Below are 70,028 nucleotides of genomic sequence, written 5' to 3' on the forward strand. Positions count from 1 at the left end.
GTGGATTCATGTGGATATTTAGAATGAACAAGAAATAAACTATGTGTTTAAGCCATTACACTTTAAGCCTGTTGGTTACCACAGCACGACTTGGTCCCTCCTGACTGATACAACCACCAAATTGGACTTCAGAAGAATCCATGTGCCCTCACCCAGGGTAAGTACACTATGTGCTTGTTATGAGGGGAAACCAGCAAGAGAGTTTACGGCTCTCTAGGAGCCCTCTCTGCTACTAAAACATCAGACTCCAGCACCTGCTTCAGCTTGGCTCGGGAAAGGCCCTCAGGAAATTCAGCAGTGGTGCTCCCAGCGACCCATGGAGCCATCCCCGTTCTGCGCAACCCTGGTCACTCCCCCCAACACAGGGACAGGATCTGCTTCAAAGGGCGATGAGGACAAACTGGGCCCCACTGAGGTGAGGGCCTGGAATGGGAGCGGGGGACAAAGAGGACTTGACAGTGCCCAGTCCAGAAGGCAGGGGTTCTGAACCCTTGCCTTGTCACCTGCCAGAGGTTCCATTTCAGGGAAAAAGAAAAAAAGAACAAAAGAAAACGTATCATTTTAGGCTATGTCTTGAGGACGTGCCTGAGTCCCTGTAGCAGACTCTGCCTTTGTTTACCAACACCCACTTTTCCTTCTTCCTTGCTAAACTCAATTTGTTGGAGATAGAAATACACCTAGGGGCACCTGGGTGGCTCAGTTGGTTAAGCGTCTGCCTTCAGCTCAGGTCATGATCCCGGGGTCCTGGGATCGAACCCCATATAGGGCTCCCTGCTCGGTGGGGAGTCTGCTTCTCCCTCTCTCTCTGCCCCTCCCCCTGCTTGCTCTTTCACTCTCTGTGTCTCTGAAATAAATAAATTAAAATCTTAAAAAAAAGAAAAAAGGAAAAAGAAATGCACCTAGCCCCAAGCACAGAATCCATGGCTGGTCTAAAGCAGGCATGACAATCTTGTTCCTCTCTTCCCAGTCCCCTTGCAACCAGGATTGGACCAGAAGATATAGGTGGCAGTCTGCACGCGTGCATGCGTGTGTGTATACCAAGTCAAGTAAAGCTTCTGCTTTCCTGATAAAGAGACAGATTCAGCGGGTGTGTCCCCTCTCTGTCCATCTCTCTGTGTCTATTTTCTCTTGAATGTGGGCATGATATCTAGAGTGGTACCAACCACGAGGAAGAGGCCAAAAGAATCTCAGAGCTGTTGAGTTAAGACAGCAATGTACACCCACCACCTCTCGATTCCTTGTGAGGAGAGAACGACTCCCTTGTGCACTTAAACCTCTATGACCAGGCTTCCAGCTACTCGTGGCCCAATGCCTTCCTAACTGGTACAATTTCTAGCAGGGGAGTTGGAGGAAATGACTTTTCCTGATTATCCTGTACTTCTCCTCTTTCCTCGTCTGGGGTTGTATGGCCCCCAGATCAATCCTGTCCCCAGAAGCTGTCGCTAGATCAATTGTGACCTGCAGCAGGAGGGATGATTCGAGCAGCCCCACATCCTGAGCTCTGCAGCAGGAGCCTTCGGCATCTTCCACATCAACTCCAGCGTTATCTCCCCAAAACCCAAAGCTGAACATGACCCTCTGCTGCCCAAAAGCCTATTCGTTTCCCTCAGACCTTAAGAATGGCATTCAGATCCTTTCCCAAGCCCTCAAGGCCCTCCCCACCTTGGGTTCAGCTTACCTTTGTAGCTTTAAATCCCCGTCCTTCTCACTAGGCACCATCCCCATCTTCTAGCCCAGCTCTGTCACACCACGTTCACCATCGGCCATGGGCTGATAGGCCTGCTCCCTCTCCTGCACTCTCTGCACACCTTCGTTGCAGCAAGTGGCACTTTGCCTTGTAATTACTTGTTTACAAATCTTTCCTTCCCAAGATCGTGAGCTCTGAGGACAAGGGCCAGCTTCCAGCATAGCTAGGACTCCAAAAACAGCCTGTTCAATAAGTAAAACCCCAGTGCTTTGGGTATACTTTGGATAGTAACCTTGAGTTTCCTCTTTGGGCTCTATTTGGAACCACTCTTCAGGTAACTTGTGAAGTTCCTCATTATAAGGAAAGGTCTTACTCAGTTTCCTTTTAAGTGATATTTGTTGAGTACCTACTGTGTGCTTGTATCAGTTAGCTATGTGCTGTGTAACAAATATCTACAAAAATCCCAGTGGTATATACTCATGGGCCTTTATTTCTCGCCTGTCCTTGGGTTGGTGGGGAGTATTACAAGGTGTTATTACCCAAGCCCCATTTTTCAGATGGGGAAAACAGAAGTATAGAGAAGTTAAGTAATAGTCCAAGTTTGCATAGTTGACAAGGAGCAGAGCCAGGATAGAAAGCAAGGGGGCCTGGCTTCAGTCTGGATTCTTAACCATTATCTTGCACTACCTCTCTTCTCTAGGCTGCACGTTTTTGTCCCCTCAAACTTAATATTTTGAAACCTAATTGCCAACGTGATGGTATTCACAGGTGGGGCCTTTGTGAGGTGATTCAATCATGAAGGTGGAATCCTCATGAATAGAATCACTGACCTTCTGAAAGAGATTCCAGACAGATCTCGCACCCCTTATGCTATGTGAGAACACAGGGAAAAGAGTGCCATCTATGAACAGGTAAGCAGTCTCGCACCAGAGGGCGAATCTGCCAGCATCTTGCTCTTGAACTTCCCAGCCTCTAGAACAGTGAGAAATAGATCTCTGTTGTATATTTATAAGCTACCCAGCTTATGATATCTTGTTATAGCAACCCAAATGGACTAAGACACTCTCTTGGAGAGTATCCCACTTCTGTGCATAAAAAGTTGGCTTGTTTTAAAAATAACTGCCCAATATTCCACCGAATGGATGTTAATATACCATAATTATTTAGCCAGTCTCAACCAATGTGCATTTTTCCCCCAAACTTTTGCTATCATAAACAATGTTGCATGAGTAATTTGTGCCCAAGTTATTCAGTGTTTTGTGAAGTATATCTGCAGGGAAAATTTCTAGAAGTGGAATTGCCAGCTCAAAGTTATGTACCCTTATAATTTTGATAGATATTGCTAAATTACTTGCCAACAATCTATGGACTGTCAGTTTTCCCACACCCTTCCCCACATGGTGTGTTAGCAAGCTTTTTGATCTTTAACAGCACGATGGATTAAAAGCAGTATCTCAGTGTTGTTTTAATTTGCATGGTTTTTATTATGAGCAGTGTTGAAAAAATAATGTTACATCATGGGGTTGAGGTGAGGATTAAATGCTTTAAGACAATTAATACGTATCAAGTTCTTAGAACATTCCTCAGTGCTTGGTAAGCACTTAATATATTATTGCTATTACTATTATATATTAAATGGGGGGGGAGGCACAGAGCAGCATATCCGATTTGCTACTATTTGTGGGGGAAAAAAGGAAGCAAGCAAGAATATGTATACATGCCCACACATCCATGCAGACATCGATATGTGTGTATACATGTATATATGTACTCGCATGTATATATAACATTCTTCAGGAAAGATAGAAAAGTAGAAGACACTGATGCCCCTAAGGAAGGAAGTGGGTGTTGGTGACAGGAGAGATTTTTCACAGCATTCCCTTTGCTTCTCATCATATTTGAACCACTGCATGAATCATTTATCCTCACATCAGCTGCAGTTACTGGCATTTTCTGTAGGAAGCCCACACAAGTAAGGAGAAGGCTCCCAGCCCCATGGTTTCAGCCGAGTCCCCAGGAGGTGACACAGCCCCGTTTGCCACCTTCCCGCCCTTGCCTCTTGAGGGCGCCAGACTCAGCCCTAATGGGAGCGCAAAAAAAAGCTGGGTTTGCTACAAGCTGAGGATTGAAAGGAAGGGCCAGTGTTTCTTCTTCCTTCTTTCTCCATGCTTTCCTAACCCTGTCACTCCATCCAAACCCCGCAAGGCAGGAGGAGGAAGGACTATGCAAAAGAAAGGGCGACTGAAGCTTTTGCTGCCTTCGGGATGCCCCGTGAGGTAATAGAATTCCTGGATCTGAGTGCCTTTGTCCAGTCTCAAGGAAGCCACTGACCTCCTGGGGAGGCAAGAACCATCACCTCCCTGGGCCTTAGTCTCCTCGGAGTAAAAAGGGGTTGCTGACACCCAGCCTACATCATGGGGTTTGGATTAAATCAAATAAGAAACATGAAGCCACATTGAACACACCAAAGCATGATGCTACCCAGGCTTACAGAACATGGGTGTGGTATGTGATGGCGAGTGTTCCTGAGCTGTCACCCAAGAGAGAGGCTTCTCGTGTGTTCTGTTGGTGCCACACCACAGGACATCTGTTCCCAGCACAGACTTCCAACCTAGGAACACCTCTTCTCATCCAAGAGAACCAAATGAAACACCTTGCCCAGACACTACCAGATGTTAGACGCCATGTAGAGAATAAAGAGAACAAAGATGCTGGAAAGAGAGAAGCCAATTCCAGGTTTAATAAATGTCTGCGGGAATTTTGCAGAATGTATTGGAGACATCAAACCTTGGTGTTGATTAAAAACTTAATCCTCAGCCATAAGCAGGAATGGAACTTGAACACACGCTACAACATAGAGATCATTATGCTGAGTGACATCAGCCAGACACCAAAGGACAAATTTGGCATGATTCCACTTATCTGAGGTACCTAGAATAGGCAATTCACAGAGGCAGAAAGTAGAATAGAGTTACCAGGGGCTGGGGGAAGGGGAAATGGGGAGTTGGTGTTGAATGGGTTCAGAGTTTCAATTTGAAGTGATAAAAAAGTTCTGGAGATGGAGATTGGTGATGGCTATACAACACTGTGAGGGTACTTAATACCCCTGAATTGTACAATTAAAAATGATTGACATAGGGGCGCCTGGGTTTAAGCATCTGCCTTTGACTCAGGTCATGATCCCAGGGTCCTGGGATCGAGCCCTACATCGGGCTCCCTGGTCTGCGTGAAGCCTGTTTCTCCTTCTCCCCTGCTTGTGCTCTTCTCTTACTCTCTCTCTCTCTCTCTCTCTCAAATAAATAAAAATCTTTTTAAAAAAATGATCGACGTGGTAAATTTTTATGTGATGTGTATTTTACCACAATAACAATAAAAAAAACTCCCAAAAAAGAAGGGGAAAAAAACCAAACCTTTATGGCCCGAAGCCAATTGTATGCAATTGCCTTGGCAGGTCCTGAAACTAATTGGAAAATAAGGGCCCTGAAACAAGAAAAGACCCAGTCCCAAGAGTAGCAATAGAGAGAGAAGGTGGAAATGGCCTAAGGGAGCAGCAGGGCTTGGCCGGAGAGGAGCTCACCAGGGCCAAACCAGCACCCTTTCCTGGTCACACTGCTCGGAGTTCCCATCAGTCATGAGTGAGGACCTGCTGGGCAGTGACCCCAGAATGCCATATAGTCACGTAGATTTGAGTTTATGTTTGCATAAGCAATACCATAACATGTATATGGTTTTCACGTCACAACATGAGGTCATTCATCCTAAAACAAATCCTTTTGTTGACTTCCTATAGTCCTTAGTTTAAACACAGGGGAAGACCCTTTGGCTGGTTACCTGGGGCAGGTGAACCTTACCTAGCTACTAAAATTGAGATTCTGCTGTTCCAAGTAGGTGAAATCAGGAAAGCCCCAGTCCCCTCCCTCTTAACAGAATTCTGGGGCACCTGGGTGGCTCAGGAGGTTGTGTCCGACTCTTGATTTCCGCTCAGGTCATGATCTCAGGGTCCTGGGATGAGCCCCATGTCAGGCTCCACACTTAGTGCAGAGTCTGCTTAGGATTCTCTCTCCCCCTTTCCTTCTGCACCCCCCCACCCCCGCCTTGCACTCTCTATCTCTCTCTAAAAAAAATAAAATCTTAAAAAAAAAAAAAAAAAGGATCTGTCCAAATGAGGCTGATTCTGTCTGGATGTGTGACCCATGACCATCATCAGGGAGAAATGACATGAAATAGTATATGAGAAGGAGTAGGTCCACCTCAGATCTGCCGCCACCTCTGTTCCTGAGGTGGGCAGAGCCCAAGAAGAAAAGGGATCTTGGGGAACAGATGCGGTCAGGAGGAAGAGAGCCAGAATCAAAGGCAGCCGGAAAGTGATTCTCTGAGGCTGGCAAAGACAGGTCGTTCCTGTTGTTTGCAGAGTTGGCCCTCTGCCCAAACAGGGTGAGCGACCACCAATGCGGTGGGCCCCTTGGACCCGGGGAAAGCCTGACCACCTGCAACACTCACCAGCCTCACCTTCCAAGGTGTGACAGAACACTTCAGGGCATGACTACCCATGGGGCCTTATTACGGAGAATGCATGTTAAACATACTGAGTGACATCTCACTTTGCAGAGTGTCTTTGTTAGGATAAAATTTGGCTGTTGTCATAGAGATCCAAAGCTTCCCAAATTTTATTTCCATTATGGCACACAGAGAAAATGATAACAATTATATAGCTCAGTGGTGTAAAAGAACACGGTTGCTTGTGTGCAGAGGCCACTGGCCCAGGGATGGAGGCGTCAGTAGCTTCACACACCTGGAGCTCATTTACACACACCAGGAGGCCCAACGCTGGGAAGCTCTAGCTGTATTACTACAGCTATTGATTTCCCTCTCAGATAGACAAGTGAGTTGTTATGCTGACTCTGCTCTTCGAAACATCGAGGGCCCAGACCCCATCCATGTTGTTGCTCCTCCATCCCCAGCATGTTGCTCTCATTTGCAAGATCCAGGATGGCACTCCACACATCCACCTTCCATCCAGAGAGAGGGTAAAGAGGAAGGGAAGACCTGCCCGTCCTCTTAAGGGTATATACTGGGTGCTTACTGCTGCATAACAAATTCTCCCAAAACTTAGTTGCTTAAAATAATAAACATTTTTTATCATCTCAGTTTCCATGAGTCAGAAATTCAGAGACTGCCGTCAAGATATCAACCAGGACAGCAGTCATCTGAGGGCTAGACTGAAGCTTCAGGATGTGTTTCCAAAAAGGCTCACCCGTGTGGCTGTCGGCAGGAAGCCTCGGGTCCTCGCCACATGGGCCTCTCCACAGGGCTTCTTGATTGTCCTCCTGACCTGGCAGTTGGCCTCCCCAGGGTGGTTATTACAAGACAGAGCAAGGAGGAAGCCAACTGCCTCTTCTGTCCTAATCTTGCAGGTCACACACAATGACTTCTGCCACATGCTGTTCATTCGCAGCAAGTCACAAAGTACAGCATACACCTAAAGAGAGGGGAATTAGGCTTCACCTTCATGGAAGAAGGAGCGTCAAAGAATTTGTGGACATATATAAAACCCCACAGGACACATCTGGGAAGTTGTAGGTATACTTCTGCTCGTACCCCATTGGCTGGAACTCAGTCACATGACCACAACAGTCCGGGGGGAGACTGTATAAAGATGTACTGTTTTTACTGTAGTGGCTGTAGCCCCAGCTAGAAAGTGGGGGTCTATTACTCTGGGAGAGAAAAGGGACATAAATTAATTTCCTGCCTCAAAAGAAGCAAAAATGCAGATGTGCCAGGTGAAAAAAAGAACCTGGTGGAATATAATTTACATTCTAGGAGAGGGAAAACATGTTTTTCATCAATGGCATCCTTTATGATGTTCATGATATATGGATGAGTGAAAAACACAGGTTGAATAATAGCATGATTCCATTTAAGACGATTTATATACACATATCTCAGCGGGTGTGGAAGCGGAGAGGTGACTGGGAAAGGTGTTTGCCTGCTCAATAGCCATGCTTATCTCCAGGTGGTTAAATTACTGCCAACTTTTTTCACACATTTTTATGTAGTGTTTCTATATCATTTAGTGTTTTTCCCCAAACAGAAAAAGCTGTAAAAAATATTTCCTCCAATCCTTTCTAATCAACCTACCTGGTCTAGAGGAGGAGGGTCAGTGAGGAAGTTGGGCATCCCGCAGTGAGTCTTGGTGAATCTGTCAGCTCTGAGGCAAGTCAAGTGCAGAGCAGGAAGGAGAGGCTGGCAGGGTTAAGAGCCTGGTTAGATAGTCAGGATGTATCAGTGGACACAGGGCATGAAATCACAGCGGAGACCATGGGTAGAGTCGGGGGCAGGCCAGGAATCATGAGAACCGGAGAGTCAGGCCAATCGTGGGAGCAACCAAGGTGTGGTACCCGAGGGGATGTGCCAGGGTCTGGATGAAGTCACAGTCCTAGCATCCAGGCTGAGGACAGTGTTCCCAGTTCCAACAAGTCCCAGGGTCCAGAGGAAAAAGGATTCCAGAAAACAATGCTGGGTACCAGGGATGGGAGCCAGTATAGGTTGAAAAGCCCTAGGGGCCCCTTCTGGGCAGAAGCAGCCAACTGGTGAGCATGAGAGGCCTCTGCGGGGCTGGTTCTGAGTGCACGGCCTCCTGCCTGGGCAAGAATGGATGAATGGGTTAAATCTTGCCAGCCAACTCTGATCTGGGGCCGGTAGCTCCTGGCCTACCAGGTTGAGAAAGATTCTAAGACCGAATCTGGACCTCAGTGAAACAACTTAAGTGATTGATTAGTGATGTCTGCCAGGGCACAGCAGAGAGTGTTGTGGGCTGAGTGCCATCATTCCAACAGCTTATCCTTCTCCACTAAGGATTCACCATCACCTCTTCCCTGCCTCACTCTGCTGCCTCCCGTCATAGGGAAAAATTACCCATAATCCTCCCTCCTTTTCGTTTGGGCTGATTCACTGCTAGAGTTTCTACATAGAGAGAGCCTTTTTATCTTAGGGCTGCCTGGGTGGCTCAGTTGGTTAAGGGTCTGCCTTTGGCTCAGGTGGTGATCCCAGGTTCCTGGGATCAAGCCCTGTGTCAGGCTCTCTGCTGAGCCGGGAGCCTGCTTTCCCTCTCCCTCTGCCCCTCCCCCTGCCCACACTCTCTTTCTCATAAATAAATAAAATCTTTTTAAAAATGTGTATAGGGGCGCCTGGGTGGCTCAGTCGGTTAAGTGTCTGTCTTCGGCTCAGGTCATGATCCCAGGGTCCTGGGATTGAGCTCCTTGTTGGGGTCCCCGCTCAGCAGAGAACCTGCTTCTCCCTCTCCCTCTGCCACTCCCCTTGCTTGTGTGCACGTGCTCTCTCTCTCTCTCTGTCAAATAAATAAAATCTTAAAAGAAAAAGTACATCTTAATTGTAAATACTTTTTCTACTTGGCATGACAGCACAAGGACTTTCCTATGATTGTTTTTAGTCTTTTTTGAAATAACAACAGTACATTGCAGAAAATATGGAGAACAAACAAGAAAAAAAAAATCTTTAATTCTAAAACCCCCAGGGGACCCCTGTGGCAAACCAAGAGGATACTCGCTCTAGGGCAATAGCCCTAGAACCTTTGTAAGTGTCAGAATTATCTGGGATTTTTTTTTTTTAAGAAACGAAGATTCCCTCTAAAAACTCATTAGAAAAGGTAAACCTTTCCCCCACTCCCCCCAAGCAACACCAAAAAATGAGTAAAGGTTATGAACAAGACAACAGAAATAAGAAAAATTCAAGTAGTCAATAAATAAGAAACACAGCCTTCTCTAATTAGTCAGGAAAATGAAAATTAAAACAATGAGATGCCTTCCCCCTCCCTAGCACGTTGGCAAGAATTCAAGTGTCATACGACATCCAGCACAGGCAGGGAAATGGGCATGACTTGTTACAACCCCTTGGGAAAATAATCTAAAGTTGTTTATTACAATTAAAAGTACTCCTCCACACTCTGTGTATTTGACATAACAACCTCACTTCCAGGATTTAGTCTGCAAAAGTAAAAAGCCCAGAACATGAAGATATATGTGCAAGGACATCTGCTAATGCTCCCAAGTCATTTTTTGAACAAATATTTGTTGTTCTACTACTATGTGCCAGGCACTGTTCTAGACGCTAGGGATACATTGAATAAAACAAACAAAAATCCCTGATCCCATGGAGTTGACTTTTCAAAGGGAGGAAAAAAATCAATAAGCAAACAGATACATTTATAAGACATAGCATGTCAGTCAGTGAAGAGCACTGGGGAGAAATATAAAACAGGGAAGAAGAACGAGAATGCCAGGGACAGTGCAGTGTGGGTGGGCTGCAGTTTGAAATCGAGTAATCGGGGAAGGCTTCACTGAGTGGGTGGCATCTGATCAAAGAACTGAAGAAGGTGAGCATACAAGTCATGTGGATATTCTGGAGTAGAGCATTCCAGGGTGGGGGAACAGCTGGTGCAAAGGCCCGGAGGAAGGCTGGGCTGGTTTATCAAAGAGCTACAGAGAGGAGAGGAGTGGGCCGTGAGGTCAGGTTCGTAACTGGGGCAGGTGGGGCAGGCCTTGGAGGCAGCTGGGCTTCTCCAGACAACAATGGACCACACCGCTGTGTCCCTGAGCGCCTGACGAGGTGCCTCTGACCCAGGGCCGGAAGAAAGCTGATCTCTGTGTGAATGAAGTCTCATCTAGAACAGTCTGGTGCCTGCCACGCTGATCCACGCCCTGCCTCTGGGGAAGTGTCCAGGCAGCAGGGACAGGCACTGGCTCCTTGGGAAAGTGCTCAGGCCCAGGGGAGGAAATGAGCCCTGACTGAGGACTGAGGACCGGGCCAGAGGAAGGCCGCAGCCCTGGGAGGGGCCCAGAGGGCCAGGGGAGAGGACAGGCCAGCCAAAGCCAGTCCTGAGTGAGAAAAGTAGATGGAATGAAATGCCTCTTCCTTCCTATAGTGGGTGATGCCTGGTGGGGCAGGCACGCTTAAAACGGTGAATTTAGAATAGAACTTAAGTAGGTTGTTTTTTTTTTAAATTTAAGTAGATTTTTACCTCAGCCTGATGTTGGCTGATACCCTCTAGGGCGATAGAGTTATGTAGCTGGAAGCAGCTTTAGTCATCATGTCCTCCAACCCCATATTTTGTGGATGAAAACTGAGGCTCAGAGAGGAGTGATGTGCCCTGGGCCACACAGGCGTGAGCAGCAGGGCTGAGCGCCAGTGTCAGGGCCCCTGGTACCCATGATGACCTCATGCCAGGAGGTGCCTGGGGTGGGGACACAAGGCACCTCGGACACCACAGAGCCACTGGCTACTTGTACTCAAGAGAGGCGACTCATGGAGTTGAAGCTGACCCCCAAACCCATACCTAGAGGAAACCAGGCTGGGGAGGGGCAACCAGCACCCAGGAGAGGCACAGTGGGCTCCCACAGAGGACAGGCAAGAACCGAGAGAGGGAGGCCCCCCCTGGCAGGGCTGGGCTCTGTGAGCAGGGGAGAAGGCATTCTGAGAACAGACCGGCCCGGGTGGGAGAGGGAGGCGGAGCTCCGTGAGAACGCAGGTCCCAAGGTGGGCTCAGGGCCTGGGAGGTGGGTGCACACAGGCCCCGCTAAGGACGAACACACACCCCTCGCTCGTCCTGGGGCTGAGGCAAGTTCGCACCAATCCTCTGAGCAGCTTTGGGCTGGAGAAGCTCAGTAAGAAGCGGTTCCCCTCACTGCGTGCTCCCTGTGGCAGGTGCTTCTTCTTTTTTTTTTTTTTTTTTTTTTTATTTATTTGCGAGAGAGAGAATGAGAGACAGAGAGCATAAGAGGGAGGAGGGTCAGAGGGAGAAGCAGACTCCTCGCCGAGCAGGGAGCCCGATGTGGGACTCGATCCCAGGACTCCAGGATCATGACCTGAGCCGAAGGCAGTCGCCCAACCAACTGAGCCACCCAGACGCCCTGGCGGGTGCTTCTTATTCATTGCACACCGAGAACACTCATCTTCCTTGATGCTTTCCTCCCTCACCTGAATCTCTGCCGGGCTCTGCAGGACAACCTGCAGGCTGGAGTGGGATGCGCAGGACCCTCTGGGCCCCCCCTGCAGCCCCCCTCACCAGGGCAAAGAACCCCAAAGAGCCCTCCCATTCCAGAGCAGCCATGCTTTCTGTCAAGGCCTCAGGTCCTGAGGGCTGTCCTGCCCCAGGAAGACAGCCGGACCCGCTCCCTGCCCTCCCGGAGCCCACGACCGAGCCAGGAAGGTGGAGGGAGAGAAAAGTACCAGTGTCGTGAGGGGAAAGGAGGTGTCCTGGCAGGCCCAAGCCATGTGGAGTTTGGACCAAGGGTGAAGGGCCTTCAGTTGGGGGGGCGGGGCTGGGGAGGTGAGTACCCAGATTAGAAGGATGAAAGCTCATTTATTTGTAATTTTCTCTAAAGATGCCGTTGCTTTTTTGTTCTGTTTCACAGCTCTGGAAGGGCTTTGCTCCTTCAAATAATTCTCTGGTTTAAAAGATCATCTGTCGGGAGGAGAAATACAGCTGTTCTAGCAAGACCAAGGCAGGACTCCCAGCTCCTCGCGGTGTGGGGTGTTGTCATCTGAACTGTGACCTCCAGCAGGCAGGCAGAACCCATTCAGTTTGGGACCCTAGTCGGCCAGTGCTGTGAGGGACCTTGGAGGCCACAGAGCCACTGGCTGCTTGTACTCAAGAGAGGGGACTCCTGGAGTCAGAGCTCAGGCCAAGCTGGACTCCAGGCCTCTGGGTTCCTGGAGGGGCCCACGTTCTCCCTGCGGGCTCAACTCAGTGCTGCCTCACTTGCCTTTCCCAGACCCGTTCCCATTCCCAGGGGAGGAGAGAGCTGCCTCGAAGACCCTCTGAAAGGGAGAGTGAGGCCAGCATGTCTGCGGCTGGAGAGAGGTCTCTGTGGAAAGTGCTGACAGGGAGGGGCTGGGAGGGCCCGTGGTTCAGAACAGTCCGTCCAGCTCCTGAAGGAACAGGACAGGGTGCACCTGTGAGGCTGCCAAGAGGGGGCCAGGGCCTCTCAGGCAACTGCTCCCCTCCAGCTTGGCTCCTGTCCAGACCTATCATCAAAGCCAGGGAAGGCAGCCCTGACAGATGTCACCAACACTGAGCTGTCAGTCATCCCAGTGGGTCCCCACAGCATAGCAGGGCCATGTGTCCTTTGTAGGGCTGGAGAGCAAGGCTCTCCCTCATTTCCCCAAGCGCTAACCACCGACCACCCCTCCAAGGTACTTTCCAGACAGCCTCGCCTCTTGGGGCTTCAGCTCTGCCTTGAGTTTGGAGACTGAGCGGACCAGAGCCCCTCTGGCAGTGCCTGGGGCAACCATGTGGGTAAGAAAGTCCTGGCCCACCCCAAATCCACACATTCTAGTGGCTCCATATACCAGCAGTCTCCAAAGTGTGTTCTAGGGAACCCCCTTAGTGTCCCATGAGAGACAAGGGTATGAAATAAGGATTAAGTGAGCTCCATCAATAGAAGAATGAATAAACAAAATGTAGTATCTACAAACAATAGAATATCATTTGGCCATAAAAGGGAATAAAATTCTGATACATGCTGCAACACGGACAGATCTTGAAAACAGTATGCTTAGTGAAATAAGCCCAATAGGGAAGGACAAATACTGTATATTTCACTTACATGAGGTACCTAGAATAGGCACATTCATAGAGACAGAAAGTAGACTAGAGCCTATCAGGGGCTAGGGGGGAGATGATGACAAAGTTTGGGATATAGATAGTGGTGATGTTTATACAACGTTGTGCATATATTTATTTAATGCCACTAAATTGTGAACTTAAAGAAAGGGTCAAAATGACAAATATTATGTTACATATATTTTGCAACAGTAAAAAAAATCTTTTTTAAAAGAATAAGTGCCAAAATAAGTTGGAGAAGCACTCAGTTTTCAGAGTTAAACGTTTTCCTACTGCAGGACTTTTCGGAACCCTTATGAAGGGGCCCCCAATGGAGAAGATCATCGAACCCTTTGTTCTTAGAAGGCCCAGTCCTATTCATCATAGAGTTGTTCCCCAAATAATAAATCTGGCTTGTGAGGCTGCCTCTCACACCTGGAAGAGGCACCAAAAGCTTTGTCAAACCTGGATTTTTATTTAGAAAACTAAGGTCAACATAGCTACCCCAAGTGTACCAAAAAAACTTGCCTTTTTGTTTTATTTTCTTCTCCAAAAATGGAGATTTCTTTCTTGGGACTTGGAAGCATTTTGAGTTCTTTATTTAAGGAAAAAAAACAAGTGTGTGTTGCATGCATGTATGTGTGTGCAAGAAGGAAATTCTCTAGAAACTTCTGGTGTGGAGCTGGAAATGAAACCCCAGAGGATGAATGCATGTTGTCTGTGGGCCAGATGGTTTTGAAGGTGGTTTGGGGTGTGGGCTTGGCACAAGGCTAAGTTCAGGGCTCTGTCTGCCTCTTGGGGGAGGGGGCAGGCTTTGTCCTGTCCCCTGCTCCTGATGGTGTTGTCAATCAGCTGTCTTTGGACATGCCTTGGTTACAGGAAAGCCTGAAGGGAGAAATGTGGCTGCTCCAGGGCGTGCATCTCTCCTCCTGGAAGCAAGACCTCGGATACCTGCTCAGCTGAGGGGTGGGTGAGAGCCCCAGTCAGTTGCCCTGTTTGCTCATGACCTTTCCGTTAGATACCATATTTTATAGTCTCATGTTTTCTGGCCTGGGTTTTTTGGGGACCTGGGGTTGGTTAGGGGAATATTAGTTTGAAGAAAAAAGGCTGGATTCAAGCCCCAGCTGTGGGATAACTTAGGGTGAATCACGGCCCAGAAATGCAGTGTCAGGGACTGAAGCCAGAGGGGAAAATATTTATAACTGCCGGAAACATGATGAACCTGTCAAAAATACATGAAATCAGCTAAATAAGTTGGGAAGAAAAAAGCAAGGTCTTGTTTTGTTTTGTGAGTGTGGACATTTTTTTAAAAAATCAAGAAAGAGAAAAATAATTCCTCTACATACAACTGTCTTATGTGAATGATGTTTGGGGGAAATCGAGGAAAGTATCTGTTCCCTTGAGCTGAAGCAGGTTAGAGAGAAGGGATCAGCCATAGGAGGCAATTGGGAGAGAGATTATGAATTCAGTGGACCCAAGAGATCAAAGCCGACATAACCATGGGGCTACAACCCTCCCCCCGAGAATCTTGGGAGATTCGGAGTGATGCTGGTCTCCTGTGAATGTGGAGTGGGGGTGGAGATGTTTTTATTTATATCTGAGCAGGAGAAAGGAGCTCTTAGGATGGGTGGACAAGCACCTAGGCCACTGCTGTTGGGTAGGGCAGGGTCTCTCTGGCTGCCCACGTTCTGGGACTGAGAGAACTTGTGTTCTGGGAGGAACCAGGGGGGCCTGGGTGGATCTGAAGCAGAGGAAACTTAGATTGAAAAGGAACTGTTTCCACTGCAGCAAACACTAGGGTTCAGAAAGAATGTTGTTTCCTGGGCAGCCAGAGAAAGGGAACCTCGGATTCAGCCAGCTCCCCGGGACGCCAAGCTGGGGTCATAGAGACTGGGGAGGCGTTGGAGACGCTGGAGGAGAGGAGGGACCCTTCCTGACAGGTCCGATGGGCAGCTGAGGAGTCCGGACTGCGACCTAGCCGCGGTGGGCCCAGGGGAGGGACTTCAGAAAGAGACCTCTATGGGCCACAGCAGAGGAAGGGTCAGCAGGAACAGATCAGGGACAGAGAGGCCGGCCAGGGGGTGCCACACAGCCCTGTGAGCAATAAGGAAGCCGGTCTCCGAATCTAGCCTCTGAACATTCCTTGTGGTGCGCCTGGAGGTTGGCCTGAGGGGGTTCCCACTGAAACTTGCTCCAGGAGGGCAAAGGAAGCACATCTCTTCAGCTGATTAATAGTGACTGCCCGGAGCGTTGTCAGGAGCTCCAGCCCGGGAGAAGAGCCACACTGACAGGTGATGTCTGCCGTGCGGGCGGCATGGGGTGTGGCAGCGGTCATTCATTCATCCACACCCAGTCAAGAGCTGTCCACCGGCTCCGTGCCGGGCCCCTGCGCTCCGAGGCGGTCCTCTGCGGGCGCTCAGGTCCCTCAGCTGCAGAAAGAGCAAACAGCCCCAAGCCCAGGCTCCACTCTGCTCTAGACCTTCTCCCTCGGAGCCTCTTGAAGGTTTTGGAAAAGGCCTGTGTCCCATTCTCTCAGGGTCTTGAACAAATTAGCTGCTTGGTAGTTATTTGTGGAAGGAGGAAAAGAAATGCGTGAATCACCATATTTTCCACTTTTTATTCATTTAACAGAGAAACCAATATATACATTTTGCAAGGCCTTTTCGAGGATTTGGAGATGAATTAGACCCAATCTTTGCCCTCTAGGAATTCATAGGACCATCTGGAGGTTGTGCTATGGAGACATGTGCCCAATTATCTGTAAAACCAGGTCGTTGTGGGTAAATCCAAGTTCCTTGCAGGTGCCTGGCTTCAGGAAGGCAGACAGAGCTTGTCTGGGGCCCGGGGTCTCAGAGGGGAGACCAGTGCCAAGGTGAGAACCAAGATGGGGGTGGGTAGCGGAGGATGAAGCCAGCTGCCCTTCCCCCCATGCCCCCCAGGGAGGGCCCCCTCCATGCCTCCCTGTCCCCCTGGAGCCTGGAGACAGACCACAGCTGAGCAGGAGGGGCGACAGCAAGAGGTCAGAGTGAAAATGGCAGTACAAATCCCCTTCGAGGAAACACTTAGAGACGTCCAAGTCTTGTTCTGTCATTGGGCCACTGGCGAGGACTTTGTCACTCAGAAAACAGCATGGCAAGAGGGAGGCAAGTGCTGTACCCAGACCCCCAGCTGGCCTCCCATGGCTGACCACAGCACAGCGCTGGCCTCCGCCTAACGAGCAACGCCCACATCACCGCCCCGGACCGTGGGTACGAAGGGCCTCTGTTCCTCCAGCTCCTGTCTCAGTCCCCACACACAGTCACCCAGTTCCCCAGCCCTGGGTCCTGCCCCTCCTCCTCACTGGCTGGTGAGGAAGGGGAGAGGGGCGAGGGTGGGGTAAAGGGGAAAGGACAGCCCAGGGCCTTGGAGGACTTGGGGTGGTGGAGGGAGGGGAGGAGGAGGTCTCAGGCCGGAGTGGCGGGCCACAGGGCCCCAAGGGAGTATGGAGCCCACCCGGGGCCCTGGCCAAGCTGTGAGCCCAGATGGGGGCCCAGGGGCTTGTGGACTGCCCTCCCCAGAACTTCAGCCTCTCTTCTGGGATGGTCCGAGGCCGGAACCAGGAAGCAGTGCAGCCTCCGTGCCCCAAATTTTTGAAGAGCCTTGTGGAGCTCAGTGGAGCTGCAAGCTCCGCGTCCTGGAGCCGTGCTCTGGAGTTTTTGTCCTGCGGAGAGCAGGGAGCACGCGGGCTGCACGAACCGGGCACGCACACAGAGGTGCACGCGCAGACGTGTGTGTTCACACTCACGCAGGTGCCCTGGGTCCTTCTGCGGCTGGTGACTGATGAGCCATCCCAGGCACATGGGGCCGCGGGACCCAGAGCAAACAACAAAGCAGGAGGGGGTGCCACACACAAGCCTGCAGGGGCTCCGTGACCAAAACCCTCCGCTGGACTGGGACATGAAGAGGGTGGCTCTTCATAATTTTTATTTGGGCCAGGGTCTTCTTGAATGGTTGCTTATGTAAAACCGTCTAAAAGACTGTCGAGGAAATCTGAATCTATCTCAAACCGATTTCCCTTCCCTGGGAATACATGCAAGTGCATCCATGGGTGTGCATGTGTACACGAGAAGGAATGTGTTTGTGTGTGTGCGTGCAAAAACACAAACTGCCGTGCTGGTGGGGAAGCTGGAAAAAGAAAGAAAAGCATAGACTTTTGATCATTCCTCTGCATACGTGTGTGGGCATGTGCACACAAAGCCGTAAACACACACACATCCATCCAGCCGCATCTTTGGCCCAGTCTGCATCCCGTATCAGTGATTCTAAGCTGCTTTTATGTCCGAGAGCTGACCACTTAAACCAGTAGCTCTCAGCCTTGCTGGCACATTGGAATCACTTAGGGAGTTTTTAAAAATCCCAGTGTCCAGGGAACACTCCAGACCAATACATCAGAATTTCTGGAGATGGGACTTTGGCATAAATACTTCATATCAATATTTAATCATCTCCTTAGGTGATTCCAATGTCCTGCCAGGGCTAAGTATTCCTATGCATAGAAAGCCCTTCTCTCATTCCTCTGCACAGAAAACTTCTATTCATCCTTCAAGACCCAACTCCCATGGCCCCTTTGGAGGAAAGCTCTTCCTGACACCTGCCTAGGGAGAATTAGTTTTTTTCTTTCCTGAAGTTCCCAACAACATCTTAGACAACTGACTGCATCATAATTATTTGCTTGTCTGTACAGAACCATGACCTCTGTGAAGACAGGTGCTGTGTGAGATCCATCTCTCTATTGCCAACAACTAGCTTGATGTCTGATATGCAGCTGATGATCCACAGATGCTTCAGACTGAAAGGGAAGTACGTAATGAAGGCCAGGAACAAGAGAGGGGTGGGGAGTGGAGGCCATGCATTGTTTCTGAGTGGGAAGGCCATAGGTCTGGTCCCCTGGCAGCACGATGGGGGTACCTCCCCACCTTTTAATAACAGAAAGGGTCCTCTTATGTCAATAAGTCTGATGCTCATTGGTCCACATTTCCTGTTTCCCTAGGAAGTGCCACAGGTATTACTCAGAAATTCAGAGAGACAAGTGAGTGGGGTTGTGACCTGTGCCTGGAGTCCTAGGTGACCAACCTTTCTATTCTTTTTAGATTTATTTAAAGAGAGAGAGAGTGTGTGTGAGCAGTGGGAAGGGCGGGGGGGTGGGGAGAGAGAGAGAATCCTCAAGCAGACTCCCTGCTGAGCACGGAGCCCAACTCGGGGCTTAATTCCAGGGTCCTGAGGTCATGACCTGAGCAGAAATCAAGAGCCGGCTGTTTCACCAACTGAGCCACCCATGCGCCCCCAGGTGACCAACCTTTCTTAAGCGTCCCCTTGTTGCCCCCATCCCAAGCCCGCTCTGTCTGGCTGGCTTCCAGGGCACCTTTGCTCTAAGGAGTGCTCTGAGCCATCCAGATCCCCTGCTTCTGTCCCAGATCCAGGCCCGCCCAACAACCTGGTCCTGGGCAAAGGGCTGTGCCTGGGAAACATTAGTGCAAGGGGAGGAGGCTCCTGTCTGCCAGCTGGGCCTGCAGACCCTCCAGCCCCAGTCCAGGAGCCTGAGGAGCAGACAAGAGAGGGCATCCCTGGGCTGAATGAAGTGAGTGAGGTCTGAAGTGGAAAGAGCTCCTCACGTTTCTGACCAGGCCTCCTGGTCACTAGTCCAGGCTGAGGTCATGGTGAGGGCCCCCTACCCCCTGACACACACACATGCACACACTCACACGCTGCCCACTTCCTGAAGGGTTCTCGACCTCTAGGCCGAGACCAGCCTCTCCCCTCCCGCACAACTGGCCCTCAACTGACCAGCCAAGGTCCTGGTTACCCACAGAGTCCATTCAACACGAGCAAGTGTTTTCTTTACATGTTGGGGCTTTTACTTCAATTTGAAGCAGATGGTTGAGCACAGATGTGAACAGCTTTGGCCTTTTGAGCACAAGGAAGGAACAGGCCTTGGCTTTGAACATGCCCCCCGGCCCGCACCTTCCCCAACTTACTGACCCGTTCCCCTGGTCCCTTCCTCCCCTCTGTCCCTCTGCATAACTGGGAACAGACTACTGGCCTTCATGCAGGGAACCATCTTGTTTTCCCAGCCAGGAGGGTGGACCACAGGCAAGGAGTGGCTGGCTGGGCTGGCTGGGGAACAAAGACCCTTTAGGTGACCCTGGTGGGGCAAGTCCCTGGGGTGGGGTACAGGATGGTCAATATTGCTTCTTTCCTCCCCCTTCCTCCCTTGCCTTGATGCTCAGAGCCCAAGGAGCCTGGACCCAAGGAACACTGAGAATCAGGGTCAGAGGCCTGGGCAGCCAGTGGGAGGGCAAGAAGAGGGCCAGGATCTCATATCCCACTCTGTACAAGCACCCCCAGCCCTCTCTCGCCACCCCCAGAAAGTTTATCTTGTACCCAGCCAGCTCAGGGCCCAATGTAGAAAGAGAGTTCCAGGTCAGAGGGTCGAGCACTTCCATGGTCACCAAATGTCCATCCCTTCCATGAGTTTCCAGCGGGACTGCTGACTCGTCTTTGGCTTGGGATGGCTTTGGCAATGGGAGGAGCCAAAGTCATAGAGCAATGGTGTGGCTTCTCACTGTGGGCTGTTATCACCACAATTTGTTCAGTGTCTCTGTGGAATCTTTGGCAATGAATTTCTGCAGCCCTGGGCAAGGGGGAGGCTTTGCTCTCCCCTCCCCACCAGGCAGAGGGCAAAGTGCGGAGTCACCGGAGTGGCTGAGAGGGGACAGGAGGGTGCGAGGGAGGCAGATGTGCCCCTGCACCCTGACAGGCAGTGGTCTGAGCATCTGGCGGCATCTTGGAGAAGAAGACAAGGCTGGATTTGGAGAGCTCACCTTCTCCTTGGGCTTGACCAGAAAGAGGGCCCACAGCAGCATCCTTGGCCTAGACTGGGGCCAGTCACTCCTGAAAGAAACAACCAACGGTCAGAAGAAACCCTACTCTCCCGACTCCCGTATCCTAAAGGCCAACTGGTCCCGTGTGCTGGCACCCTCAGCACCTCCTCTCGTTTACTCCTTGCTGCTGTCCCAGGAGGGACCGGTGTGGCCCAGGCAGGGAACTGCGTCTTGATGGGCTCAGTAAGTGACGGCGCCAGCATCTGAACCCAGGACCGGCTGCCCCCAGGGCCCAGCCTGTCCCCTGACTCCGCACCCTGCATTTGAGAGCCATTGCTGATTTTGCCGGTTTGGGGAAACGGGCAGGGCTGCAGGGGCTAGAGGGAGCTCAGGGATACCTAGTGCTGCTGATCACACCATCCTCCGGGCCACACCCCATGGGAATGGCCATCCGCAGCTCCTTTTCTCTCCTGTTCAGACAAGAGCACTATACCTGGAGTCACGGGGCCAACTCAAGGTGCTGCCCATCTACCCACCACCTAGGGGTCCCTGAGACAAGTCACTTGACTTCTCTGGGCCTCGGCGTTCTCATCTATAAAATGACACAGCTGGACCAGGTCAATAATTGTCGAACTTTCTTTTAAGCGGTAGAAATAAAGTCTGACCTGGGCAGCCCTACACAGAAAACAGAGAAACATGGTCTGGTGTGTTTGGAGCAGTAGGGTGGGGGGACACAGGGCAAGGGGGTCGCAGGGTGCATTTCCCTCCAATGTGAGGCTTGGGACGTCTCTGGGAACCCAGGGTGCTAAGGAGCACAGTTTGGAAACCACAGAGGTTAGACCATCTCTAAGGGCCTCACCGTGCTGACCTCTGGAACCTTCGCTCTGGCAGCTGGACTTGCAGTTGCTCCTGAGAACAGTGACCACAGGGTGTGACTTGCTACCAGGAAGGGGCAGGAGATGGGGCAGGGTCACAGGGGCTGCTGGGACCTTAGGAGCTGTCGGGGAGGGTCTGCAAGGACACGTCCTCCCAGAACAGGCCAGAGTAATGGCAGTGCCTTAACCTGGTACAGCCCACTCCTACTGAAGCAGCTCCAGGTACCGCTTCTCTGTGATTCCCGCGACCACCCCGAACAAACAGCTAAGTTGCATGTTTCTGAAGCAAAACCTCTGCGGGGCACCTCTGCCACTCCCGGGGGCTTGCTCGCATCCCCCATCTCAGAGGTGAGCTACCGCCCCCGTTTGGAGGAGGCGCGGGAAGCTGGCCACAGCAGGATCTGAATCCCGATCGACAGTGTTTATTCTACCACAGAGAAGCCGCTCCGGCTCAGCTGCAGGCTTGGGGGGCCGGGCCGCCGCCAAACCACGGTTCTGGAGGGCCTGCCGACCGCAGGCCCCGGGGAGCCTCGCAGGCCTGGGGGGCTGGGCTTGGCCGGCGGCAGGGCTGGAGGGGGGGGCCCGAGGAGGAGGGGGCTTCGCCCAGCTAACAGAGGCTGAGGAGGGAGGAAGGAATGCGGGAGGTGGGAGCATCCTGATGCGCCGCGTCCAGGCTCACCTCCCCTGAGCCGGCCGTGCGGTGCGCGGCTGGCCCCGGCAGGAATCTGCTTCCTGGGACCGAGTCTGAGGAGGAGGATTAAGGGGCGGGAAGGAAACCCATGGGGAGGGCACGGGGCCTGTGGTCCAGGGGTGATTTACAGCCCGCGTCAGCCGGGCGCTGGCTGCCTGGGCGGGCCCTCTCCGTCCGCCCGCCTGCGGTCTGGGGGAAGGCGCAGGAAGCTGGCTCGGCCGGCGGCCCGGGCTGTCCTACTGGCCACTCCTGCAAGGCGCCTGTCCCAAGCCCTCTATTGGCTCTCGGACCCTGCGGAAGCCATGACTACCACCCAAGAGCAACCAAGAGCAATGGAGCCGGTTCCTCTCCCCAAAGCCTGACCTTCAGTGCCCCATCCCGCCCTTTCCCTGGTGTCTACGCTGGACCTGGGCTCCCACCGCCCACCTCCATGCAGGAATCCCAGCACATGCACCAACCAACCAAGGAAGTCTTACGTCAAATGGGGCATGGGGGGAAGAATACTAGGTGGTCTTAGGTGCCAGGACCTCCTCTGAGATTAACCTGCTTTGTGACCTTGGGGAACTTACCCTCCCTCTCTGTGCTTTAATTCCTTCACTTATATAGCAAGTGTAAGTACATATACATGGACACGCACTCTCCCCAAAGGGTCTGCTGTAGAATACTAGACGGGTGAGGTACAGCCCATAAGTCTGGGAAACACCACAGACCTTGGCCCCATCTTGGAAAGTCACTACATATATTAAAGCATATTAAAGGCTCTAAAAAGTCCTGCAGTAAAGAAATTTGCCTGGCTTTATTTACCCACTATCTGCTGAATTCATTTGATTCTGTGATCACAACTGCACCTTGAGGCAATCTGTGGCCCTTCCCTGGACTTCAAGTATCTGCTTCTTTTCTGCCTCAGCATCCAAACCCAAATGCCCAGTGGGGGCAGCAGGTTGGTCCAGCCTCAGTCAGATTTCTTCCATAGACCAGCTATGCTTGGGGTATAGGAGACAAACCCACGGATGCCCCTTCAGAAGGGGCAGGGTGTGTGTGTGTGTGTGTGTGTGTGTATTAATTACAGGCAGGTAATTACAAATACAGAGGAGATGGCTGGCAAATACTCCCCACTGTGACAACCATACCACAGACCCCTTCGCAGAGGAGGAAGAGGTCCTGGCACCTAAGACCACCTAGTATTCTTCCCCCCATGCCCCATTTGACGTAAGACTTCCTTGGTTGGTTGGTGCATGTGCTGGGATTCCTGCATGGAGGTGGGCGGTGGGAGCCCACCCATACCACAGACCCCTTCCACAGCTGGGAAAGGCTCTTGGCTCACTGCTCTAAAGAGCCCCCTAAGTCCCAGCCCCTTACCATAGAAGATACCCTTTAAACAGAGTCTGCCATGAAAATAAACTTTGAATGTGACTAGACAAGATGGCCTCTCAGGTCCCTTTCCGTGGTTCTGACGTGTTGAGTTCGATGGAGGGGATTTGGTCAGTGTGGCAAAGTGGTTGAGTTTATCACATTTAGAAATCATCTTTTGATCTGTCCATTCATTTGTGGCCAGAACATCAGCTCCACGAGGACAGGGACATGGTCTGTTTTGTTTGCTGATGAAGCCCCGGAGCCTAGAACCATCCGGATGCATAGGAGCACCTCGATAAATATTAGTTGAACAAGTGAATAAATATTTCCAGTCACAGGCATTTTATTTACTATAACTTTTATATACCACGGAATATGTTTCCCGTTTCAAATGTAACTTAGCGTTTTTGTAAATATGCCTACGCTTCAGGGAAACTTTGGGTAATTGTTATGAAACCTGGAACAGGGCTGCACCTTTTTCACTTTTGTTCATTTCTTGTTTTTTTTATTTCTAATTATACCTCCTCTGCTTACCAAGTTTTTCTCTGGTTTTACGAGGACTGGCTTCCTCTCTCAATCACTTCTGTGTACTACAGTGCAATTTTACCACTTTAGGGGCATTTGAAAAAATGACTCTATTTGCCATCTCAGGTGTTTTACCTTTTAAATTCATTTTCAGTTTATGATTTTCATATTCATTTTCAGTCCACTCTACCTACTTAACCATTTTTCACTGTTTTCGAATTATCCTTTTTTTTCTATTTCAGCAATTTGGATATATTCTTCCAGATGCAGAAAAAGATCCAATGGAATGGAAATCCTGACAGTTTGTTTGTTTGTTTCTCCTAAAAAGAAGTCAGATTTCAAATGTTATTTTAAAACAAAACTATGAAAGACAAGCAGGGAGGGCACCTGGGTGGCTCAGTCGTTAAGCGTCTGCCTTCAGCTCAGGTCATGATCCCAGGGTCCTGGGATCTAGTCCCACATCAGGCTCCCTGCTCGGCGGAGAGCCTGCTTCTCCCTCTCCCTCTGCCTGCCGCTCCCCCTGCTTGTGCTCTCTCTCTCTCTGTCAAATAAATAAATAAAATCTTAAAAAAAAAAAAAAAAAGACAAGCAGGGACGACGTGGGAGATGTATTTTCAAGACCCACACTATTAGGTATTATTTTATCTTTCACTTCTCAGTGCACCAACATGTGGGCTGGGAAGGGCCTTTGTGTTTGGTTGCAAATGCAGAACTGTGAGGTCCACTGTAGCCCCAAAGTCAGCAGGCCACAGGGCCCTGGACAGGCGGGCTCATCTCTCCATGCCTCAATTTCTCCATCTTTAAAGAGGACACAGTAATAGTACCTGCCTTCCAGGCCAGTTGCCAAGAGTCATTGAGACAAAGGAGCCATGGCCCTGGCAGGGCCTGGCACACCGTGCAGGCACGGGAAGGTGCTGGCTCACGTCCCTGCAAAAAGCTGGGTCCTCCCTTTGACGAACGGGTGTCCGAAAATATAAAAATGGCATCATAGTCTGAAAAGTCTCAAGTAATCAGAAGTAGTCACATTGAACCAACTGTCATATTGACCAATTTGGTTTTGATGGATTTTAAAAAAAATAGACACAATTTCTAAAATGACATAAGGCATGTCCATCACCTCATGACTGGATAACCAAAGTATGGTGTATCCATATAATGGAATATTATTCGGCCAGAACAAGGACGGAGGTACTAAAACATGCTAGAACACGATGGACCCCAAAAGCAGTGTGCTAAGTGAAAGAAGCCAGTCACAAAAGGCCACCTGTTCTAGGATTCCATTCACATGAAGTGTCCAGAGGGGGGAAACCCACAGACTAGCGGCTCCCTGGGGGCAGGGGGCAGGGAGGACTTTGGGGTAGGAAGGGAGAACTAAAGCATACGGGGTGTCTTTCTCGCCTGAGAAGAAAGTTCTAAAATGCACTGCGGTGATGGTTGCACATAGCTGCGAAAATACGAGAAACCACTCAGCGGTACACTTCCAGTGGGTGAACTAACGTCATCTCAGTCAAGCAGTTAAGTTTTAAAAAAATTATGTAGGTAGTACATGCTAATTACAGAAAGTGTAGGAAGTACAGAAGAGTGGACAGAAGGGAAAAATTTCAGTCACTTCAATCTCCCCCCTGGGAACGTGGGGTGACTACCGTTCCTTTACTTTTCTCAGGCTTAGATACACCTATAGGGTATATTTTGTTGGTTTGTTTGGGTTATTTATTTATTTACTTATTTTTAGAAAATGTTTATCATTGGGCGCCTGGGTGGCTCAGTTGGTTAAGCGACTGCCTTCGGCTCAGGTCATGATTCTGGAGTCCCGGGATCGAGTCCCGCATCGGGCTCCCTGCTCGGCGGGGAGCCTGCTTCTCCCTCTGACCCTCTCCTCTCTCATGCTGTTTCTCTCTCGCTCGCTCTCCAATAAATAAATAAATAAAATCTTAAAAAAAAAATTTAAAAAAAGAAAATGTTTATTATTTACATATCCTTGACACGGACATAGAATTTTAAGAAGGTGGAACTGGGTCGTGCCGACTGCACCGTAAGCTGCTGCTTGAGCCCTAAACGCCCCCACGCCCCGGACGCCTTTGCCTTTGGCGCATGCGTTTGCCCATCTTCTCCGTGGGCCAGGCGCTGCTGAGATTATTCTGGGCATAAGCACAGGCCTGGGCTTCTGGCCTCCCAACTTCCCAGGGAACTGGAAGCAGGTATGGACCAGCCCACCCCCAGCGCCTCCCACCTCGCCTGGCCTGGGCGCCAGGGGTGACAGGCAGGAAATTTATGAGCAGTTGGAGTTGGCTGCTATGTTCCGAGGGCGGGAACATGGTGTGAATCAAGGATCCCACTGTGTCCGGGCTGGGAGGGCCCTCTGAGGTCCCAGCCATCTAAGAGTTGCAGAGTTGGGGCCAGAGCCCCTGGTGAGCCGGGAGAATCCTCCTGGGGACCATGAATTGGGAGAATTCATCTACTTAACAAAGACGTACTGAGTCCCTACTGGGTGCCAGCCCTGTGACAGGCACGGGGTCAGAGTCCCGGCCTGGGGCAGCCGACACCGTGACTCCGGGGTGAGGCCGCAAACCACTGCGGCTGGTCCGCACCGTCGACCTGCCCGGTCGCTGTTGTGTTGGCTCCTCAAGGAGCGGCCGAGCTTGCCAGGGGCTCCAGGTTACAGTGTGCAGACAGCTGTCCACGCTGCTAAGAGGCTCCCCTACCCAGCGGGCCCCAGCCCCCTAGGCCGGGAGCATGAGTGGGTCCGGCAGTCTAAGCCCCTTGTTTCCCGAGCCCAGTGGATCCGTTCCAACCTGAGTCAGTCCATGACATAAGAAAGATCCACCGCATCAGACAGTGTTGAGGCTGGGAGCAGGTAGCCCTGGGGTTCCCTCCTGTGCTAAGCTGCTAGAGGTGGAGCCGGGTCCCCGGTGGGCCGGGCGAGCACTGAGAGGGCGCTGTCCACATACCCCACACTGTCCTAAAGCTTTACCGGCTGGACCGTAACCTCCAAGAGGGCGGGGTTTTGTGGCCGGGTCCCTGCTGTCTCCCCAGTCCGGGAAAATCAGAGCTAACTGGAGTCCAGTCTCTTAGCCCACCTGCCCCCACCTCCACTGCAGGCTGGGAAAAATGTGCTTCTCCTCTGTGCTCCCGAGGCACCATATATGGACGCCTACATCCCTCCGTGCCACGAATTGCTGGTGGTATGATGGCCACCATCCCCTCGCTCACCCCAAGCACCTCCACCGTGAACTCCTGAAGGAAGGAAGAGGCATTGTCATCCTCGGCACCCATATCCTCCTAGGCCTAAGGACAGAAGTGAGTGAATCAGTGCTTAGGGCTACTATTTATTTACTGAGGGTGGCCTCGTGCCGGGCGCCACGCTCTACTCCTTTGCGTGTGCCGTCTCACACACTCCTGGGGAAGTGGCCATCGCTGCTCCCATTTTACAGATGAGGAAATGGAGGCTGGCACAGTTTCCTGGCTTCCCTAGGTCACCCTGCCAGGATGCAGGACAGCAAGGCAGACCCCTTGACCTCTGGAGAGCAGCTTCTTCACTGGCAAGCGGGTCGGGCAAGTCCCCAAGCCATCCACCCAGCCGCCACCTTCCTGGGTTCTAAGAAAATCTCAGTCTTTGTCCTTTGAGCCTAAGGGAAAGGTGGCTGGCACTGGGAGCCCTGGCACTCCCAGAGCCAGGGCCAGAGCCCATAAGGAGCTCACTGAGCCTGCAAGGGACGGCCAGGGAGACCCACAGCCCCCACCATGCTGACGCCTTCTTGGGCTACAGGCCACTCTCTCTGGCTGCCAGTCTCTCGGTTTCTCTCTCCATGCTTCGCCTGTGTGTCTCTGTGCCAACTCTCTCTTGGCCTCTCCTTTGTTTATCTCTCCCGTCCGTCAGCCTGTCTTTCTTGGCCCCCACCCCACCCAGAGCACAGGGCACTGTGAGGGTCGAGCTGGCCCGAGAGAGGGTCTGAGGCCCAGCTGCTGCAGCTTCCCATCTGCTTCCCATTCTGCGATGTTGTCCAGCCAATTCCACTTGGCTACCCACTGCTCTTCCAGACCCCAGGAGCCCAAGGAGCCCATGACCTTGCCCCCACAACCAGAAGAGGCACTCAGACAGGAGGGGAGCGGACAGCTGGGCAGACAGGTGGCCCAGCCAGATGAGGACGGCCCTGCTCCCTGGCAGCTCCCCGGTCGGCCCTCACCCATGACTCTCACCCCTCACTCCCACACACACTACACACATACACTCACACCTAACCATCGTGTCGACAGATCCCTGTCAGGCCTGCTTCTTCCCCACCTGGGGATCGCTCCTCACCACTCCTCTGCATCTTCGGTGCCTCCCTCCCCAGTCCTCACGGCAACTGACAGCTGGGGTGATGGCACACCAAGCAGAGAAGCCAATTCTTGCCCGGTGCTGGCCAGCGAGCCTTTGCAAAGACCGCAGGGTGTCTCCAGGAGACCCCCAGGAAGGAGCCTAGCTGTGGCTATTTCAGGACCAGTGGGGGAAATAATAGGTGGTCATGAGGTCCCCGGACAGCCCCCCCAAATCAAGTGACTTCCATAAAAACTGTGCAAATGCAGTTTTAAGGTGAGAAAAACACCTCCCCTGCTTCTTCTCAACTTCCCTAGGCCCCTCACAGCTAGATTCTGGAGGCACCGTGGGATCCAGGCCAGGGTGGGATATCTCTGATCAGGGCTCCTTACCCACTGCCACCCTGCCTGTCCATCAGCGACGACCCAAAAGTAGCTTCCAGCTGCACCACGGAAAGGCCAAGACTGGAAGAGAACCGAGTAGTTTACCCACATGCACGTGCACACACACACCTACTCACAGGCAATAAGCCCTGCCGTAGGAGCACATCACACGGCCTCTGTTTGAATCCTGACTTCCCCATTCTACCAGCTGTGTGACTTTGAGCAAGTTACTTCACCTCTCTGTGCCTCCGTTTCTTCACCTATAAAATGGTAATAACCGTGATCTACTGCACAATGTTGTAGGGAGGATTCAGGAGCACAACGGTGGCAATGCAAAGCACTGGGCATTGGGCAGCCCCGTGTCAGAGAGCACGTGTATGTGTGGGGGGGGGCTCCCTGCCATTTGCCCCATTAGCTCCCCGAGGCAGGACTGCGTCTGCACCTCAGCCTGCCAGGGTCCCGGTCTGTACTGGGCACAGAGGAGTTGCCTGTTAGACGCTGTGGACCGCAACTGGAAAGCCCTCCGCCCCTCTGTTCATTCAGCAACTATCTACTGCGTGTTTACACCATGCCCGCTGCCTTTGAAGCACTGGGGATCCTGCAATGAGCCAGAGACAAGGAGCCCTGCCCTCCCCGCGCTGACATCCTAGAACCAGCCCTTCCCCGGGAGCAGATTTCCCCAGGGAAAGGAAGCCTCGTGTTTTCTGTGCCAAACAGCTTGGACAGGTCCCTTCCCGATAACTGATGCACTTCCCTGCATTCTCAGTCAGACGTTACTGGATGTACTTTAGCTTCCTCTTGACAACCCAAGGTCAAGCCCAGAAACATCAGGCCACAGGAGACTCCATAGGTCCTTGAGGCTTCTGGGGCCCCCTCCCCCACGACACTACATGGCACGAGCCTCTTGGCCCTCCGGAGTGTCTGGCATTGCTCTTTTTGCTTTTCTGTTTCTTCCCACTCCATCAGGGCACCGGCTGTGACTCCGGGTGCTGTCCCTGCACCTGCTCCAGGAGCTGACCTCCCACTTCAGTGAGTTATTTCTGTTCAGCTGCTCTGGTTGGAGACACCAGGGAGTGAAGCTTGTAAGAATTGGGCAGAGATTAAGGGTAGGGGGCTCTGGAGAAGGCCCCCCTGGGGCTCTTGCATGAGCTTTTATGCATGGCCTTTGTGTTCCCGAGCTCTGCACTCCAAGGAGTGGGGCCTTTGTTTGTTTTGTTCTCTGAAGTGACACCCAGAACAATGCCTGGTACATAGTAAACACTCTAAAGTATTTATTCTTAAATCAATGTGCAGGGCCCTCATGCTTTCTTCATCTTTTTCTGCTCATGTAACTAAAGAGACCGAACAAGTAAGAATCGCCGTGTGTCTATGCCGAGGGGGTGGGTGGGCCGAAGCAGGTCAACCTTTCGCAAAAACCCACACTGGCTGCCCAGGCACGTGCTGTGTGTGTGGTGGTGGGGATGCGGGGGCAGGAGAGCGGCAGGGTCGTGCAGTGGGCGGGTGGTTCTCAGCCACACCTTCTACCCCCCTGGACAGGAACTCAACCCACACGACCCTGACAGATGGTGCCTACAGACTCACCAGGACACCTGTGCGTGCACACACACACACACACACACACGACAGCAGAGGGACAGACAGGGTGTCCTCTGCCTGGCAATGGAATCAAGTCCTAGGTGGGCAGCCCAGTCTGGTATCCCTTCTCTAAGTCACTGGGGGCAGAGGGGTGGCTGGGCTGACACTCAGACCCACTTGTCCCAGCCCCTGGGGTCTTGCACTGCCAGACACCTTCTGCAGTTCACATTCCCACCCTGGGGGCAGCAGAGGGCAGAGATGGTCTAGATTCAGAAGCACTGTGTCTGGGGCTGAGGAGCTTGCCTCACCCCGCCCGGCCTGCCCAGCTGTCTGAGCTGAGTGACTTCACCTCTGGGTCCCAGCCTCCCCATCTAGTTGCCATGGTTAGAAATGTGCATCCTGGGTGGCTGCTGTAGGAGGCAAGCGAATAAGGGGCACGAGAGGGCTCTGCAAACTCTAAGACATAGTGCAGAAAGGTACAAGGTCACACTAGTGGCCTGGCCTGGCCCCCCAGGTTCTTTTATTTTTTTTTATTTTTTATTTTTTTAAGGATTTTGTTTATTTGACAGAGAGAGACACAGCGAGAGAGAGAACACAAGCAGGGAGAGTGGGAGAGGGAGAAGCAGGCTTCCCACGGACTGGGGAGCCTGATGTGGGGCTCGATCCCAGGACCCTGGGATCATGACCCGAGCCGAAGGCAGACGCTTAACGACTGAGCCACCCAGGTGCCCCCCTCCCCAGGTTCTTTTAACCTCAGTGCTGGCAGCTGAAAATGGAGCTACTGGCTCTGACTTTGTGGAGCCATGGTGAAATGTGTGTGGTTAAAGTGGTGACCCTGGTTAGGTCCACTGAGAAGAAAACCACCCTGTCACAAAATAGGGTCAATCCTCCAGGGAGGAGCCACGTGGCTATTTAAGCCTGCTGCACTCCCAGCTGAGAGATCCTGGTGCCTTTCTCAGTTACGGTTGCGGGGGGCACCCCTTCTTCCAGGGCAGGTAGGGGATGTCTGGGCAGGGCGACTGAACTGATGAGGGGAAATGCTCTTTCCAGCAAAGTTCCTGTCCTGCCTTTGGATGAAGCATGAGGATGAAGTGCTCGGTGCTGTGGCAGCCACTATGCAGCCATGAGGCAAAGACCAAAAGAAGCCTTGGAGCCCAGGAAGCAGCCGCCTCCCTTCAGCTTTCCTGAGAAACGGGAGCCCCTATTTAGTTTAAGTTGCAGCTTGAGGGGGTTCTGTGATCTGCATTGCAAAGATTTCCTCACTGACTCAAGGGAATAAGGACACAAGATCCCCAAACAGGGGCCTGAGGGAACACAGGGGCATTTCTCTGGTTGTGTCCTGAAGCCCCTAGTTTATCCTTCCCTCAAGTCTCTGCCTTCAGCATAGGAAGATTCAGCCCCCACCCGCTATGTGGATTTTACTTGAAGGAACGCTGCATCATTATTTGGGGGCCTACTATGCGCCAGAAGCTGGGACACAAAAGTGAAAGGCCACCCAGTCTGGCTAAAGAAGCGCACTACACAAACACTGTATGACGTAATGTAGCGCAGGGGTACAATATTACGTAATATGTCATGTAATGTACCAGCTAAAAATATAATGTAATGACATAACACGAGCTCCAGTAGATCACACAATAGACCATCTTATATCACTACTTCACAGTGTATCACAGGACACGTTCCTGAAGTAGACTATACACACCCCTGTGGTAAAGGCTGCAGAGTGGCCACGCTGTGAGGCCCTGAAGAGGAGGCTGGGTAGGGGTCAGGGAGGGCTTCCAGCAGGAACTGAGCCTTCTAGAATGAGCAGGAGTTAGCCAGACAGACAGGGGAGAAGGGCATTCCAGGCAGAAGGGACAACATGAGCACAGAGACCAAAAATAGCCCCTTTGGGCGAGGAGTTCCTTGTTGCTAGAGTGTAAATTGGGACACGGGGAGTGACCAGCTAGAGCCAGGTCACTTGGGGGAGGGGTGTGGCCTCTACTCTTGGCCTGGGGGGAGCCCCTGAGGGTCCTGAGCAGGGATCGAGGCAGTCAGACCCGGCTTGTGGCAGAGCTGCTAGGAGGAGCTCAGGTGGGGACCGACTGAGTTAGAGCGGCTGGGCAGCTGGGCCAGGTCCCAGTGGGCTGTGAATTCTGGGTGGAGAGCAGGAGGGTCTTGAAGGAAGGAATGGCTCCCTACTTCTCCCTCCAGAAATATTTTTACTAGGAGCTCAAGGAAGGCAGGGATTGATATTTTCCCCTAGAACCAGCTTTCTGGTCTGCTAGGGCGGGTGGAAAGGGGATAACGGGCTCAAGGGCAGGCGAGGAACCGAGGCCTGCTGGCACTGATCCAGGCCTCCTGATGTGCTGGGTACAGGGGCTCAGGGCTGGGCGGTGGGCAGGCCTGTCCTCCCTCTGCCTCCCTTGTCCTCTGAAAGCCTCAGGGCTGGAAAGCAATTTCTGGTCACTGGGCTGGCTCCACGTTACAACCAGGGGCCTGAGGCCAGTGGTCCCTCCTCCTTGCCCAGGCTCTCCTCACCTTTGGCTGTACGAAGACCAATTTCTCAGGCAGAAGACATGGGAGGGAGGAGAGAGTTGACAAGACAATTTCACATACTTTGTGCATCCATCCCTGAGCAGGTCCGGGAGGCAGGCTGGGCATCTTCCAGATAGGACACTTGAGCAAGGCCACCCAGTCACACAGCCCCAGGGCAGAGCGGAGGTGAGCTTCAGAGTCCAGACCCAGACACCTGCCCACTGAGACCAAGCAGGGAGGGTAGATCTCAGCCCGCTCGGAGCCCTTCAGATGGTGAGATTAATGGCCCTGAAATTGCAACAAACATAAATATTTGGCCTTTCCGGAGCTGCCTCTCTCCAACTAAAATGGGGAGGGAAGGAGAGAGGAAAGGAGGGCAAAGGAATGAAATGCAGGGGCCTGGGTACAAGGCAGATGAGACACACAGACGCCCTCCAATGCCCAGAGTCCTTGGCTTGGAAGAAGCCAGCCCCCCCCCCCCACCCCCGCCACGCGGGATGTCAGGCTTTCCCCACTGCTGTGGTGAGGGGCTCCAGAGCTTCTGGGTCTGTTGGGATGGGGGGGGGGGGCAGTGGAAAAAGGGTGTGGGGAATTGAGAAAGGAAAGTGGAGACGCCCAGTCCCCTGGCCTTGACATGCCCCACCTCCATGAAATCACCAGCCTCTAACACTTGGGAGGCATCCCTTTCCCCACCTCCACCTGGCAGCCCCCTGCCTGACTCTCAGCTCCACATCCGGGCTCCAGGGGGTATGAGGAAGGCGGGCCATGCCTTGCTATCTCCCTTCCTCCCCGATGTGGTGTACCAGCTGCCAGCCCTGCCCCAGCACCCCGTGGGCTCCCGACAGGCCACCCGGTGACTGCTCCCAGGAGGTGCCCAGATTCCAGGCAGGCATCTCCCAGAAGCTCCTGGCAGAGACAGCCAGTTCTTAAAAAAGCTTCATGTCATAGTGCAATCAGCCGAGGGGCCCGAGCACGAGGGTGTTTATTAACGCCACTGTGTTCCCCAAGCACCTCTGTGTTGCTCTGAGGAGCCGACTGGGGGTGGGGGGAGTGCTCCACATTATCTCTGGCATCCCTCTGCCTCTTGTCCGAGACCCGAACACTGACGGCTGGGCCCTGCCCACAGTGTCCCTCCCAGGCCCCTTCCTTCCCGTCTGTCCCCTCCAGCCCAGGTTTTATGAAAACAGTCCCTTCCAATGATCCCCAATTTCAACAGTTTCGAGAAGAAAGAGGGTCTGGCAGCATCCAGGAGAACTAATTAGGTGGTCTTCGGGCACCTTAGAGGAGGAAGAAAAGTCATAAGTGGTATAAGAGGGGGAAGAAGCAACATAAAAAGAAAACGAGGGGAAACAAAATAAAAACCGGAGATAAAAAGTCCAGAGAAAACAGCGGCGCCTGAGAAACAAGGATCCCAGCCGCCAACTTTTACGGCGTCCAGCCCTGTTATTCATAAGTGAGTTTCCTCTCTCACAAAGGACCTTTTGCACGGTTTTCCCTTCTGCCTCCAAACCAGCTGCTCACGCTGTTGTATCCTGAGTGATGATGAGGCTCTGAAAGGGTTTTTTGGGAACAGATGGCCAGGGGAGAGCTGGGGAATGTGCCAGCAGCGGGCTGGGCGGGCTGCCAGGGCCTGCGGTGACTGAGTGCTTGGGCTTCCAGCTCGCGTGCTTTCCCTGCCCTCTGCCCTCCGTGGCGCCAGCAGGCCTTCCCAGCGAGCGCTCAGAACATCTGGAGTCTGGGGCTGCCAGGAGGGGGGGCCGCGGCGGCCGGGCGGGGGGCCCTCTGTTCCCGCGGAGCTCCCATGGAGTCGCCACCAGGCCCGCCCCGCAGAACAGCTAATCAAAACCACAGCGGCCCGAATGGGAACCAGGCGTGCTCCCAGCTGCAGCCAGAGGCCGCCAGGCGACGTAACCCGGTGTCAGGCCTGGCGGGCGGGGCAGCGCTGGAGGTGCTGGGGGCTGATGACACCCCCGGCCCACCCCAGCCAGCGCCACCCCCAGGGCCGCCCCCGGCGGGCTATTGGCTCCCTGCAGCTGAATGGAGTCTCCGCGTGCTGCAGCCCGGCTGCTTACCCGGGCGAGGCGCAGCACCCAGCTATTTGCCTATTTGCCGGGGGGGGGGGGGCCTCCGGGTGAGGGCCACCCCGTGGGGCAGCAGGCGAGCTTGAGGGCCCAGCAGGCCTCCAGAGTTGAAGAGCATGGGGTTTAGAACCAAAGAGACACAGGCTCGAACCGACTCCACCACTTGTTAGCCACGTGGCCCTGGGCACGTGCCACCCCCCCGCCTCAGTTTCCCCTCTGTGCAATGGGGGAAGTGGTCCTCACTTGCAGGGTTAGTGTAATATGAGGTACAGATAATGTATGTAGGTGTCGGGGAGACCATGGACACTTAGCACATGGTCCACAAGGCTGTTGGCGACAGTTTATTAGCCTTATGACTACACAACCGAACATGAGGCATGTTTTGTGGTATGAATCCATGAACTTCAAAAGCCCGGGAATTTCTGGGTTGGCTGCATGCTCACCTCCCCTTATGGGTACAGGACCAAGGGCTTTGGTTGAGGTGCTAGTGAGGGACGGGTCCCCCATTCAGAGCTATTCATCCTTATCTGCCTTTTGGTTGATCAGTCATTCATCCACCCCAGGCACTGCCCCTTCCTGAGATAGTACTTCGTGGGGTTCCACAGGAAGTTGTTATCTTACTGCTGTAAATTCCTGACATTTCCTCTCTGGCACTCACTGAGAATGTGCCGGCCTTTTCTCAAATGGGACCCTGTTTAATCCTTCCAGCAAGGTGGCAAGGAAGGCATGTGGTTCTCACTTTACAGATGAGAGGATGGGGGGGTGGGAATCAGAGAGGTTAAGTGACATGCCCAAGGTCACACAGCTAGAAAGTGCCAGTGTCGGGACTCAAACCCAGGTCTCCGGCCCCAAAGCTCTCCTACTTCATAGTCTTGCTGAGGGTCTCCTTGTTATGCTTTCATATGCCTTAAAGTTAAATGCCAGCACCACAGAGAACTGAAAAGAATGGTAGGGTTCAACTTAACTCTCACCTACACAGACACCCTTTCTCCAGCATTCTGAGCCGAGGGTCACTGAGCCTCTGCAGGGATTTCCAGAGGAGCACCCTGGCTCAAAGAGGGGCTCCGGGGGGGAAGCATTCTCTGAAGGTCTCTGCATCCCCAAGGGTGATCAGTTAGAGCATCAGAGGGCTCTTCCCATGTCTCTGTGGCTCTCTGATCATGAGTGGTTGGTTCTTTCTTGCTATGCCCAAAGCTCCATGTTGGGGAGAAGGGAGGGGTCTGTGAGTGCGTGTCAGGAGGGGCACAATTTGGAGAAGGGCACAGGAGGGGGGTGGAGAGAGTGTGTGAGGAGAGAGGAAAGCAGGACCTCGCCTCTACCCACCCCCCCCAGGACCACCCGGGGAACATCAGAGGGCCAAGCTCTGCCTTCCGGGGGGAAGCTGGCTCCCAGCTCACCTGTGAGGCTCCCCAGCCAGTGATCCCTCCAGCCCAGTGCCTGCCAGACCTGTGGACTAATGATGTCAAATGTGAGAGGAGAAACGGCAGCTGAGAGAACACTCTGTGTTAGACCAAACAGTTGGCGACAAACGTCTATGTAATTGGAATGCCAGAAAAAATACATTGCATCCATTTTTATGACTAGAAGGGAATTTGATGGTGGTTTCCCATCCACCCCCCCTTTTCTTCCCAGCATAGATGGACTCTATGGGCTTTGAAGGCAAATGGTATTTAACTCAGTAACTTGGCCGGGAGGATATGGAAAAAGAAGCTCCTCTCGCAAACCCACTTCCATGTGGGAGGCAGGACAGGGAAGGGCAGGGGCCACCGCACACCTCTCTTACTGGCTAAGGGAGCCTGGTCAAGTTCCTCAGGCCTCTGAACCTCAGCTTTGTTATCTGGGCAATGGGACAGCACTGGTACCCACCTCGCAGGGTTGGCGGGAAGAGTCACGAGGCGATCCATCACAAGCCCTAAGCACTACGCCCGGCATGTAATCCAGGCTCTAAGAACCTCAGGTATTATCAGTGTTCTTGGGACACACTGCACGGGGGTCCCAGCAGTCTCTGGGAGCAACTTTTAGATCTGTGTGAAATGCCCACGCAGGGCACAGGGAAAGTAAGAGTGAGGCGTTTAGTCATTCAGACATAAAAAGGGGCTGAGGGACCTCAACTCAGAAAGCCCGGCCCCAAAACGCCTTAGAAATCACTTCTGGTGACAACTTACCTTACAGAAGTAGACCGGAGGCCCCAGTGGGGGTGACTATGTACATGCAGGTAGGGACAGAGCCAGGGCAGTGCCCCTCGGTGGACACTCTGGGGACACAGGAGGCCCTGCATACAGGCGACTGGATCCAGCCAGAGCAGGAGCTCTTGAGACTCTGCCTCACGAGCTCTGGGGCTTGGGCACGGTCCACATACACAGCAGGAGCCACCAGGTCCTGTCCAAGGCCTGGGCTCAGCCGCTCAGACAGTAAGGGGCCCCTCGAAACATCCTTGGCTCCCAGCGACCCCCAACCCACAACCAATGTACCACCTCAGCTTGTCCCCAACACCAAAGCTACGGAAGTCTGCACATGAGATGGGACCTGCCATCACCAAGAAAAGCCTCCCCTGTCTAGAAAGCAGCAGGAAAAGAGGGAAGACGTAAGTCTGACGGAGCTACACCAGCCTCAGCGCTTCCTCCGGGACAGAGCACCCACAGGGTAAGGAGCAACCTCCCAGCCTTGCAGAGCCAGCCTCCCCCCAGCCTCCCCCCAGCTGGCACAGCCCCAGGGGGCCCTAATCCCCTAATCACTGCCCACGCTTCCGGAATAGCCCTGAACTCAGTGCATCATGACATTTTTTCTCTCCCCATCCCCAAATGGCCTGCAAGCAACCCCGAGGGAACAGACTTGCTGGCCATTTAGCACCAGGGTTGAAATTACGCTGTCAATGTTTGTTACTCTGATTATTACTCCAGAGGTTAAAGTCGCTGGAAAGGGGCACCCTGGATTGTGGGAAATCGGTCCTTTCTTATTCTGCAGGTCTGGTTAGCCCCCCCCCCCCCCCCCCCGCGCCCCTTCCCCCCCACCCCAGCCCAGGTGTGAAACAGTCCTGCTGTTCTTCCTCTTTCTCCTCCTCCTCCGAAGCTCCCAGGAGTTGCTGCTTTAAAAACAGGAGCTGCAGAAACATGGCCCAGAGCCAGGTGCTTAGCGTGCGCTATCTCCAACTACAGACAGAGTCAGAACTGAGCTCTCTAGGGCCCATCCACCCCTCCCCCCATGACAACCCCCCCCAACCCCACCCCCGCCCCCATCCCCGGGCAGGGCGGCCTCCGGCCTCCGATACAGGCCTCTCTGCATGACCCTGGCTTCCAAACGAGGCTCTGAACCCTCGAAGTTGTGTCCTGTGAGGCCCAGAGACAGAGGACCCACGGGTCAAGGGATGCAGGTCTCTGGCCCTGGCAGGGAAGGGCTGAGATGGGCAAAAGGGGGCACCTGAGGCCTGGCAGGAGATGGGGGGCTGAATTCACTTTAAATCCCATTCTTAACACAGGTCTGGGGGGGCCGTCAAGGCAGCTCGTTAGAACTACAAGGGATGTCAGAAGACGCTGCGCACGATCTCTCACAGAGGTGTCCTGAGAAAGGGTCACCCGGCCTCTTGGGGACACATTCACTCGAGGGGAAGCTGAAATTGCTATCAGTCACACTGGTGAGGGTCACCCCCGTCACAGCTGCCATTTACAGAGGACTTCCTTTGAGCCACTCACATGGGCACGCGTTCTCTAGTTTCTTCCCTTCTTTGCTTTCCCTCTCTCTCCTTAGGATGTAAGCCTGGCTTACTCCCATCCCCAAACCCTCAGTGGCCACAGGGGAGGGGGGACAGGGCCTCGATCTGAGCCCTCAATCCATCCACTCTGTCTACAGGGACTATGGAGGGTCAAGCCCCAGTGCAGAGCTCACTGCACATGCTCAATAAACATTGAATGAATGAATCATCAAGTGAATCTCCAGGGACACCAGCCCCCCTGGTTCCGATTAACAGAATGCTGGCCTGCCCCAGCCACTCAGGGCCACTGGGCAGGTCACTGGGCCCTCCCTGAGGACATCTCAGGACTCACCAACCTGCACGGTGACAGACATGCAGGAAAGCATAAGCCACAGAAACAGGGTGGCCCCGTGAACCCCCAGCCTGCCAGGGCAGAACACTGGGACTGGACAAGTCGTCGTATGTCCCGGCACCTCCAGGACCCTGTCCATCTACATCCTCCTGGCAATGCTGACTGCAGGCACAGCCCCTGGGACAGCCACCCAGCAGGAGGGGACACAGGATACCGCAGGAGGGGACACAGGATACCCCCTGCTCTTCCGAGGAGAGGCAAGACCGCCACTTCGGCATGGAGGCTGGAAAGGGCCTGAGAAATCACTCATGACGTTCCCACCATGCCCACTTATCAGCGACAGAACCGAGGCTCGAAGAGGTGGAGAAATGGGTCCAAGACGACACAGCTGGTAGGTGATGAGGAGGGACTTGGATGCCCCGAACCACAATCTGCCACCTCAGTCTCCCAATCAGGGCAATGCGGAGTTGGACCAGATGGTCTCTAAGGTGTCTTAGACCTGAAGGGATTTCAGGCGGAGCCAAAAGCTCATCTCTGCTGGGCATCTTCTTCACCCCACTCCCCTTCCGTCCTCCCCAGCCCAGGACTCTATCTGCTCCAATCAAGGAACAGGGAAGGGAAGGGTCAGCGCTCCTGTCTCGGCGCATGAGGGGGGATCTGCGGGGGGAGGTGAGGGGCTGAGGGGTGGATTGGGAGCAAACGGCGCCTGCCCACCCTGCCCATCCACACCTCTGGGCCGCCCGAATGCCACGGGAAGTTCACCCAGAGTTTATAAACCTCCTTTGTCACAGAGCCCTGCATGGAGCCATCAATCAGGCCCTTAATTTACCCGTGTCACTTTCCAGAGGAAAACCGCCCTGCCAGTAGCCAGTGGCGCTTCCTCTCTCACCCACTTGATGAGGATTTCATCTAATTGGTCCACGTTAAATCATTCCCAGGAATGCAACGTCCAATTACCGTGGCAGCGGCCGTGGCTGGCTGGCGGGGAGGACGTGCGGGGCCTTCCCCGGCGGAGGCAGGAGAGTCCATGGGGGGCCTCCCTGGCTCAGGGCCCAGAGGCCTCTGGGAAACATGGAGGACCCAGCGAGGAGCCTGCTGGAGGGGGAGGGGGGCCGGAGGGAGGAACGTCAGGGATGAGAGGGAGAGGCAGGCCAGGAAGAATGGAGGATGCCAGTCACCTGGCTCTCTGACCCTCTCCATCCCTGGATGCCCAGGGGGCCAGGCGTCTCTCCCAGCCTCCACCCACCTCACGGACACAGGCTGGGTCCTGCCTTCTATGTCTCTTCCCCTCATAGGAACAGAGATCCAGAGGGCTGCCATAAGGCTTGCTCAGTACTGCCTGGCACTGACCCCCAAGTGGTTAGGCTGGGGGCACAGGCCATTCAGGGACCATAGCTGTGCTCACCACGCTTCCCCCTGCACATCTTTCTCCAAACCCATCAAGCTTGCTACAGGCTGGTTCGGATGCTGTGCCCTGCTTCATCTTCCTGGTGACCTCCTGGCTGTCCTTCCAGTCCCAGATTGAGGGACCAGACCAAGATGCCCTCTCAAACTCCCTTGGGCAGGACAGGTAAGCTGTCCTTCCTGTGCCGGCCCTTCTGCTGCCCTTAGCACAGACTTCCGAGGCCACCTTGCCATACTGTACCACCCATATCCACTGGCAGAAGGGCCACTCTGGCCAGCCGGGGAGCTTCATGGGGACTGGGACCACGTTTGTCACCTTTATCCCTGCCCAATATGCATGGTACATGGTTGGCAATCAACAAATCTCTCCAGAATGAATGAACGAATGACGAACATCACTCGCCTTAATGCACGGCCTCAGGTAATGCACAGGCCAAGTCATACTCCCAAACATGCCGAGGGGCTCTCCTGGTCTGTAGACCCTGCTCAGAGGATCTCGTTCTGGCTCATTCTGATACAACAGCTATCAGGGGCCACCTGGGCACATCAGTGCCAGAGCACAAAAAAACGGAAAGAGCTTCAGACACACCATCTTCCACGTGAAGGGAGCAAACCCAGGCCCAGGGTGCCTGTGTGAGGTACCCGCCAGCCCCAGGACCAGGAATAGGGTCACCCCCATAATCCCAGGGAGCGACTCCCAGCAAACCTCTAGGAGGCTGATCTTGCTGGCCCCTTCAGAAGCCTGGGGGAGAGTGGGATGCCCCGACTTCCGTTCCCACCTCTCCCGACCCCCTCCGGAGGCTGCTGCCCGCGTGGCTGGCACGTACCTTGCGCTTCTTGGCGCGTCCCTCAGCCTGCAGGGTCCGGGTACAGCGCTGCACGCACTCGGAGAAGCTGAGGTTGCTGTGGTCGGCACTGTAGTCGAGGTCAGCCAGCCGCGCCAGGGACAGGATGTAGTTACAGGCGATCCTCAGGATGGCCAGTTTGGACAGCTTCTGCCCGTAGGAGTAACACGGCACCTGGGGGTTGAGAAGGCATCAGGAGGGGCTGCCGGGGGCTCTGCACTGAGCACAGCCCAGCAGGGCACCCTGGCCAGGCAAACGGGGCCACTCACAATGATGTCCCGCTGCCCGAGAGGGGACCACCGGGGAGCAGAGGTGGCCTGTCGAATCCCTTGACCAGTATTCTATTTTCTGTTCTAAGCACCCACTGTTTTCCCGCACGCATCTCAACTCGTCCACTCACAAACTCCGGGAGACATCCACGTTCCCACTGTGTAGGGGAAGAAAGTGAGGCTCAGCTCACGCCCACAAGACAAAAGGAATGAAGCATGTGAGTTCCCACCATGACAGAGCTCTGTCCCCCACCCTCCCTAAGAAGGAGTCTCTCAGATTTTTCAGCTCTGATACGCCATTCACTCACTCATTCAGCGACTCTTGTTTTGCTGGACACGCAGGGGTCCAACTACAAATAAAAACTTGATTCCTGACTTCAGAGAACTCACACTCAAGAGAGATGTCATAAAAGAGTTAGGTACCCAGGACTCTGGGAACATACAAGAAGGAACGTGCCAGCGCTTAGCTGGGAGGGCTTTCTTTTTCTTTTCTCTTTTTCCTTATGCCCTCTGGACCTGCAGTGCTGCTGGGCATGCAACAGGTGCATCATAAATATTTACAGTCCCAACCAGACTTGACATGCTTGTCAGTGACTCATCGCCAAGCAGACGCTCACTAATTGCACAGGGGTTTGTACGGGGTGAAGAGACAGAGCGTCCAACTTTCGAACACTGTCCGCCAATGTTTGTACCGTGCATGTGAGCAAAAAACAATGAAGACGACAGCTGAGCTCTGAGCTGAGATGTGGAAATGACCCCACAACGTCCATCTGATGGGGGCAAACTGACACAGCCCATACCACTCCACTGAGGTACTGCTCACCCAGCCCCCGGGGCTCCAGTTTCCTTCTCCTCTCTCTGGCATTCCAGATCTAGACCCAGCATCCACCCCTACCACCGACTCTGGTACCCATTAACCCCATCCTGCAGAGTGGGTCGCCCCAGCAGGTCCACTCAACAAGTATTTGGTGAGTATCCCCCATATACCAGGCCCTGTTTTGGGCCAATGGTTCTCAACTGCAGATGATTCTGTCCCTCGGGGGGCTGTTGGCAATATCTGCAGACATTCTTAACTGTCAGTATTGGGGAGCAGGGGAGGGAGGATGGTACTGGCCCCTGCTGGATAGAGGCCAGGGATGCTGCTAAACATCCTGCAATGCACAGGGTCCTCTAAGGCCCCCACCGCATGGAACTGCCCGGCCCGACCTGTCACTGGTGCAGAAACTGAGAAAGCATGAATAAGACAGTCACCTCAGATGGGGCCCTAAATGCATCATCCACTTTGTTCTCACTTTGTCTAGGAGCTCTCTCTGACCCTCCCCTCCCAACCCTAAACCAGGGGACAAGGGGAGGAGTGCTGGAGTGGACACCTGCCCTTAACAGTGCTCTAATAGCCCCCCAACTGTCCTTAACTCCTGATTATTGTGACTCATTTAATGGCCAGTCTCCCTGTGAGCTGATGGGGGGAGGCTCACATCTGCAGGGCCTAGCACAGGTCTTGCGCCTAATAGGCCCTCCAAAGGGTTTGTTCAATGAGAGAATGAATGAATAAATGAATGATCTACCTCCATGTTCATCAGGGGGCTCCAGAATGTTTAGAAATGTATTCAAAACCCTTTCTTCTCTCGGAGGATGAAGATTTAGCTATTTGGTGTAGAGCTTAAGCACACATACCTTTTGGCCATCTGGGCTCACCTCCTGCTCTATAGCTCTCCCAGGCTAGCAGACCCCGGGGGGGTTGGGGGGGTAGGGGGTGGGGGGGGTAGGGGGTGGGGGGGGCGACAGACCTCACCTTTCCAAGGGCTGGCTTCCTCTTCATATGCTAACACGACTGCCCTCACCACAGCGATAGGCACACTGCATACAGTAAGGCCTGATATAAGTCAGCGAGCCCTTACGATTGGGGCTGCAGAATGTCTCCAAAGAGGGGCTCCAGAGCAGGTTAGACGCAGGACACGTGCCCTGGAGCCAGGACACGATGCCTGCTCATCACGCCCCCCCCACCAGTGGGGGTCCTGAAATGGCACCCACACCAGAGGCAAGGTTTGCTGTCCCCTTTTAAAATCTTCCAGCAGCCAAGGAGTTGACCCTCACCAGACTAGGAAACCAAAGGAGGGGCAGGTTGGTGACAGAGAGAATGCAGACTCCCGTGCATGCCCCCCGCAACTCCCACCCCCCAGTCCTCACTCTGGCTCCAAACCCATCCAAGAAAAGCCAGCAGAACAATGCACTTCGCCTGTTCCCGACCAGAGTCCAGAGAATCCTGCTTATCAGCCTGAACAAATAAACAAGGTCTGTGGGACAGAAAGGTTCCCGGGAGTCCTGGCACAGGGGAGGGGGGTGTCTCGAGAGCCAGCCCAGCACCTCTGCCTTCTCTGCTCCCAGGAGAGAAGGGCACTGGGCGCAGCTCTGTGATACGCATCCCTACTGGTGTGTTCACCCAGGGGCCACGCGGGCAGTCACCCAGCTCATTGAGCCCTTGGCCCCTGAACAGATGGGCTTTCCTGCCAGTGGGGACCAGGGATCTTGGGAAGGATCTGCGTGTGGGGATCCAGGGTCATTGCAGGATTACAGAATAACAGATGAGGCCAAGGCCAACCTAGGGGCTCCAGTCCAGGTTCCGGGCCAGTTTTGTCACTCTGTCCCATTGCTTCTATCCAAATCCAGATCTGACAAGGAAACCATCTATTGGGCCCGAGTGGTATATCTGACATTACGGTAGCTATTCACAGGTAATCTGTCCCATTTAAAACCTTCCCCCAAAATAAAGACTCTTATCCCATTCTGCACATGAAGATACAGAGAGGTAGACACTCAGCTAAGACTTGAAGCTAAGCCAGGAGCTTGTCTGTCGAGTACCCAAGGAAGGTTCATGGCCACTGAGCTCCCCAGGCTCCCCCCAGCACAGGTGGCCATATGTAGGACGCCAAGGGCGCCTTTTGGGTGGCTCACTCCTTCTCCTTCCCCTCCCCTGGGTGGGAGGTGCTCCTGGGCTCACCTGGTTAATTCCAGATCCTCCTGGTGCCCATGCCCCAGGATGCAGCCCCGTGGTCCCAGAAGCCCAGTTCTGGCCTAGCCCTCACAAAGTAAGAGTCTGGCAGCTCCTCCTAGTTCTGGGAGGTGGAGGAAGGGTGGAAAGAGCTGGTCTGAACTGCAGGCACCTGCCAGTGACTTTGGGAGGTGCCTTCGATTCCCTCATCTGGAGAGTGAGAACAACAATACCTGGGTACCCTACGTGATTGCTGGGACCAGGCCACCCCCAGCTGTTTATTGGGATCTACTAAGGGTATTTTTAACACAATGCCTGTATTTATCTTTAAACAGCCCAGTGAGGTAGAAATGATCTCTTCCACTCTACAGAGAAGCATTGGATGCCTTAGCTGGGCTCTTTCCAACTAGCTGGAAGCAACTGCTTGTGGATTTGGATAAGCCTTTACAACCGAAGGTCGGGGGATAGGCAGCCCACCCTTCTGAGCGGGGGATGGAGAGGTCTGGACTGATTATCCCATGGGACTTTAGCCTTTGTGCATGACCAGCCACCCCACCACCTGCAGAGGACCCCCTCAGCAGCGCTCTGCTCTCCTAGTCAGAGGACACAGGGCAAAGGAGACAGGACAGTCCCTTGCCTTCGATTCCTAACAGATTGCCCAACTTCTAGGAAAGTAAAAGGACCTGCCTTGTGCTCACCCCATAAGGATTTTCAAGCTTCAAGGGCCAGGTCTGGGGATTGTGACAAGATCCCATATGCCCCCCAAACATTCCATCCCACCCACCCTAGCCAGACTGTCTCCTGGCTCCACTCCTGGCCGTCCACTGTGACCTTAGACAGTCCCATGACCTTAAAGGATCTCAGCTTCCTTACTAACAAAATGATCACCAGAGTCCCCACTACCTGAGAAGGGGATGGCGGGAGGCAAATACAGGAAGCCGCTACAGAGAAACAACGCCAAGAAGCTACCAGCACATGCAGGAAAGTGCTCAAAGCTGTCCCCCGCTTTAGATCCTGCCCAGGCTGCCCTCCTGGAAGCCCGCGGGATCCTGGACCCACAGACCTCCCACAGCACTGTGTTCACGGCCCACAGCTGAGCGCCTGATTCTACTGGAAATTCTTCTCTAATCTCTCATGTCAGTGAGGGCTGGCTTCCTGGGGTAAAGCCACTTGGTGCGGAGCTGTTCAAGGTCCTTGTCAAGTTCTACCGAAATAGGTTCTCTAAAATCCCTTCTCTGGGAGTCCGGCCCAGAGAACCTGAGGCTGGACCCTGAGAACCGGGGTCTTAGTAGTTACGAGCGGTGGCCCCAGGGCCAGACAGGCCTGGGAAGGTCACCACAGAGACACGCAACAACAGGCTCAGGTAGGGCACTTCCCCCAGTGCAATGAGGCTCAGTAAGGAGTGGATGGAGTCCCCAGAGCAGGCCTGTCCCCATTCCCTGAGGTGTGCCCTGGCTGCTGTGGAGTCATGGCCCCCTGGCATGCTATGGGGTCTGTGACTGAGGGAAGGGTAGGGTTGGGGGCATCATCTCTATGCCCGCCCACCGTCCATCGTGAGTTCCCTCGGTGAGGATCCCCTGGGAGACTCCAGAGGCAACAGAGAAGGGGGCGCAGGCCCAATTTGCTTGGCACCCACTTCCTGCAGAGGCACCTCAGCAGGCCCTGAGGGCTCCTCATTGCCACCTCGGGCCTCTGCCCTGCAAGGCTGCCATTCCTCCGTCAAGGCTGAGGGTCTTCAAATTTTGAGGGGAGAAAGGAAATCTGCACACACACCAGATGTCCCAGGGTGCTGCCAGGAGGCCAAGGCCAGAACACTGGCCTGTCCCCTCACCCCACCCACCCCCAGCAAGGCCAGGCTTTCCTTTCGACCCCCTCCCACCTGGCCCTGGAGCAGCCCTGCACATGGGCCAGGCCCAGCTGTGCACACATGGCCTTCACATGAGGCGGCCGGGAGGGCCGTACGCAGCTGGGCTGGTGGCACGTGCTGTGTGGCCTGACCATCTGCCCCGCACACACCCCAGCCCCTCACCAGACCAGAGGGCCTCTCCCCCACCTGCACTTCCTTGGCCAAACAGCTCCCTCCTCTTCCCTTCCCGGTTAAGAGCAGAGTGGGTTAGACCAAACAGAAGGCTTCAGGATGCTGGTGCTGAGGGCAGACAGCCAGGGGTATTCAAGAGGCTGAGAGGAAGAGCTCTTAAAAGCCTGGGCATTGGAGTGACTCACTGGCTCCGATTTGAATCCAGGCTCTACAGTGACAGTGGCCCGTGCTTTGCAGGCTGTGACTACACCAAGCCAAGGAGGCCCAGCACCCCCACAGCTAGTGAGGTACGCCGAGGAGCCGTGCGCTACAAAACCCATGAGGCCCCACGTGCACAACCTCGGCCCAACTTAGGTAAGCCTTCTGAACCTCAGCTTCACTTATCTGTGAAATGGGGTGGGGGGGGAAGGATAATAATTATACCTATTTCATTAAATGAACTAATACACCTAACATGCCCAGCACAGTGCTTACCACAAAGCAAGCCTCTGATAAATGGTAGTTCCTATGATTGTTATTAAAATGATTACAGAATGTTTATTTCCACATCTCTCAAGGCCTTGCCTGGCACTGAGGACTCTGTAAATGCTCAAGGAATGTTCATTCCTCCTACAGCCCCCATTCCTTTCTTCATCTGCTTTTTGCAAAGAAGCTATGTGGGGGGTAAGCCTTATCTCCATTTTCTAGCTTTAGCAACTGAAGCCCAGAGAAGGAAAGTAACTTTGCATGGTTACGGCGGAAAGCATGCAACAGAGGCACGACTCAAACCCTGGCCTCTGGACTCCTCACCCAGTGCTCTTTTAACTGTACCAAGAAGCTAGCTGCTCAGGGAAACAAAACCCCAGACCAGAGCCACAATCCCGGAACTGATCTCGGTGCTGTGATGGCCAAGCCTTCATTTCAGGCAGAACCATCCTCCTTCTTTTCCCTTCTTTGCCAAGGGCCCATTTCAAACAGTCAAACTTGAGCCTAGATCCAGAGCTACAGGCTGTCTGGATTGGGGTGTGTGAGAGTGCACGTGTGCATGCATGTGCACGCATGCACCTCTTATGTGTGGGGGACAGAGGATTTTCTCCATCGGATGGGTGCTGTTGTGGGTGTGGCCTCAGCCCCTGGCTCTGAGATCACAAGTGCCCTACCTACATTTCCTTCCCTCCCAACAGCAGGCAGATGCCCACTCTGACCTGGCAGCTTTCTGGGGAAGGGACGGAGTGGTTTGAGTGGGGAGGGAACAAACAGGAGCAGGCACCTCTGTGACCATGTATTTGTATGTGCTCTTGGGCATGTGTAATGATCACATGTATAGGCATACATATGTCATTGCATCTGTCCTTCTTAGGTAGAACTTCCCCACAGAAAGCGTGGACGTGAAAGAACAGGATTTAAATAATCTCATCTTGGATTCCGTCATAGGTAGACCAGCTTCCGATGGTTAATAAACATGACAGATACAGATGGCACTGTGGGAAGCATTTGGTCAGGCAGGCATTCCAGAAACTGCTGTCATCTTCCCTAACCCACTAGGTGATCTTGGACCAGTCTCCTTCCTTCTTTCTCCAGGCCTCAGTTTTCTATTCCATTAAATGGGGTAATTCAACCTGACAGGATGTGAAGATCAAGCAAGGTGGAATATTACTGAAGGAAGCAAAAGCCACTGGGTAAATGAGACGTTTAGTTGAGTTGAGTACACAGAGACCATGAATACTTTCTCGGAAATGAAAGAGGCAATCAGAGGGACAAAAGGGGCCCTGAACTGGTAGTCGAAGGACCTAGGTGCCGGCCCTACCCTGTTCCTCACCAGCTGTGATGTCCTGGGCATGTGGCCTCCCCAATCTTTCCCTAGTTGCAAGGTTTCCCTAGTTGCAAGGTAAGCAGGTGGACAGGCATCTTTCTGCCCAGTCTGTCATCCTTCTATCCTGGGGGTAGGCTGCAAGATGCTCTATGGGTTGCCACCCTCCGTAGGCATTCAGACACAGAGCTGCTGCCCAAGGGTAAGCCTGAATGTTCCACTGGGCCCACTGCTCAGGGTCCCAACTGGTGTGGCTGGCCACATCACTGACCAAGCATCTTACCCAAACCCAAGCAAGACACTTTGACTCAAGTCATACAGCCTCTTTCCTCCCAGGAGCTCAATTCCCTTCCCATGGATGGACACATGCACCTGTCCACCCCACCCGCAGAAGGAAGAAGAGAGTGGGATCCAAAAAGAAGATCATGTTTTCTAAAACACTCTGTTGTTGGCTAAAGCCCAGAGAGGTTGAGTAACTTTCCTGGAGTCACACAGGAAGTCAGCTGTAGAGTAAGCAAAAACCTGACTGTCCAAACCAGTCACATCCACCCCTAATCCTTCCCCGTTCCCTGTGGGGGTGCGGGCAGGGGGCACTTACTACTCTCTTCTTAGATCTCCCTTCTCTCTAAGAAAACCAGAAGTCTAGAACCCCAGGGCAGTCCCAGTCTTGTTTAAAGTGTAATTGCAAAACTGCCCCTCCCTATTACTGGTAATTCTCAGACAAATGTTCTTCTCCATCCCCCTAGAGGACGCTGTCTGGTGAAGGCAACACCCACCAGCCCCAAACTGAGAAGCCCCTGACCCACCCCAGAACAAGGCTCTGCAGATCCCCCAACTAACCAGTCCCCTCAGTAGACCTACCTGCTTCACCATGAGGTGAAGCGCAGCAGCGGAGGGTATCCCCTGAGAAGGCTCTCACCAGCCAAATCCTGAAGCTGCCCTTGGGGAGGGGACGCAGGCTTGTAGCCCAGATCCTTAAGGATACCAGGGGGTTGGATGCAGGGCTCCGAAGCAGCCTGAGTGTAGAGGCATCCCTCCTAGGAGGTAGGGTCTGAAGAGGGGGTGGCAAAACCAGTTCCACCCCTCCGCAGCATCGTAGGCCTCCCAAGACCCAGACCGCGCTAAATGCCTGAAGAGGAAGGGTCCCCCCGCCCCGCCCCCGCTTCCTCGCTGGAGACAGATTCCCACATTCCCTCTCTCCACTCCCCACCGCGCCCAAGGGACTCGGGAAGACAAATACTTGCTGCCATAAAAGTGAACTATGAGGGCTGAAGTCAGACGCGCAGAAGGGTCGCCCCGGGGGCTGGGGGGAGAAGCAGGGCGTGCCTGGGCCAGAGATCTCGAACCTTTGCCCCCACTTTGCAAGCTAAGATCCGTATCAACGCTGTGGCAAAGGGTACTGCCCTAGGAGGGCTCAAACCTGTCTGGACCCTGGGGCCGACCGGGCGGGAACAACTCGCTCCTCACACACACCCTCATCCTCCCTAAAATCTCCCCGCCACTCACCCACCCACTCCAGCAAACGTCCCCGGGCGCAGTGAGGGTGTGCGGCTGGGAGCCGGTACCTGCTTCCTGAGCGCCTCGAAGGCTGCACTGATCGTGTGCACCCGCGTCCGCTCCCTGGCGTTCGCTAGGAGCCTCCGGGTCTGCTGCAGGGCTTTGATCTCCGAGGCAGCGGTGGTCGCTTCGCCCGGCCGTTTCCTAGGCGACGCGGAGGCATCCGGGTGGTTATTGTAAATTACGTGTGAAATTGACGAGTAAGAACTTTCCCCGGGGCGCGTGGGGGGCGCGGGGCGCACGGAAGACTCCGGGGGCGCAGGGGGCGCCGACGGCGTGGGGCGTGCAGGCGGTGCGCACAGCAAGATACGGGGACGGAGGCCGGGCTCCCGGAAAGGCTGCGCCTCGGAACCCCCGGGTACTTGGCTCTGGGGCGCCGGAGGCGGCGGTGGCGGCGGCGGCGGCGGCGGTGGCGGCGGCGTGGGGAGTCCCGGCCCCACTGCACCCAGGGCGAAGCCGCGTTTCCGCGCGTCGGAGACCTCCGGCGCCCGGGCGCCCCGGCGCTCCCCGGCCGGGTCCGCGCCCCCACCTGAGGGAACAGCCGGCGCCACCGGGGCTGGCACCGGGGCCGCGACCGGCTGCAGCCTCTGGGTCCTGTCGCGCAGCCCGTTGGTGGCGGTGGCGCCGCGCTCGGGCGCTTCCAAGTCCAATCGGAAAGTTTTATAGCCGTTCGCGCGCCGCGCCGGCTCCTTGCCTTTCCTCTTGAGCTTCTTGAGGCCGTTCAGCTCCTTCACGCACACGGTCTTCCACGGCCCGTCCTCGAGAACCGGGATGTGCTTCATGGCGCGGGCAGCGCGCGAGGCAGGGGCGTGGGGCTGCCCGGGCCGCGCGCCCGCCGCGCTCGCTCTGCACGCCGCGCGCCGGCTCTGCCCGGGCGGCCGCCGCGCTCAGCGCCTGGGAGTCTCGGGCTCTCCCCCTTCTCGCGCCCGCCCTCCTCCCTCCCTTTCTCCCCCTCGCCCGGGGCAGCTGCGCCGCCGGCTCCGCGAAGCCGCCGGGCTGTCCGTTCCCGGAGCGCTCAGAGTGTCATCTGAAGTCGCTGCCGCCTTGCCAGCATTTCTGGAGAACGCCCGCTGCGCTCCATCTGTGTTTGTTTAGCCTCAGTTTACACAGAAGCCCAGTTCGCGAGATCAGTCAGCGCCGCCGCCCCGAGAGGAGGCAGCCCCCGCCGCCGCCGCCGCCTCCCCAGCCCCGGCCGCCCGAGCCGCGAGCGCCTTTAAAGAAACAGGAAGCATTTTTCAAAACAGCTGGGCTGCCGGCCGCCTCCTTTGTCCGCGTCCTCTCTACCTCCCCCCACCCCCCCCCCTTCTGTCCAGAACCTGCCTCCTCTGGCTCTCCCTCCCCGCCCCCTCCTCAAGTCCGGGGTGCTTCTCTTTTCCCCAGAGGACCGGCCGCTCCCTGCAGAACTGCCCCGAGCACGTGGCTTCTGGGCCCTTGGGTCCTTCCCCAGATCGGAGCTGGGCCTTCTCTAGCCAGCCTCGCTGACCTCTGAGTGACGCAGCAGCGACCTTCTGCACCCAGCACCTCCCCGTCCCAACTCACCAATCGAGGAAAAAAACAAAACAAAACAAACAAACAAACAAAAAACAAAAACGGAGCGGCGACTTCTGGACTTCTGCGAGGGGGGAAGGGGAGGGGGCCTGGTGGGGGAAGGGAAAGGCCCTGAGTTGCCCAGACCCTCACTCCCACAGCACCGCAACCCCACTCACTCCCTCATTTGCTGGAGCAGGGAGGCCAGGAGTAGAAGGCCTAGGCTATAGGGAAACTGAGGCTCTGAAAGGGAATGCGCTTTCCCACTGTCACACAGGGAGTCACAGAGGCTGGGGAGAGTGGACACTTCCGATTTAGGTAGACCTGGCATCTGTGAGATTCTGAAGGTGCCTCACCCCAGGCCGCCTGCCAAGCCTAGGTTTACTCATCTATGAGATGAGAAGTGTGCAGGGCATAGTGCCCAAGTCCCAGGCTGCTGTAAGGAACTAAGCCCCGGGCACGCAGGAGGTACTGGTCAAATGGTGGCTTTGCTTATGAATGTTACTAATAACAGGGGCAGAGTAGCTCCTAGAGGCAGATGTCCTGGGTTCAACCCCAGCTCTGCCACTTACAAACTGAGTGATCCTGAGCAAATCACTGAACCTCTCTGTGCCTCCCTTTCCTCATCTGTAAAAAGGGAGGTAATAATGGAACCTTCCTCTGGAGGTGGCTGTGGAGATTGAGAATATGTGTGCCAGCCCCCAGAGCAGGGCCTGGCACTAAGGGAGAGCTTTGCACGTGCCCACTGGTACTGGCAGGGAGCAGAAGACCACTCCCCCGACCTTCAGTCCTCAGTGCCATCCGACTGGAGACTCTGGAAAGAAGAGGTCAAACTAGGAAGCCCCTACCTGAGGCCCATCTCCCCAAGTCCGCCCCAGAGAACCAGCACAGGGCTTCACCCCTCCCGGTCCTTTCTCTGCAGCAGTTCCTCCTAAAGGCGGTGGCAGGCACGTTAAGCAGTTTGGGAGGAGGCGATGGACCCTCAACCCTGGACTTGGGCTCTGGCATCTGCAGCCAGTGGGTCCTCATCTTTCTGTTTCAGTCCTTCACTCCTGCTCCCAGACCCACCAGACCTGGTGGGGGTTCTCCTGTGAAAATGCAAGAGGAGGCAGGGGCCATGGTGGCCTGTGGCACGCAGGGTCCTGGGAGATAGGATGGCAGTCCAGGCGGAAGTTGGGGCAGGAGCATAGAGCTAGGGCCAGGAGCCCAGGATAGACCTTGGCTTTTCAACTTTCGAGCCCCATGACCACAGGCCAGACATTTCATCCCACTGGAGTTCTGTATTCTCCTCCGTCCTTGAGGATATTTCTGTCCAGCCAACCTCTCAGGGTAGTTGCGAAAGTAAAAAGAGATCAGAGATATAAAACGACTTTGACATAGGGCTTCAAAGATACGCTGTGTACATATTCACACTCATGGAGGCATTCAGTTTTCTGACTACAGTAAATCCCAAACCTCATTTTTCCCACCAAGAGGAATCATCATAAGGCATGGGCTCCCTGAGGCACAGCCCTCCATGGACACCCAGCATCTTCCCGCACCTTCTCTCTCTCATAAGACCATGGGTGTGCCCCAGAGAGGAGCCCTTGTTCACCTGCTGTCTCCCCACCCAGCCACAGGACCCTAACGCCTTAGCTTTTGCTCACAGGTCTCCCACATCTCCACTCTGCAGAGCACGCTCTTCCTCACCCTTTGATGACTGACTCCAGTCTCCCCTCCTCCTGTAAACCTTGGCTGACCACCAGAGCCCCCTGTCGCTCTTGCTGGCCTCTGCACATGCTCGCTCACAAGTCTGGCTGCAATCTATCCTCCACTGAGGACCTGGCTGACCCCCTAGGTTTGTGAGCTCCTGGAAGCCCACAGTCTCCTTCCTCCCTGTCTCCAAGCATTGGTGCTCTGGAGACCTTTGCTGGAGGACAGCCAGCTCTCGTGTCCTTTACATTCTCCAGAACTCGAGCAGAGGCCAAGATCCACGCTTGCCCTCTCCTTGTGCATCTAGTCAGTCAGCAGCAGACATTCGAGGAAAGCCAGCCCCCACCCCCGCCCCCACCCCAGAGCTGCAGAGGTACTCTTTGAGCCTCAGAGTCCTCACCTGTAAAATGGAGATCATGATATTGTGCCTCCTAAGGCCGTCCTGGGGATTACATGAGGCTGCATGTCCAGCATTGAGCATAGTGATGACGTAGAGTGAGTGGTGGCCTTAGGCATCCCCTGTTAGCACACTGCCTTGGCTCCTTGCATCCCAGCATCTGCCCCAGACTCGGGGTACAGTTGCAGGCTAGGGTGTCTATGGCTAGTTGGGGTGGCTAGTGTGGAAGTCTCTGGCAGGACTGAAAATCAGCCCTTAAGAGGCCAGGCTGTGCTCCAGGAAAAGCACATATGTTGCCTGAGTATCGAGGGCTCCACTCATGCTGCCTGAGCCCCTCACCTTCTTCGGCGAGAGAAGGTCGCTGAAATCCCACAATGTGGGGAGAGGGGAGGGGAATGGATAGGAATGGTCAGCTGTGCTGGGTGGGGGTAGAGCAAGACTCAGAGCTGGCTCCGGTCTCCCAGGACACCCTCCTGCCCCCTCGCCATGCTGCCTCCCCTCTGGTCAGAGGCTGGAACCCCAGGGGTTGGCATCATGCAAGCCTAGGAGGGATCTCTGCTTTGCCACTTACCAGCTGTGTGGCCTCGAGCAGCCCCTTCACCTCTCTGAGACTTAATTCATTATCTGGGCATTATCCCCTTAGTCATAGGATGGAATGCATGTACAAGAACATGAGGCAAACTGTAAAGGGCCCAAGTGATGTGAAGTGTCCCTGTTAATGCTCCTGATTCTGCCTTCCCTCAGCCTCCTTGGGAAATGGGGGTGGGGGGGGGGGGACACAGAGAGAGAGAGAGAGAGAGAGAGACCAGCCAGGCAGCGCCCCCTGGTGGTATGATGCTCCCTGTACGGCTCATCTCCCTACAAGGAACTTGCTCACTTTGAAGCCGGCAGTGGTAGTCCTGTGATGACAGTATTATGGATTTTGTGAATTCACAGAGTTGCCAGGATAAAAAGGCTTTTGAGGCTCAAGGTGGTCTCACCTTCTGCTTGGTATGGCACAACACAGACACCCCAAGAAAACCTATGCCCTACATTAAAAACATCCCCCACTGAATCAGCTGTTGGATGTTACCCTGCATGGCACGATGGTGCCTTTGGGAGGGTCCACGTCCCCTGGATGGCTGGTCCAAGGAACAAGAATGAAGCTAGAAAGGGAAAGGAAGGCAAGAGCTCAGGGGCTTAGGCAGCCAGGCAACAATCATTACTTCCATGCAGGGATTGATTAGAGCCTCTGTTTTTCTAAATCCTTATAATGACCCAAGGAGGTAAACGCTTTCTACAGATAAGGAAGCTGTTCCTGGAGGAAAACATCTACCAACAGAAAGGAAATAACAGAAGTGGGCTCTGAACCCAGGGCAACTGACCAAAAATCCCAAGCTTTGAATCATTGTGCTTTGCTGCCTCCTGAGACCTCGGGCCTAGCATCTGGGGGATTGAGTAGCTGGGCTACATATAGTGCTGTCCCCTTCGGCATCCTGGCTGTCCCTGCCTGTGCTGCCAGGCTGGGTGAGCTTCTTGCTGTCCACCTCTCAGCTGAAGCCACTGACCTCCCTTGGACCAGCCCGGTGTGCTTCCAGCTCCTTCCAGGTCAGGATCAGATGGCATGGTCCCACTTCTGGACATTCGAGGGTCTCAGGCATATGGATCTCCGATCTTGGCATCCATGCGTCGGTGCCCTCCCAGCATTGCTGAGTGGAACCTGGCCAGCAATTCCTTGGTGCACATGTAACACCCATGGGTGAGGTTAGGACAGCTTGGCAGGGGGACAGTTTGGTAGGACATCTTCTTAGCTGGATGGATAGAACCTTGGACACTTGCTACATGAAATTCTATATTCCTGAATCTGGAGTCCTCATTGCTGGCTGTCCCCATTGTTCCAAAGCCGGTGTGCCTGTTAGCCACTCGAGAAAGGGAGGAAGAGTGGAAACTGGATTGGCAGAAGGAAATGGGGTGCATATGACTAGAGCACCCAGAGTCGTCCTCACAGCAGCCCTAGATAGGACCACCCAGGGGAGTGAGCAGAAAGTAGGATACAGTCAGCCTGATGGCCTCAAAGTCCCTCCCTAGCTCCTAGTCACAGGGGCCACACTGCCACCATTAATCAGCAGGACACTGATCCAGAGGACAGGGATGAGACATCCAGGCAGGAAGCTCTTTTGGACTCACTTTCCCATCTTCCCTCTACCTTCCTCTATCCAAGCGATCTTTGCCCTGGCTCTTCCCTTTGCAAGGCTCTTCCCCCAGGTATCCTCATGGCTCATTCCCTCACCCCTTCCGGTGTTTCTATGTCCCTGAGCACCCATGTAAAGTTTGTATCCTTCCCCTTTCTCCCTCTTCCCTGCTTTAGTTTTTCAAGCACTTACCATGAAGGCAGGGATTGTTGCCTGCCTTGTCCACTGCTGTATCCCAGCCTCTGGAACAACTCCTCGTACACAGTAGGCACTCAGAAAGTACTTGCTGAATGAACAAAGGCCCACTGCACAGTTTGGATGTCGGCTTGCTCAACTATTGCCCAGCCAGCTGCTTTGACAGGAGAACCAGTGGATCCAGAGACAGAGCTGATCATGTCACAGGAATGCTTTGCTCTGACCACCAGAAACTGGTGGTCCTGTCAGATTCAGTTTCTTTTCTCTGACTTTTGGCCTCTGGACTGATAAACTGAGTGGAGGACAATGGTTTTTAATCAACAGTCATCCACTCATTTGACAAATCTTGGGCCCATTCAGGTCTCATGATGGGACTGGGGCAAAGAGTTGAAGTGTCCATATTGGGAGCTTAGGTGCAAATGACAGACCATTCCCATCCCCTCCTTGGTCCACCTCTGACAAATCAGTATGCATTTGTAGACCACCAACTGAGGCTGGGGATAAGCAGCGAAGAGAGCAAACACCCTTGCCCTCAGGGGGGCGGACATTCTGGAGGGAGGAGATGTGATGTCCAACCTCAAGGGGCTCATGGTCCCACAGAAAGATAACTCAAGTCTGACAAGAGCTGCAAGACACGGTGCAAAGTGCTCCATGCGGCAAGAAAAGCTGTGGGCTGAGGGTGGCAGAACAGCTCTGGGGGACTACCTGGAGGAAGGGACATTTAAATCACGCTGGAGAACAGTGAGACTTGGCCCAGCAGACCGCCTCCCTGACAAACACCCACGGCTTGCTCCCTCGCCTAGCCTTTGCTGTCATGTCATTTTGTCGCTAAGGCCTCCCCTCACGACCCCTTTACAACCGAACCACCAGCCCTTTCCTGCTGCTAACACACCATATGGTCTACTTACGCATCATGTTCATGGTCTGTGTTCTCACCCAAAGGAGATAGGAGCGGGAAGGAGCAGCACCCGCTCCCTTGCAAAGCCCAGCAAGAGTTCTTCTCATCGATGGGCAAGATGGTAGAGGAGAGAGGAGATGGTCACGTGGTACTGCCTGGACTTCAGAGAATTTGCCAAAAAGCCAGGGGATCATCTGAGCCTCAAGGAGACCTGCCCAAGGAAGAAACACTGTTAGCCAGAGGATGGGAGGGCTGCCCTGAAGGAGCTACGTGTCCAGGCTCTCAGCTTCCTCTGAGCAGCATCTGATTTGGCCTCGCCCTCACAGCCTGGCTTCATACAGTCCCCCAGATTCTGTCACCCTAACGGCCTCTGATGGGAGAGGCCCAGAGTCTTCTGTTGCTTCTCCTCTGCTCCTCTTCTATGGGTTCTGTTTCAGCAAAACAACATTATCCGTCGTACTAACTTAATGTCATTAATGTTTTACCACCTTTGTAGTTTTGTTTATGAACTTATTGATTTGTTTTGGTTGATAATTATATAAGGATTTAAAAGCATAAAGCATAAGAGTACAATTGTGTCATAGGGCTCAGTGACAATGTGTTGTCTTTTCGGACAACGGCCTACATTTCTCAGGCTCAAGAAGCTCTGGGCTAGACTCGTCAGAGTTCTGCAGCTTTGACTTGCTGGTCTGGGAGGCAAGAGATGCGTTCTCTTCCCAGGTTCCGCTCGCAGTACCCTCCCCTCTGGCTCCTGCCTCCCCTGCCTTCCTACCCACTGCAAGCTTCAGTCTCTTCATCTATGAAATGGGAAGAGTGAGAAGGAGCTGGGATCCCACCACTCCTGAGAACTCCCCATCCCTAGCATCTTAGCATTGGACATAAGCCTCTTCAAAACCCAGAGCACCAGTGGGGAAATGGAAAACATTCACTCATTGGAAAGAGGGTTCTCTTGCATGCCTAGCCTCCATCGCAGACAAGAAAAGCTGTCTCATGAGCCATCAAGCTCCCTGGAACACCGAAGCTGGGTCAGCAGGCAGGGGCAGGCGGGGAGCAAGCAAGCGGTTCATTAGGGCTCCGCTCATCAGCACCAAGTTGTCAACAGCCTAACAAGACCTGGCTTAAGCCGGTGATCTCCTGGGAGCGGTTACCAATCCTCACAGACATGCTCTGTGGCTAGATGTGAAACCAGAGTGTGATAACTCCTTTTTAAAAAAAAAAAAAAAAAAAAAGGAAAACAACTTTAAATTCCCCAAGGAGCACATTCCTTCATTGTGAAGTGTTCTCTACCCATCTCCCCCATTCCCTCAGAAAAGAAAGGAAACAAAAAAGGCTTGGCTGCTTCTGTGCAAGCTCCTTAAAAAAAACTATTTTTACAGCTCTCTGAAAAAGTCCCCGTGGCTGGCGGCAGCCGGAGAACATGAGGGGGCAGAGCGGAGCTGACGCAATGCACATTTATTAGCAGTGAGGAAAATTAATAAGGCACCAGCTCAGCCATGGCGCAGCTCAAGGGCAGCTCCACAGACCTGGGAAGCCCCAGGGACAGCTGTCGATCTGGTGGTCTCCAGGCTGAGCCCTCAGATACCTAATCAGTTGCAATCCTAGATCAGCACAGCTGGAGGGAGGCTTGGAGATCATCTAGTGCCCAGAGGACAAATGCTTTTTATCGTGCATGCCAAATCTGATTGATTGGTAGGGGCTGCCCAAAGCCCTGTGTTGAAAAAGAGTCTGAGGCTGCATCTGGGTCCCCATGGGAATGAGTCCTGTAATTGATTAGCAATGTCTGCCGTGGATGAAAGAGGAAGAGTGGTAGTATTCATGCCATGTGTTTGCCACTCCTGATCTAGTCCAACCTTCCCATTTTATGGTTGGAGAGACTGAGTCCCAAAGCTTATTGTTTATAGTCCCCCCCACCCCAGCCTTCTCAGGGGTCTGGCTGTTGTTGCTAAGTAGCAGGTAGCCTAAATGTGGCTGAGGATCAAAGATACAAGATATAAAGATTATCTCTGAAAAGCCAGAACAATCATTGGGTTTGGTGAAATTCAGTCAATTACCTGTTTCCTAGAAACAATTGATAAAATCAGTTGTCTTGTGGAATTGATGAGTCTGTTCAACCAACGTAGGTGATCTGGCAGGCCCAGGTGACCCCAAGCCAGTGCTTACTAATACTAGTGGTCAGTTAGGTAAAAAGAACCAGTGGGGAAGACTAACCAACTATTTGACCTCAGGCCAATAAAGTCCCCAAGTGGCTATTGGAGTCAACCTAATCAGACAGATTACTGTCCATCTGATCTCTCCCCGACAAGCTTGGGTCAAACCATCCTGAGCATGATTCCACCTCCCTCACTCTGTCTTCTGTCCTACCGAGCCTGGCTTATTTCCTTCTTGCCTCCTGAGACCGTGTTGGGCCCTGCTACCTCTGCCAGAGAATCTCTCTGCAGTGGGCTGGCCCCCTTAGACAAGCTCCTCTCACCTCCCATCCCACACCTGCATATCAACTCTGCATTCTTAGATTCTCGCCTTCAGTGTGTGGCAGCTCAGAGTCCATCCAGGCCACTCCTCACTATAGAACTGAGAAAGCGGAGACCTGAGCAGGGAAAGGACTTGCTAGATATCTCTGGAAAGTCATGGAAGCCCTTAGTCTCCTGACTCCTGACTCTCTAGGGTCATGCTGGTTGCACTGGAGAAATCCATTCTGTCTGGTTCACCTGAGTTTCCTGTACCACTCAGAGTACCATAGCTTCCGAGGACCCCCAAAGTGGGCAGTCCCAGAGTGAACACCTGGGGTGGGAAAGAACTTGGCATGTGAAGGGAGTATGCTGGGGAGTGTGGGAGGGGACGAGGCTCTTTGGTAAGGTGAGTCAGGCTGCAGGAAAGGCCTGGCTTGGGATGGAACCTGGCAGGACTGCCAAGGGGCCCAGCTGCCACCTCCTGGGAATGGTGAAGCCAGGCAGGATCCTCTCTGATCTCTAAGGACTTGTCACATTGCCTCTGGGAAATCTACCTTGGCATCTTAGATCCCCACTTTGAATTTAACAGTTTTCTTTCCAGAGATAGATAGATATAGATAGATAGATGATAGATAGATAGATAGATAGATAGATAGATAGATAGATAGATAGATAGAGAGATAGATATAGATAGATAGATGATAGAAAGAATAAAAAGACAAGTCCCCTTACCTGGGGAACTTGGCTAAATGGAAAAGGACCCTCAGTGTGGTGGGGAGAAGTGAGACTTTACTGTGGGACAGCTGTTAGTTGAATGCTGGCTTCCCACTTATGAGCTGGGAGCTTGGCAAAGTTCCCTCATTATTCTGGGCCTTAGTTTCCTTGTTTGCAAAGTCAGATGGAAAGATCAGTGACCCTCATAGGGTTGCTGGGAGGACTGAAGGGGATTGTCAATGTAAAGGGCTTGGCATGAACAATATCTTGAACACCTCTCCTTTCCTTTCAAAGCACTACTTCATGCTTCAGGGCTTGGACCCTACCAAACCTCCTCCAGGAAGCCTTCCCTGAATACCTTCAGTCAATCATGCAGCCTGCTCTGGGGAACTTCCAGACTGGCCTGGCTGTGTTCTGAACTAGGAGCCTTGTTTCCCCCCAAGGAGCCTATGAGTCACTGGGAGCAGGGGTGGTCTATATCTCCCCTCGCTCCTGAGGGCCCCCAGCTCCGGGCCGGGAACACAATGGGTGCTAGATAAAGTAGCTGTGCAGATCCTGGCACCAGCCTCCCACCCCCACCCACCTAATCTCCCCTGTTCCCTGATTTTCCAACCCCCTGTCTAGTTTCTTCCTAATGCTTCTGTCTCCACATCTCCAGGGCTCTGTTTGCATGAGGGAAAAAAGTCTACACACACACACACACACACACACACACAGCCCAGAAAGCATCCAGTTGCTCCTGGGCGGGCTGCCAGCGATTGAGTGACCTGCAGCTTCCCCCCCAAATCACATTCCACTGGCACGGATCTTGCCCCGCCTGACGCCAGCCTCCGAACTCGCCCCCAGAGCAAACATTTCCAGTTGGCAGCTCAGTCTTGTTTTTCTGAGGCCCTGATTCAGGCTCCCTTGTAGAAAACAGAAAACAAAATACATGGGACCAAAAATGAATTAAAATAAAATTCGAAAGGAGGAGGGTGAGGTGGGAGGCGTTTGCTCTGAGGCACATGGAAATATATGAGCTTCGGATGTGCAAAGAGTTTCTAAGAAGCAAAGGCCCAGGCTCACAACCCCTCCCCTGCTGGCTGGGAGGCTGTGATCAATTCATTCAGGCCCCTGCCTCCTGCTAAAAGACTCACTCTGTTCTCATTCACAGCTGTGAGGGAGGACAGGGCGCGGGTGGGGAGGCTAGAGACCTGCTGGCGGGGGGGAGGGGGGGTCCGTGTAACAAGACTGGTGTTTGTTCTAAAGGGGAAATTAGAGGAAGGAAAATAAACACGGCCAGCGGGTGAGGTGTCGGGACGAGGTGGGGGTACGAGCGCGCACACTAATGTGTGCACATGCCCGTGGGTGCCTTCTCAAATCAGAGCCGCTCACTGGAAAGATGTCATAACCCAGGCTTGGGTGGCAGGGGGACAAGGCCGGCCAGGGTCGGCCAGGGCTGGTGCCCAGGCCTGCCCGTGGGGTCAGGCGAAGGCCAGGTGTCCGAAGAGGAAAGCTAAGAGCTCCGAACCCAGGGCCATTGGTCAAGGGCCGAGCGTGTGGGGATGGCACTCGGAAGGTCAACCCCAAATCGGGTGCTCAGTCCCTGGGGAAGAGGTGGGCTGAGGGGCATCAGCAGAAGGATGGGCTCAGGCCTGGAATACAGATGCTCCTTTCAGCAGGGGAGGGCCGTGAAGCAAGAGGGAGGGATTGGGAGAGGTCCGGGGGATAGGAAGGGGCTGGTGAGGTGATCGGGTGGGAAAGAGGACAGCGAGAGGTGGTTAGCAGACGCCAGAGTGAGAACAGATCAACCCTAAATCCAGTTGAGATGCAGAGCTGATCGGCTGGGCTACAAAGAACTTCCTGCCCAGGGACAAGGGTCCTGGGAGGGCACCAGGGAGGAGAGAGGAATCCCTCCGCTGAGATGCACGGTCCCAGGTCCAGGAGAGCCCAAGAAGCGGCGTCAAGTGCCAGGGGCCAGGAGTGAGTGGGTTGTCACATGAGATGCTGGGCATGTCAGGACAGCTCAGGAAGCCGCGGGAGAGGGGAGAAGTAAGCAGCTCAGAGCTCCTACTGGGACCCATGTGGCTGGGTCCCTTCTCCGTGGTGCCAGCTCCCCACACAAGGAAGGGCCTGGCAGTGGTAAAGAGGTCCCAGGGAGAGGGGCCTGCGAGAGTTTGCAGAAGCTGGGAGCACTCAGCTATGACAGTCCAGCACTGCTGGAACAGCAAGTCACACAGGCTACTAGGAAAGATCCAGGAGCCCTGGCCCAGGGTCTCCCGGAAAATGGGGACAGAATCACCTGGGTCCAAATCACCTGGGATGTACAATAAAATATACATTTCCGCCCTTCTTTCCACCTGCTGGAACGGATACCATCTGATGGGGCTACCGAGAAGCTCAACTTTGGAGAGAACTTTGGAGAGCCAGCTCAGGGTGTTCTTCACCCAAAGAAATGGATCTCTAATGGTGGAAATTCAGGCCAGGAGAAAGCCAGAGGGAGAGTCTTGGGAGTACATGAGAAGCCTTCCAATGAGGCCTCAAATTCACTTTATTTTTGGGAGGCCCCAAAATTAGCTTTTAAACAATTTCTTTCTCTTTATTTATCAGTTCTCAGAATAGTGAGCTAGTTTCCCGTAAGCATCCTCCAAATGTCTTTTTTTATTATTATCATTTTGAATTTATGGATTTTTAAAATAATGGATGTGTTGCAATACATTGCAAGGTTTTTGTTTATTTGTTTAGTTTTGATTTTGATGCACAAATGATCCCCTTCTGTCTAGTCGGTTCTCCTTCAAGTTGGCACCTGTGTCCTTTTGACACGACCCCAGTAGTGTTTGATAGCTTTCTTGGCTTCTGGTACAAGACGTTCTGGGCTTCTCTTATATATTTCCTGCTCCAGACCTGGAAACAGCCAATTAATTCTCCAAGAAGCCTTGGTTCCTTTGAGTGAGGAAAGATGTTTAGAGACCACAATCTGATCACTACATATGCTCAAAGACGGCTTATTTTTTATTTATTTTTTTAGTTTCTTTAATCTTCTCCAAGAAGGACTTGAATCTGGGCCAAAGGGCATCTGAAGGATACCACGCCCTGCCCCATTAAGTGTGTTTCTCCCAGATTGTCTCTCCTCCTTGGAGGTAAGCTTTTTACCCACCTGGAGAAGCATCTACCCTTCTTCCTTCCCCAAAGATCAATCTCAGTCCCCCAGACCTGGCCCATCAGCCCCAAAACCCTCCTCACCATCTCTCTTGGGTGTGTCCTAGAATGTGAGGAGCACGGATACAAAAATCAGACCTCAAGGGAGTTGCTTACCTCTCTATGCCAGTTTCTTCACCGGCAAAGTGAGGTTGAAAGTATTTTAAATGAAGGAATTCGGATGAAGCTCTTAGCACAGTGCTTAGCTAACAGCACTAGAAAACTTTATGGATTTGTATTACTACCTGCCAGGGAACCTACTAAGTGTTGGTGTGTGCAAATAGAGTTTCCAGCAGTCTTCTCTGACATTCCTGAGGCAGGCAGGCCTGGAGATCCCCCCCTTGTTATAAAACAGAGACACAATGATGTTTTGTGCTGGCTTTAGGCTTTTGAGAGACAGAGTCCCCAGTTGAGAAAGGAGCATTCAAAGGAAATATGAAGTCCCTGGAGTGAGGTCTTAAGTTACAAGAAATAAGCAAATGTGTGTGTGGAGGGTGGTGGGTGTTGCAAGGCATGCATGGGGCAATAAGGGTGATGAAGATCTTGTGTGAGTACAAATCCGGACCACGGTATGGCAGGGCCTCGTGAGATCCAGACCTCTGGAGTTGGAAGCGGCTCTCTAGCTGCCCTTTCTCTAGACCTCACCAAGGCTGGCCAAGAACATTCCTGTTTCTCGTCTTTTCACGCACACAGTAGCATGGCACGACTCTCCCACCTTTAAAATTAAGCACGGTCATAAATTGTAAGCGGAAGGGTCATGAGTCACCTCTGGGCAGAAGCCTTAATAGCTGATGGGCAGTTGACTGAATTTCCTTCCCATGCCTCTGCAACCATGGAAGCACCTGCCAAGGTGGAACTTCTGTAGGTCTGAGTTCTCATGGCCCCCGGGCGTGCAGCGTCGTCCTTGCGGACCTTCGATGGACACGTCGTGTGCGGTCAAGATTAAACTCTTGCTGGGTCAGCTGCTGGCATCTGGGACTGTTTGTTCCCACAACCGAGTCTAGCCTAGCCTGACTAATTGCTCTGTCTCCTTCTCAGTGACGCTCTCCCTCGCTTAGGGAGTCTGTTCTGTCTGTGAATCCATCCTGCCTCTTCTCACTCCCAACCAGCTTATTCTTGCTCTGGACTCCGGCGTAGCTCTTCCCTTGTAGCCTCACCTGGTCTTCTCTTCGGCTCCCATGTAAGTTTCACTTGCTGATTATTCTCCCCCCAGCCCCGTCTCTGCTTCACAGCTCTGCCTATAATGCCTTCCTTCTTCAGGACTGTCTTAGATCCGAGAGACAGAAAAAGACCAATTGCCCCAGCTCATCCCTCCATGCCAGGCCACACGTGGGTGGTTGTCCAGCCTCTAGACCGGCTCTCTGGGCTAGATACCAATCCCCAGCCCAAGTAGCTGTGGAAGAAGGGGACAAGTGGACTGGGGGGTATATCACAGGCTACAAGATTGGACATCTGCCTGAGGACTCAGGTGGGACGTGGCCACCTGGAAGGGACTCTGAGTGGGCAGGCACCAGACCGGGGGGATAGAGAAGGGGCAGGGAAGGAAGTTTGCTTTTTAGCATTAAATCATGTTAACCTTCCATCTACAAGATACTCAACATCTGGCTGAAACCAGAACACTTTCACGGGACATCTGGATACTCACTCGGCACAGTGCAGAACAGCTGGATCCTTGGCAGCATCTGTATGAGTAACTGATGTGGGGTCTCCTCTGTGTGTTTAACATCACATTTGTGCTTTCCTTTGCCTGTAACAGAAAACCAGATTCAAACTGGTTTAAATTTTTTTAAAGGAATTTATTAGCTCACCGGGCTAGAAAGTCCAGAGATGAGGCTGGCTTCAGGTAAGCACTAACCTAGCAGCTGAACAATGTCACCGGGGACCCAGTCTTTTTGGATCCTGCTAGGAGCTTTATCCCCAAACTGGCTCTCCTCAGAGGACCCAAAGAAGCTGCCAGAGGCCCTCTGGCACAGTTACACTTACCTTGTTCCATGACAAGAGTGGAATCCTATCTGTCCCGGCATCCCTCGCAAAAGGCTTGATATCTCCTCTGATTAGACAGGACTGGGTCACAGGCCACAGCTGATCTAGTCACGGAGACCTAAGGGCACTGGAATGTGCCGACAGGCTTAGTCACACACTCCACCCTTGGAACCAGAGACGGAGCCAGCTTCTTCAGAACCCCAAGGATCCCCAAGGGCAAGCTAGAGAATGTTGGGAAATGGAAGAGGCATGGAAGGTCATGTAGTGCTAGACGCAAGGTCGGGACGAGTGGGAAGCGAGTGAGGAACCTGGGGCACAAAATTTAAGGAGGGGCTCATTCTCAGGGTTGGGCCTCAAATTTTGTGCCCTGGGTTCCTCACTTGCGTCACCCTATTCCTAGCCCTAACTGCAGAACAGATCACCCCAAAACTTGGTAGCCTCAAACAATCAACATTTATTATCCCACAGCTTCTGTGAGTCAGGAATTTGAAAGTGGCTTAGCTGGGGGTTCTGGCTTGGGGGTGGTTCCTCAGATCGCGGTCAAGATGTTGACAGGGACTTCAGTCATATGAAGACTTGAGTGGGGCCAGAAGATCCACATCCGAAATGACTTCCTCACATGGCTGTTGGCAGAAGCTCTCAGTTCCTTCCCACAGGGACTTCTCCATAGGGCTGCAGGAGCGTCCTCACGGGATGGTGGCTGGCCTTCCCCAGCACAAGTGATCCGAGAGAGAGCAAGGCAATAGCTACGCTGCCTTTTATAACACCACTCAAAATCCACACACCATCACTTCTGCCATTTTCTGTTCACGGGAAATGAATTACTAGATCAAGACCACACTCAAAAGGAAGGAATTACCTGCCCCCTTTGAGGGGTGGACTGTAGAAGTATTTTTAGATGTATTTAAAGACCTCACAGGAAGCAATGACAAGATGACTAGGTCACTAAAGATGCCCTGAATTATGGCTTCCTTACTTTCCATTACCTAAGGCTGAGATGACACACAGGCTTTATCTCCTTGCCAACTTTGTTTGATTGGTAATGACCGTCTAAGTAAAAGAACGCTGATTATTAACATCTGCCCTGAGCCTAACCAGCAGCCATGGCTCCCTATTTTTCTGATAACAGAACTTGTCTTTGTTCAGGATCCAGCTGCAACGTGCTCAGAGAAAGTGGGCCCCAGACGAGGACTCATGATTGGCCAAAACCAGCCATCCCATGGGAAGGAGTGACCCTATTCACCCTTGCCAATGGTTGGTTGAAGGATAGAGATGTAACCTAGTCTAGCCAAGAAAAGACTCTGATTCCAAACAATTCTGATGAAGAGGTTCTGGGAAAGGATTCCCTCATAGATAAGATGGCTCTGGTGAGGAGAATACTTCCTTCCTTGGAAAGCAGATTTAGAAGAATATGCTTGGGGGTCTAGCTACCATGTTATAACCAAAAGGAAGAACTGTGAGAATTTCCAGGAAATGGAACCAGAGCCCAGACACCATGGAGCTGTTGACTTAATCAATCCCAGAAAAGCCCTCTTCTGGACCTCTTGTTTTGAGAGATAATAAACGTTCTTATCAAATATTTTGTTTGGGTTTTCTGTTACTTGTGGCCCAGAGGGGTCTGATTGATATGTGAAATGATTCCAGGTTTATGCACTTTCATGTATCTTGAAGAAAACTGGTCAAGTTCCTTCCTTAACATCCTGAAAGAATATTACTCGGTATGACATCACATCCTTCTTCATGACCAAAGTGCACTCTGGAACCTCTTCTTGGCTAAGTAGAAAAGTAAAACCCTGCACTTCATCTTGTTTCCTTTTGTGAGAGGCAGACCCCTCTCCAGAGACTGTGGCCAAGGCATCCTCAACCCACGTCAGGTCTGGGTCCAGGTGGCAGGTTAATCCATCTCTGGGGAAGAGCTCCCAGCCTCACAGAGCCTGCCTATGACAAAGCCCTGGGGGTGGGTCCAGGTGTGCTGGGAGGTCGGGTCTGGCCATAGTACAAGTTGCTCCCAAGAGTCTTTCCTTCCTTCTTGTTCCCTCCCTCCTCCCTCTGCGAGCTTCTCTTCCTCTTTATTTCCCTCTGCCCCATTACCCCCTGTCTCCTTTCTCATGGAGCTTTTTGCTCTGGATGCATAGGATGCTCAGAATGAAGCCTACCTTCCTCAGCGCCTCTTGCAGTTAGAGGCAGCCCAGGGACTCCATTCTGATCAGTGACACGGCGGAGGAAGCCATGTGTGCAACTCCCATTCGGGTCCAAAAGTAAGGGCTGTGCCCTTCGCCCACCACTTCCCTCCACACCACAGCTTGTATTTTGGGAAGTGGTAGAAGGAGAAGGAGCCTGGGTTCTGGCCCTCGCCCGGGACCATCACCTACAGCTTTACATGAGAGAGACTGTCATCTTGTTTGAGCCACTGTTATTTTGAGGTCTCTGATACCTGGAGCCCAACCAACCCTTCCTTTCACCTCTCCTCTCTTTCCTCCTCTCCCCTCTCACATTTTTCTCTCTCACTTTCCTTCCTGATCTTCAAATCCCCTCCCCTTCCCCTTCTGTCTTCTCTCCAACCCACTGGCCCCTTCCAAAGCGGCCGGCGCAGGCGGCCCTCCTCTCCCCAGTCCCTGTGACCTGCCCCTGTCCTGAGGGCCCTGCCCAGTGGGGGTAAGGGGGTGAAGGCGCTTGTTCTCACCCAGGGGAGCCTCCCACCCTGTCCGGCTCTATGCTCTGAGGATGGCCTGCCCCCTGGGAGGAGCAGAGAGCCAGTCAGGGCGCCAACCCCAGGCAGCCCATCCATGGCCTGATGCCCAGTGCCAGCTTCTGTCCCATCATTCCATGGCGGCCGCTGTGATGCCTGGAACTGGACGCCTGCCTGGGCTGGAGACCATCTGGCTGTGCCCTCTGGCTTCCCCAGAAGGGAATGCTCTTAGATGTCAGGGACGCGGAAGCCGGCCCGAGATGGGGGCTAACCACTTCCAGCTCCTTTATCCCTCAGCCCCAGCTTCTAACTTCGCACAAGTGGGTGATGGTGGCAGAAGGGGCAATGAGGTGCGCTCTCAGCAGGGGGCCCTCAAAACCTGCCGTGCGGGCCCCTGTGACTTCCCCTCCCAGCTCTGTCCCCTGAGCCTCAGTGCCAGCCTTCTGTCCCTGCTCAGCCCTGGCAGGCACCAGATGGTGCCTTGAAGACAAGTCCTGGGTCTGGGCCCAGGGTGCGGACGTCAGCTGTGGCAGGGCGCGCTCCTCGCCTCCTCCCGCGTGCGGCTGGGGCAGCCCCAGCTCTTCACCTGGCTGAGCATGGCCTAGCGGGGCAGGAGGGCTGAGCTGCAAGACACCTCGGGCAGCCCTCTGGCGGTCCTCTGGGGGCGGGGGAGGCCTGGCCTGTGGGAGGAGAGACAGTCTGGGCCCCAGGGTGGGGTAGGGGAGCCCAGAGACGCCCAGCCGGGCCTTGCCCACCGCCAGTGGCAAGTCACAGGGGATGGATGCAGGGCGTCCGCGTGCCTCCAGGCTGCTCTCAGCAGTGGCCTGCACACCCAAGGCCTCTCCCTGTGCCACCCCTTGGTTCTAGGTGACACCACCATCCCCCCCACCCCCACCCCCCGCCCACGCCGAGCTCCTTGATCTGAGCCAGCCCTTGACAAGAGGCGCGGCTGGAGCAGCTTCACCTGGCCCCTCCCAGATCAGTTACTGTCCGCGCAAGTCGTGATGGTGTGGTGTCACGTCAGAATTCTCGAAACACTTTCCATCTGGAGTCAACGCCATCCTTGCAGGGGCTCCAAGGGCTGCGCGCCACCGCCAGCCCTGGGATGAGATCAAGTGTCCTGGAGGCCAGGCTTAGGGCAGGCTTCGGAAGAACAAAGGCCAGGCGGGGAGCTGCTGCGGGAACAGGGACGGACTTGTAGGGCTGAAGTGCAGGCGCCCTGAGCCCAGAGGGGAGCGGGAAGAGGCCCAAAGGGTTCAGGGCTGGGCCAACAGCTCTGGGGAGGGTGGCCCTGGAGCCAGAGGCCAAGGAAAGACCCGTGGACACAAATAGAAGCCTCCCTCTCTCTGTCTCTGTCTCTGTCTCTGTCTCTGTCTCTGTCTCTGTCTCTCTCACACACACACACACACACACACACACACACACTTTCATACCCATACCACCCTCTGTGCTATGGACTCCCAAGCCTTCGAGCTTGGCTCACGCTGTTCCCTTGCCAGGAGTGCCCTCCACCCCCCTGGTGACTCTCTCTTATCCTTCTCAGGGCAGCTCAAATGTCGCCTCCTCAGGGACACAACGCCCCCCCAACACTGATCCCGTCCTCTGCCCCTTCTCCACTGGTAGATTCATGAGAGCCCTCCTTGGAGCTCGGGCAGCACCTTAACCACTTAGCAGATGGCTCCCCAGCCTGCCTGCCCATCTCCCCCACTGGCAAGGGACAAGGGGTGCCTCCAGGGCCAGCTGAACCCTGGCAGAGCTCAGGCGTGACTTGGTCCTCTGACAGACACGTAATCACCAGGGTCTGCCCCTCAGGACTCACTGAGGCGACTGAGGGCAATAGGGAGCCCACTTTGGTGACTTGTTTGTCCCATGGTGGGCACACGTTGGGACCCAGACAAATAGTTGCCAATTAAATGCATTTAAATAGGTCTTTGTCATATACCCACATACATTCCAGGGCTCTCTAGCACTTCTCTCTCTCCCTCTCTCTCTTCAATGTCTTAGAGTTACTTGGGGGTTGGCCCTCAGTGTGGGGGAAAAGATGCTTGAAAGAGCATTCTGGTTCTCTTGGAACAAACAAATGAAACGAAAGCAGCCCAGGTGTTTCCCACACTACAGAAGCCACGTGAGGAAGAGGGAGGCCCGGGGACCCAACACCAGAGAGCCCGGTGGGAGGCCTGTCTGCCACTCACTAGCCACCTGGTGCCAGGCAAGGAGCTTCTTCAGTCAGAGACTCGGTTTCTTCCCTGGTCCCGTGAGCATATTTATGGTAATAATACTGCCCGTGTTGTTGTAAGAACCACACAAGATGACACGTGACAAAGTGTTGGCCAAAAACCATGACACACCAATGGCATAGATTCTCATTCTTCCCCCTCTCCCACTTCTTTAATTTCTAGTTCTAGAAAACTGGTGTCAGGAACGGAGGCCCTGAGGACCTCCATAAAGTCATTAGCCATTGGAGTGAGAACCCATTAATGGTGTGGAGAGGACAAGGTAAAAATAGAGAGCTAGATCCATATTAGGTATTCATCAAATGCTCATTGATGAGATGATATTTTAGAACTATTTCTAACTTCAGAAGTCAAAATTCTTAAATGTGTGAGTATTTACAGGGAGAGTGGCCCTTATTGAACAAGAAAGCTTTAACTCAACTCTAGCCCCTGAACATTCTGGGGGACTAAAAAAAAATTCTCTCTGGGAAAACCCAGGGGCCAATTCAGAACAAGCATGAGCTCAC

At 53.5% G+C, this 70,028-nt stretch overlaps 1 protein-coding gene and 1 long non-coding RNA gene across 10 annotated transcripts; both read right to left on the reverse strand.

The window, feature by feature from the left end:
• Window positions 1–19,176: 19,176 nt before the first annotated feature.
• Window positions 19,177–50,699, reverse strand: ATOH8 (atonal bHLH transcription factor 8). 9 transcript variants are annotated; one of them, XM_035001143.1, is made up of 5 exons: window positions 49,407–50,697; window positions 40,739–40,930; window positions 39,465–39,602; window positions 35,865–35,920; window positions 19,177–20,237 (listed from the first exon to the last, which is right to left on the reverse strand). In XM_035001143.1, exons 1-5 carry the CDS (start codon window positions 50,178–50,180, stop codon window positions 19,922–19,924), a joined length of 1,476 nt encoding a protein of 491 aa, XP_034857034.1. In that variant the 5' UTR covers window positions 50,181–50,697; the 3' UTR covers window positions 19,177–19,921. The 9 variants fall into 9 exon arrangements, with proteins under 9 accessions (XP_034857034.1, XP_034857035.1, XP_034857043.1 ...); XM_035001146.1 differs by lacking the exon at window positions 19,177–20,237 and adding an exon at window positions 30,548–32,674 and having other exon boundaries at window positions 49,407–50,698; XM_035001147.1 differs by lacking the exon at window positions 19,177–20,237 and adding an exon at window positions 32,584–33,663 and having other exon boundaries at window positions 49,407–50,698.
• Window positions 50,700–62,132: 11,433 nt separating this feature from the next.
• On the reverse strand, window positions 62,133–64,688 carry LOC118007904. The gene is made up of 3 exons (XR_004678522.1): window positions 64,600–64,688; window positions 64,262–64,363; window positions 62,133–62,361 (listed from the first exon to the last, which is right to left on the reverse strand). It is a non-coding gene; the product is annotated as an uncharacterized LOC118007904 (long non-coding RNA).
• Window positions 64,689–70,028: the final 5,340 nt, after the last annotated feature.

Source organism: Mirounga leonina, unplaced genomic scaffold, assembly GCF_011800145.1.
Source record: "Mirounga leonina isolate KUSES-001 unplaced genomic scaffold, KU_Mleo_1.0 Mir_125, whole genome shotgun sequence".
NCBI classification, from domain to species: Eukaryota; Metazoa; Chordata; class Mammalia; order Carnivora; family Phocidae; genus Mirounga; species Mirounga leonina.

What these genes read in the sequence shown, in the direction of transcription:
- ATOH8 (XM_035001143.1), bottom strand. Translation starts at nt 50,180, where the DNA reads ATGAAGCACATCCCGGTTCTCGAGGACGGGCCGTGGAAGACCGTGTGC. An exon ending in TCGAGGCGCTCAGGAAGCAG is followed by an intron (nt 40,931 to 49,406) that starts GTACCGGCTCCC and finishes CTCAACCCCCAG; the next exon opens with GTGCCGTGTTACTCCTACGG. An exon ending in CAGCCACGGCCGCTGCCACG is followed by an intron (nt 35,921 to 39,464) that starts GTAATTGGACGT and finishes TGACATCATTAG; the next exon opens with TCCACAGGTCTGGCAGGCAC.